This window comes from Hevea brasiliensis, chromosome 10 (genome assembly GCF_030052815.1).
Source record: "Hevea brasiliensis isolate MT/VB/25A 57/8 chromosome 10, ASM3005281v1, whole genome shotgun sequence".
NCBI classification, from domain to species: domain Eukaryota; kingdom Viridiplantae; phylum Streptophyta; class Magnoliopsida; order Malpighiales; family Euphorbiaceae; genus Hevea; species Hevea brasiliensis.
In genome coordinates, this window is record NC_079502.1 from 97,216,088 (window position 1) to 97,286,532 (window position 70,445).

The window sequence follows — 70,445 nt, forward strand, 5'->3', positions numbered from 1 at the left end:
TATATATATATATATATATATATATATATATATATATATATATATATATATATAATATTACATGTTTCTTATTTGAAAAGTGCAATCATGTTACTTACATTTTTTTTTGTGTGGGTGTGTAATTGGCAAGAACGAAATTATTTAGATATTTTATGTTATATATCTATTTATTTATGGCTTTAACATGAAATATTTAAATAATTTGAATATCAAATCTGAAATGTGAATCATGTATTTTTTTGAAACCATGAATTCTAGCAATGGAGCTATAGTGCTCGTCTAATTCGGAACTTCAAACCTTCAACACCAATAATTTAGTTTATTTATTTTTCTTTTGTTCTCTGACACTCATTTCATATAAGTATTTTAGAGTAGTTTTACATACATTTTGTTTTTATAATTGAGTATTTTTATATTTTAATTTTAGTTTTAGTTAAATTGTTAATTTTAGTTACTTTATACTTGATTTTTGAAATTTTAATTTTTTTAATAAGTTTTAAAATGATTTGAAGGTCAATGGTGCAATGGGAGATGATTGGAGGAGGTTTGGTAGTTTAAAGAATGAAAATTGTTAAAAAATTTATATTTTGAAATCCAAAGCCAACATAATTTGCTTGAGATGTTACATAGGGTAAGTTGAATCCTGTTTATGGCATGTCACAGTATTTAAGTTACGATACTAGGCATGTCGCAAGTCAAGCATTGTGAATAGATAAATTCAAACCCACCGAAACTTGCTTACCTAGTGTTACTAGGTGGTGCAACACTTAAAATCTTACTTGAGATACAACACTAGGTATGGCAAAATTGACAGTAAGTATACAATTGATGCAAAAAGCAAGTTGAGCTGAAATTTTTTTTTACACATTACCACTTTTGTATCTTTTCTTCTTTTCGTCTTCTAACCTATTCAAGGGTAAACCTGTGGACATGTATATACATCATTTTTTCGTTTGATCTATAAGAACGAAATAAAGAAAAAGGTAGAAAGGGAAGAAAAAAAAAAAGAAGAAGAAGAGAGGACGTCATTTCTGCTGGAGAGCTACTGCCAGGTGACATTCAACTACAGTTTTTCAAAGTTTTGGACTATCCTTTACCGGATTTTTCTACTCTTAGTCTATTTTTATCTTTCCTTTGTTAATTTTGTTATTTTCCTTTATAAATATTACCATTAAAGAGTAGTTTTTCCAAAATTTTAGAGTTGGATTGTAATGTTTTGAATATATTTGTAGATTTGGATTAGATTATATATATAGATTTTGATTCAATCCTTGTGTGCTTTCTTGATATGCCTAATGTTGGTACGGGTTGGGTATTGTTTTTAATCTTTGAATAAAAGACTGAGTGGTAAAAATTATTTATAGATAATCAAATATTTAAACTTAAAACTCTTAGTGTTAGAGATAAACTAGGTATTTAAGAGAATATATTAATTGATTAAAAAATTTAATGATTTTGAGTGAATTAAATATTGCACGAGAGTGGGTTTGAAGTCTCTTAAAACACCCCTTGAATTACTTAAGAAAGAAATTAAAGGATTTCAAAATTAATCACCTCCAAACTCTATTAAAATTGGATAAATCAAACCAAATCCTAATATATTTAATTCATAAACCCCAACTCTAGAATCATTTTTACCATCAATTAGTCTTTCTTGTTGCTTACCCATTATTAATTTGATTAATTTTTGCTTAAATTAAGACTCTATTTATATTATCCATTGCCTATTTTCTTTATTTTTAATTTAAATTGATGTATTTGGTTAATTTAATTCTCTTATAAATTGTCATTAGTCAAAATAATTGAAACAATCATAGTCTAATACTTAAACATAGTTTCTCATAAAAACGATACTCTACTTGTCACTTAACTACTTGATACGATCTATACACTTGCAAATTACCACATCATTCTCACAGAAAAATAATTTAGTAATAATATTTGCTAATAATATGCAGTGAAGAAGTTCTTTAACCTCATAATGTGTGAGGATATTTGCTAGCCTAAGAATAAGTGATTTCATGTTTTTTTTTTCTTATTTATTTTATTTTCATTAGAATTAAACTAGACACTTCACAGTTTTAATGGCAATAATATTATTGAGTAAAACTTATTGGTAACACTATATATTAGCAATCAAAATTTTGTTTTAAACTAGCCTAAATTTTAATTCGATTTTAAAATCTTAATTGGTAATTTAAAATTCAATGATTAGTATGAACTTAAATGATCTATTATACAAGTGAGAAAATGAAAATTTTTATTTGTAATGGCCCGGCCCACTAGTGATATTATCCGCTCTGGGCTGAAGCCCTCACGGTTTTAAAACGCGTCACTAGGAGTTACGAACCACCAACTTATAAACCCAGCATCTCTCTCGTGTTTTATCGATGTGGGATTTGCCTAGGGTGTTACAATCCACCCCCCTTATGGGACTCAGCGTCCTCGCTGAGGTTTGCCCCACCATCGCTCAAGGTTGCACGCGGAGTGGCTCTGATACCACTAAATGTGACGCCCCTTACCCGTCTATTGTATAGCCGAGCAAGAAGTGTCACATTCGGTGCCGGAGCACCCTATCTTGTCTTGTCATGTCTATTGTAAATTTTAATGTCATTTAAATCAGGTAATTTATGTGTAGATTTATATATATATATATATATATATATATATATATATATATCCTCCTCTGTTTTATTAGCATTTGGCGAGTTCCACTATCACATGTTAACATATTCATAGTCATCTCACATATTTCCATATCATATTTTCTTTTATCATATCATTCACAACTATTTATGAGATCTCAAAATGAAGTGTCATCTATTGCATTCATATGGAAATTTATAGATAATAAATTATAAATTTTCATTTCAAGTCCAAAATAAAATACATCATAAACTAGTAATTACATCATGACTAGACATAATGAACCAAAATACTAGTCTACACATGGGCCCTACCAAAATACAAAAGACTGATGAGGTGACTCTGATCGGTGGCAACTCTGTCCGAATACTGATCTTCGATGGAAAATCAACGAGCTAAGCATAACGCTTAGTGGTGCATAATTTATAATAATAATAATTAAACAATTGAAATAATATTTACAAATCATAAATTCTGGGTCTTTTACATTTTTTTACACTTTGGAATCAATTAAAATTATTGGGGTCTTTCCTGTTTACTTATTGTATATTCAGTATTAATTTATTATTATCAATGCCCAAGAAAGCTATAACAAATTATAAAAGCTGGATACACAGGAGTATATGGGTTAGACAGCCATATGTCTACCTCAGATACATCCACGAGATTGTAAAGCAAGAAATAAAGTAGGCACAATGGCCAGTAAGTAGGCATATAGCCTATAGAACAATCATATCAGACATATATTGTCAGTTCATGATTTGCTCTATAAGCAGTACTGCTATCTATGGTCCCTAATTGGTATACCAATTTATCCAAACTAAATAAATAAGTCTAGGTATCGCAATTAAACATTTTTAATTATTTTAGCACTATTCATCATACTATTTTCTAGTACTATTCATTGGTACCATTAATTTCATATTAATGGGACATTAGTCCCAATTTACATATTCATATCATTTTTAATATTTAATTATCCTTATGAGTATTTTAATTATCATATATAGCATTTTTCCCATGAACCTTTCTTTAGGTTCATGTTGATGTGTTATCTTTATCTAGGAATTTGACTAGGTTAGGATGTCTATTTAGTCACACTTCCTTCATAACAATTGTTCCTCTATGTTTAACTTGAATTTCAATTTTTGAATCACTGAATTTGGAGTTATAGAACTCAAGTTATGGTCAAAATACCATAACTGGTCCCTTTGCCTCTAAGCTGTCCAGAATTTACAATTTCTAGTCAATAAACTTTGACCAGTCATTTGATCATTTTATTGTCATTTTTAGACTTAGGTTCCTTCACAAGATATGTTCCTCTATGTCTTAGGGACTCCCAGGTACAATTTTATAATTTTTCAAGCTTGTTATAGTGAGTTATGGTAAATGTATTAACCTGGAGTCTCAATCCTATAAGGGCAAAAATCAACTTCAGGGCAGTATGTTTGACCCTCTTTTTAGGGTCTTTACACTTAGAATTTGGCAAAGGTGTCTAAATCAATATTGTATCCCTAAGTATCATGTTTCTAGATCATATTGGCAAATCTCAAATGGAATTTCCTAGTGGGAGTTATGGCCAAATGAACACACAGGTATCAAATGGCATTCTGGGTTCAACTTAACATTTTCTAGATTTCAATTCCTAACTTTGGCTAATATTTTCCCTAGGATGCAATGGTTTCTAGAGCTTGGTCAAAACATAAAAATTGTTGTGCTATGTCTTATAAAACTTTTGGCACTAGTTTCACTCAATTTGCAGCTTTGGAGACCAAGTTATGGCATTTTTGCCAAAACTGGTCAAGCATACCAAAGGAACAGTATTTTGGACAATTTCTGGGTTGGCAGTTTTAGTGACTCAATTTTTGCTAACAATTTGATTTGGTTAAAAGTAAAACTGGGTTAAGTGGTCTTCATGAAAAGTGTAGCCCTATGTCTAGACTTTCCATTGGTAAAATTTTAGGTCATTTGGACTAGTATAGAGAGAGTTATGACCAAATGAACATGTTTCATTTGGTCATTTTCGACCCAACTTGTGCTAATGATTTGAATTGATTAAAGGCAAAACTGGGTTAAGTGGTCTTCATGAAAAAATGTAGCCCTATGTCTAAACTTTCCATTGGTGAAATTTTAGGTCATTTGGACGAGTATAGAGAGAGTTATGACCAAATGAACTGGGTTGGCAGTTTCAGTGACCCAATTTTTGCTAACAATTTGAATTAGTTAAAGGCAAAACTGGGTTAAGTGGTCTTCATGAAAAGTGTATCCCTATGTCTAAACTTTCCATGGGTGAAAGTTTAGGTCATTTGGACCAGTATAGAGAGAGTTATGACCAAATAAACACGTACTGTTCATTTGGTCATTTTCTGGGTTGGGTTGCAGGGTAATCCGAATTTAGGCAGAATTTAGGTTAAGTTTTGGACAGAATTTGGGCATGGTTTCTTCATAGAATATGGGCTATTTTGGGTCTAGTTTCACCCCCATTTGGCCTCATACCAATTGGGGTCATACAATTTTATTTATGGCCTAAAATGTGTACTGCCCTCAACAACACAACCTGCAAAAAATAGCACTTTCAATAATTCATTTCTCCTCCAACTTCCTTGCTTCAATTTGACATTCAAGGCACTTCTAAATATTATCAACACATCTCAACAATCCCAATTGCATGGTATAATACAAAAATACCAAAATTAGGCCAAACCCTAACTCACAATTTCAACCTCATAAAATCTCAATGTAAATTAACTTCTAATACTTATAAATGCATCAACCAACATCATTAAATCACTTTATATACATCATAGTCATCAAAAACCATCACTCACCATGGGTACCAAAAATTCACTCCCCTCATAACTCACCTATTTCTTTTAGTTTCTTACAAATTTCACTTCATTTTAACCTTAACTCAAGGATTAATAAAGGAAGGAAGGAAGATTAGGCATTAACCTCTTGGGTAACTTGTTAAACTTCAACTTTTCTTCTTCTTTTCACTATCAATGGCTTCCTTATGGAATGGGCTAAATTTTTAATAAAGGGGTCTATGGGTTTTGGTGAGGAGGAAGCTTGGAAAATCAAGTTTTAGGGAAGACAAAATGGAGGGAGAGAGCTCCCATGGTGGACGGCAAGGAGAGAGAGAGAGAGAGAAGAGGGAAGAAGAAGATGGTTGGTGGGGTTTTGTCTCTTGTGGGTATTTATATATATACATTTATGTGTACTTTATTGTTTTTAAATTTCATAAATCTATTTCCTTTCTTTTCTTTTCTTTCCTTTTTTTTTTCTTTTCTTCTTCTTTCTCTTCTCATTTTTCAAATTCAAATTCATAAATTTAATTTATGTTAATTATTCTATTTCTAAATTTTAATTTGACATTTAAGTCAAAATTCATCTCTATGGGTGAAATGACCAAAATGCCCTTCATGGTGCATATTGGGTTATTTTTATTATTTTTGTACCAAATAAATAAATTCTCTAAATTTTATTTTATTTTCTCAAAATTTTTCTTACATTTTTTTTTTAATATTTATTTCATTAATTTATGTCTCCTCACTATAGTTTAAGTGTAGTTCCAGACATTTTAATTGTCCGAACAGACATTAGTCATCAGAACAGTAAAATGTACGGACTACCTTTAGTGAGGACGTTACAATTCTTTCCTCTAAATAAAATTTCAAATTTACAATTAATCGAGGGACCGCTATCTCCTTGTCTTTTCACCTTTTTGTGTTATAATACTTTACTTTTTTTTTTTAGTCTGTCTTATTAATCCTAGTTCTACAATCTTATCCTTATCTCGATTTACTATTGGAAATACGTAGCTCTACACAATAGTCCCAAGTCGACAAACATCAAGAGCATTGCATAGTTACCACGGTATATCCCAATAGACTATCTCTTTTTTTTTTTTTAACCGCTCATCTTCTTTCATCTCACATACCTTCTCATTTCCATCTATTATCTTTAACACGATCCTTTTCGGTTGATAATCTACAATCATCTGGTGACCTAAAGGGTTGGTGACAAGTATGTCATCTTCTGACCCATCTATTGGTATCCTCTTTCAACAGGAGGTACAATGCATATATTGGTTTGGAGCTAAGAAGATTATGGTGTCTCAAAGATTTCTCCATAGTATCACAGTTTGGACACATGTAATTAATAAGACTAACTGAACGTGGATCTTGCTTATGCTTCAGAAAAAGTATTAGGAGACTACTATAACCCTGTATATAATTAATATGGTTAATTAAAAGTTAAAGTTTGTCATGACTCAACCTATGGGCTGGACCGACACTAGAACCTGGGCAGGCATAAAGCCCCCGAGGCCCGTAGTAAGCCTTACTGTTCTCAAACCTATAACCAGGGCCACAATTTAGGCCCAATATGCATATAAAATAATTTAAATTAAACTGTTGTAATTTCATTTCGAGCTAACTTAACCCAGTAATTATCAGAAACTAAAATTAGGGGAGCCCAGCTCAACCCTGTTACATTATTTACAAACTATTTAAAACTCATAAAAATTTTTCATTTGTTAATACAAAAACTTAAATTCATGCAGTCCCTAACAGGATTAATGCTACTACTAGTACATGCGGAGTTCTAAATTACAAATTTAGATAATAATAATAATATAGTTAAGTAATTTTTATTTTCATAACCTGCGAGGAAAGGAACAGGTTATTCTGAAAAAGGTCTTCTCCTGTAGCCTGGAAAAATATGGTGAACAGAAGTGAGTGTTTGACTCAGAGAGTAAAATATCAATTTTAACCATAATCTCTATAACTATCTAAAGCTAATGCACTCTGTGAAGTGAAATGCAACATCGTTATAAATTTCATACAAATCACATCAAAAAGGCAATTTGGAGTACTCACACACCCGATAATGTCAAACAATACATATATGGGAGCTGATCCCCTATACAGCCCTTTTAATCCAACCTCTGCCAGCGAAGATCTCAAGCCAAACTTTCGCTTAATACACCAAATACGGGGTCCCAACGAAGAACTCAAGCCGTGTCTGCCCCGAAGGACCGGGTCCCAGCGAATATCTCAAGCCGTGTCTACCCGTCCTGTCCATATCCAATACTATACCACACGCACGCCAATGCACGCACACTGCTCCAAAGTACCACAAACAACATCCATGGCACTTTAACAGTTGTGAATGCAACATAAAACGTACCTAGAGTTTAACTACATAGATATATACATATAAGTGATGCATGGACATGCTTGAACATATAATAATATCGAAATTACAATTAAAATTAATATTTTACTCACAGTACACCGAGGACTATTGTGGCTGCTGGATGGAGGAGAATAGCTGATCTCGATCACCTAATAATTATATTATAAATTTATTAGTACTAAGTCAAAATAAAACTCTAAAGAGACAACAGACAACCTAATTCATGCTGCAAATCCGGCAGAGTTTCCCCTATACCTAAGACCTACCCAATCTGCACAAAGATTCAAATAACACTTCTAAATTCTCAATTTTCATAATCACATCATATGGCCCCTCCTGGGCCCTCCAAATCAGACAATAGTCATAAACTTGAAAAATTACGTTTTAGTCCCTATAATTAACATTTTATAAAAATTCACTCCGACAAGCTCTAAAAATTCTAAAATTTTTTCCTGCGGTCCTTAATAATATTATAAGACTATTGCAAAAGGAATTAAAATTTTCTGATCATCTACGAATATTTTACGAATTTTATTCTAAATCAGTATTAGCCGAAAATGAGCAACTTGGAGTTCGGGTTTACCTATGCCAATTCTAATACCTGAACCTCGTCCAGAACGTCTGAAAATGCTAGGATTGACTATAATATCGACCATGTTCTGAGACGGACCGTCAGGCAGCCGGATCTGGCTGAAAATGCAGTCCCGACACCGGTGAGCTATCCTCGATCCGATTGCACCTAAATTAAGTCCAAATTGTGTTAATAATTATTATAAAATTATTTTTAAATTTTGAGAATCGAAAAAGTTTGAAAATCTCACCAAACGATCTGGACCGTCCGATTATCGCCTTTTTCAAACGGTGTCCGATCGGAGCGGGACCAGTCCTATCTCCAAGATCTCGTCGTCCTGAGTCCATCAGTGGCCTCGGATTTCCGATCCGATGGTCGGATAGCTGGAAAAGTGGCCGGAAAGCTCAAAACCCATATGTTTTTCTTCCAACTTTCCCTCACCGGATCTTCTCCCTCCGGCCACCGTTGGAGGCGAGGCTGGTTGGGTTTTGAAGCTTGCTATGCCAGGAGTTGAACAGGCCTAGCCTCGTCGAAAACAACCACCAAATGATATCAGAACGAAGCTTGAAAGTGGCAGCCTCGCACATGCGTCCACCTCCCTCTCTCTTTGAAAATAGCCTCCATTGCCGTCTTGCTTGCTGCCGTTGAGGCTCGCCGGAGCATGCTGGAGACTCACCGGCCTTCATCGTCGGCAGTGATGTCCTTTACTGGCCGAAAAAACGAAGAAAGGGAGAGAAGGAGTGGGTGAAAGAGAGAGTTGAGTGGGAGTGAGGGGGGTTGTATGGGTCTGTTTCAAAATTCCTATTTTATTTTTTTTTTAATTTTGCATTTCACACTGCCCAAGCCAACGTCAATTCCATCAACTTTTCATTTCTTTCATTAAATATATATATATATATATATATATATATATATATATATATATATATATATATATATAATATTTTTAACTTTATTAAATCTCCATTTAAAATAATATTTTATTATTATTAATATTTAAAATAAACTCTTACTTAATAAATTAATTAAACATAATAATATTATTAATCATAATATTAGTAATTATACTTAATTTTAAAAAAAATATTAAAACATGAAACTATAATCTAAATTCAATAATCCAAAAGATTAAACCTAAAACTTTATAATAATCTTATAAAATATATTAAAATCACATAATAGTATTAAAATAATATTTAAATGCTATATATAAAAAAAATATAAAATCCATATTTTAAATTTTCAGGTTATTACAAAGTTAATCTCCTACAGTTAGTGGCTAATCTGTCCAATTAATTACTCAAGGAAAATGTGATTTTAGTTATGCAATGACACATTACATAAAACCATGTAAAAATTGCCACTTAATGGTAAAATGTAAAAGAAAGAATTAATAATATTTAAAGTTGGACAATTATAATTAACATAATCACATTCACACTGTTTGTAATGATTCTTATGTAAAAATTCAATTTAATTTTGTAATAAAATTCATGTTTTTAAATAAATTTTAAGTATATATAGATATAGTCTCAACTCAAGAACAAGATTTTCCTATCTACTAACCAAAAAAGATTGAAGATAAATCTCCATGGAAGACATTCCGAGAGCTTTCATTTGGAATCAGCAAAATGATATTACAATTAATTTGCATACTATTTTCTCATACCTGATAAATTAATAATGCAGATGTGATGTTCCATTCCATGCACATCAATCATATCCATAACCCAAATTTTTACAAATTTTCATTATATACAATTAGAAATGGATATCTACACTTTTCTTTTTGTCCTTTTTTTTTTTTGGGTTGGGAAATGATTGAAAAATAAAAATTATTACAAAAAAGAGATCCAGCACTAAAAAAAGCACAAACAATCTGACATCAAAGTATCAAACACTTCCCAACTGATAACTGACAACCACTTCCCTTTCATACATCCCAACGCTAAAACCACTGTTCTTTTGCTTCCAACATCACTCATAAAAAGAATAAGCAGACTAAAATAAAAATTAAGAATCAGCAATCACACCCCTGGCCTCCTAGCTATAGCTATAGCTAATCAGTTAAAGCAGACAATTTTCTTTCTTGATCTTCATTCTTTTTTTTGCCCTCATAATTAATTTTTAATCACAGCTGCACATGATTTTCTCTGCAATCAATCATGTAAGGTTGAGTGGTCCCCAATCAGATGTGAACACATCACGTGAATGCACAGGATAGCAGCAGAGAGCTGCACCAATAACACCCTCCTCCCCCTTCGGCATGAATCATTATTTGTTTTTTCTTTAATTTATTTCTCTACCAGTTTCTTGATAAAGAGAGTTATAATTACCATGCTTGAAAAAAACTCAATGGAAAAAGGAATTAAACTTGGAGAAGAAGCTGTTCTTTCTCAGCAGGAGCAGTAGTGAGGTCAGTTGCTGGGGAAGGTGATGGTACTGCATTTTCCATCTTCTTGAGGTTTTGTTGGTGATATACTTGTCTCAGTCTCTCTATTTCCCTCTTTAGTGCTTCTTGATGAGCTGCATTTGTTTCCAAAATTTATCAGTAATTATTAAGATAAACCAAATGCATTAATTAAATATTAGTTATAATTAATATAATGTCCATCTCATATAAAAATGAGTTTTAACAATTTTATTTTATTTTAAATATTTATATTGAAATTCATGCAATACATAATTTCAATATGAATATTCAAATACAAAATTATTATAAAACATATAATAAGTAATAACAGCACCTTTAAGCATTTTGTGATACAGGTTTAATAATTATCAATTAATGAGAGCTGAATCAGATAGGGACTATCAAGCTTGAATAGTGTGTGTTTAAATGTTCACCATTCAAATGCAATTAATCATAAGACTCTAGTTGGGTTTTAGCTGGCTATGTAATATAAACAAATATATGTCCTTTTTCCCTTTAAAAGTGTATGAAATATTGAAAATCGTACATGTTTGTGATCAGATGATTTTGGAAATGAAATTGTAGCCACTAAATTTTTTTGATATTGTTTGATTTTCAAAATTATCATTTAATTAGGGCTGAATATTAGAGTGTGAAATTTACTGAACTGGATATACTATATTGATAAAATGGACCAAATTAAACCTAACTTCATCCAAAAATCAACTTGTGAAAAAGTATTGTCTAAATTATAAATGAAACATATTTTCTCAATACCCGATTGATGTGGGACTTTACAGAAAGCATTTATGTTTCAACCCTCCATTTCCTTATTTGCACAGGTGACCTAAGAAGCTACCCCATGATGATGCATATTAACTATGCAAAGCCCAAGAGCGAAGTTCTATTGTACATTTTACAAATTATTTACTCAATTATATTAGATAAAGCAATGAGACTCAAACCACATATATGTATAGTTTGATTGAATTAAGTAATGATTAAGATGAAACTAGAGATTTTACAAAATTATAATAATAATTAAGCACTTACCATCTTTGAAAATCTTGTCTTGGGCTAAAGCAGCAATTCTTTGCTTAAGAGCACTATTATCAACATTTAGAAGCAAGCGTTGATGGTCTAGAAATGCAACTCTTGGTGACAGCACTGAAACCTCAGCCTTCATTCATATTGAACAACAGAAGAAGAGGAGAAGAAAAAAAAAATTAATTATGGAGCATGATGAAATACATATTTATATTTAGTATAATGAAACACTTATTACTTACTTGCAATGAGGTTACACTACGTTCAAGCTCAGAAATGTATTGCAGCTTCCTCACTCGTGACCTCTGTGCTGATTGCCTGTTTGCCAAGATTCTAATGCAAACAAAACCAAATGCATGTAATTATCAACTAATTGATCACTAATTGTAAAAAAAGATCATTGGCATTTTTTGAATTATGCGCATTGAAATAGCAAGCAGAGAGGTAGCAAAGAATGCCTATGCTTGAGTACCTTTTGACCCTCTTGGGATCAATAATCCGATCAGAAGAAGTGGTATTGGTTGCGCTTGATGGAGTTTGATTCTCTTGCTGGCATTGGCTTTGCACCTCATCGGATTCATTTCTTGTCTTGTGTTGCTTATTATTCTGATCGGACGACGGCGTTGTATCTTTCTCATCATTAATGCTGTTATGATCCGACGGCGTTGAAGGGTTCGAGCACGACGGAGCCACCGCATTGGAGATATCATAGGTGAACATAGACATGAATTGTTCATCGTCAAATTTATCGAAGTCGCTGCTGCCACTGTTATGTCCGGAACCATGACGATGATGATGAGATACTACTACTGCACCCTCCGCGCCACGACATTCTTCTAGCAATGGTTGCTCCAGGAAGGCAATGGAGTCGCTTACCGATCGCCTGTGAGTCCCACGTCTCGCCGACGAGAAGTCGAGGAATTCGTCTACCCACGACGGGTTTTGGCTGGCAGCAGCCGTGGCTGCTTTATTAATAGACGGCGGCATGAACTTTTGGTGGGAGAAATCAGGCCAAGTTGATTGAATGTTTGGGATTTTTGGAGGTAATTGTGCCATTTAGCAGAGTATATAATCTACAAATACCCTCTAAATGACACAAAAAAAAATTGAAAAATTCAAATATCCCAAATACCAATCTTCAACAAAGCTTCTGAAATATAAAAAACAAGAACAATCTTGAAGAAAAAGGAAATATAAAACCCAAGAACAATCTCCAAGAAAAAAGAAGCTAAAACTTCATTCTTATATATGCTATTGGCAAACAAGAATATGAAAACAACCCAAATCACAATCTCTAACAAAGTTTGTTGTTCATGAAAGAACACTGGAAATTGACACAACAAAAACCACAAGAAGAGGAGAAGAAGAACAATATTGTGATGATCAAGAGCTTATTTTGTCATGTCATTGAATCTTGCATTCTAATCTCTACCTCAATGTGGCAGTGGGGTCACATGGGGAGGGATTGGACAGCTATGTACAGCTGTCAGGAGGTTGGGTCTCAACGGTATTACTGGAAAGTCGCCAGTAGTTTAATAACTAGAGGAATCAGTCCCCACGTGCCCTTGTGACCTTCTCTTTAGTAGCTACCTTATTATAGTCTCATTATTATTAAAAAAAATAAAATCTCCTTGAGGAACATTCCCATGTACCTACCAGCTCATACCCTTTTCCTACACCGCTTTTTCCTGTCCATTTGATCTACTAGTCCACTCTAGTATCCACAAAGTCAAATGGGTTATCATCCTTTGATCATGATCATATCTATAAAATTAGAGAAAACCCCACTTTACTATGAGTTGAAATATTGTTGAAACTGTTAAACTGAGTGGGAATTGGGATGTTTTGGTAGCCAAGCCATGCACAAATAAGTTCTTTTGATTATGGAAGTTTTAATGTCATTGGATGAGTAATCTAACATTAGGTGTTTGTTTCAACAACATAATTTGACTAATTTAATAGTTGAAAGCATATTATTTATCTAGCTGACTTAGATTTAAACTACTGTTCCCCTAATCTCTCACTAAAATAGCATTTGTTTCAGCAGTTTACATGAGATAATTATCTTAATAGTGTGAGAATGGGGAGTGGTGGCATTTTAGAAATGAGGTGTGAAAAGAAAAGGAAAGAGAAAGGGAAGGAGATATGTGAGGCCATGTGAATGATTTGCAAGTTTTCCTTGCTTTGTCCCCAAACCATGCCCACATGTAGGGTATTGTGTCATTTTTATTTCTTTAGCTACCACACAGCTTTCTTGGCACCTTCCAATCACCATCAGACTGGAATTTATGTTGTTTTAATTATTAATTGAAGCGCATGGGAGGGCACTAAATCATGATTAGTTTACAGAAAGAGATGTTTATAATAATATATATATATATATATATATATATATATATATATATATATATATATATATATATATATATATATTAATGTACATATGTAAGATGTAACATGTTTGCCTTCATCTCTCTCAAGTCACCTTCTTGGCAACTAATAAGCATCTTCATCAAGCATGCACCCATTTTTCTAAGGTGATTTGAGGAGGGCATGTGAATGGCTACGTATGCTCTCTCTCTCTTTGAAGCACACAACTTATTTTCTTCTGTCATAAGTAATGACAACTCATGAGTACTGATAAATATATATTCAGCAAAAGATATGGGAATAAAATGGTGGATTTTTCTAGTGATGATGGAGACATGTGATTGGATTTCTTCTATAGAGCTGCTCTATCATAAATTTAAAATATAAGATATATGATAAAATTTATTTATTAAATAAGTAATTTTATATTTTTGTATTTTAAATTCATGATAAATCAAGTTTAGATAAAAAAATTTTCACATGTGATATATATATATATATATATATATATATATATATATATATATATAAAAGTAAAAATTGATCAGTAAAAAATTGAGTAATAATATTATAATGATAAAATGTGTTCTCATAATTGAAAGGTTAGAGATTTAATAAGAACCAGAAATGATTTAGTGCTAAAATGCATTGGATATCACAGATTCAATAAAAAAAACAAAATATAGATAAGTGACTAAATTTTAATATCATAAGAATATTTTTTTTAACTATTATTTTCTTAAAATAAAGCTTTTATTTAATTAAAAAAAAAAAGCCTTCCCCATTTCCTATTGAGGGTCAGGTTTGCGTTTAAGGACAATAAGGTCATTTCACAGGTACCAAAATTTCACCCTCTTTTAACTATTGGAGTTGCAGCACACTCTTTAACTTACAATACTATAACAAATTATTTATTTTCAAAATTAACATAAACAAACTTTCCCCTTTATTTTTGCTTTAAAAAAAAAATTCCCCTTTATTTTAAGTTCTTTTTTTCCTGCTAGGTCTTTCTTCTCGCACATTCCAGTACCACTTGCTCTTAATATGCCAGTTTTGAATCCATTAGGATTTTTTTTTCTTTAAAAAAAAATCAATTAGGGAATTTTTTTTGAAAAGGAAAAAGAAAAAGAAAGAAGAAGAAGAGAGTTGGGTGCTACTAAGTTGCATGTTGAGAGTGATAATTTAATTGTTGTGCAGCTCATCACCAGCCACGCAGAAGTGCTTTGGCTCTAGTCAACTGCGGAAGAAATGGCAATTGAGAATAAAATCACAACTGGCGTGAAACAAATTTTAGTGCGGACCGTCTAGCTGACCTTGCCTCTCAGTTCCATGAGGTGCGGCATCCTGCCTCAGCTCTGTCGGGCTAGCTTTCTCATGATAAGTGTGGAATTGTTTATAGTGGATTTAGTTCTTTGTAGTTTGGTGAGCTACTGCTCCCTTTGTTAAATAAAATAAAATTTTTAAAAGAATAGTTGCACCCTATTGGATTACTAACCCAATGGAAATATGCACCATTTATACTTCAGAATTTCTTAAATGAGATGGGAACTATTAAGGTTTGAACTCTTGACTTCGAAACTATGGGAGACAGACAGCACCATATATATAAATGCCAACCTTATCAGCATCTTTGAAGTTCTGCATCATTATTCGACACCTGTAACCTCTTGAAAATGGATGAGATAACATTGCCTTTTTAGCTGGATGAGGTCATTTATGATAGAAGCAGCATACAAGGGTTCTTTTGGCTACAGTTCCTTCCATTCTTTCCAGTACTCACTTCCAGAGCATGGTCGTTGTTATGCAATTTTCAAAAATAACTTTTGCGTTCAGTCCCTCAATATCGGACCACATCGCGTGCTCTGCAAATAAAATACAATTGATGTACAGGATACCCAACTACAAAAGCTTAGTTCCTACCATCTAGCAGAGTCAATATATCGATCTGTCCAAAGAGAAATTTATATGATAAGGATAGGTCATTGCTATGCATAACCCTCAACAAGCAGTTATTGGGAAAGATTTGCATAAAACAGTAAAATGCACATGTAGAGATCATAAGCTTATATCATAGTGAGAAGGTCAAAATATGTTGTGGCGCAGGCCCTCTAATAAATTTGTATTACCTTGACATGCTAAAAAGTAGCACTAAAATCAATCATGTGAAGGCTGAATTTTTACCATTTAAGACAAATAAACAATCAGAGAAGATGATCCATTAATAGAATTTATGCAATTCATTTACATGGAATGTTAGTCTGCCAATCCAATATCTGAAACCCCCTTATTTCAGTATTGATTTTGGTTTTCTAAGTTCACACCTTCTGCATGAACATTGCCTTAATAAACCTAACAATATCAAACTCTACCCACACACACTTGTGCTATACAGTTGATATTTAAAGCTTAAACTGGGGCAGGAAAACAAAATGAAAGCATGCGTGCACGCACACACATCAACTATGTATGTTAAAAATACAAGTGTCAAAGACTCGCAAACTCCAATGCTTAGAAGCATACAGTGAGAGGCAGCATCTTGAGGCTACAATGAGAATTCTACACTCAATTAGACAACAGCCTTAACAGAGTTAACCTGCCCCTTATTTCCTTTCTTCTTGGTTAACTATCCTAAGTAATGCAGTATAGGAAGCTTAAAGTTTTATTTAGGAATTTTAATTATTACAGAGTTAAGAAATTTAAAGAGTTTTTTTTGTTTGGGAATTTAATTATTATTAGGTAGTATTATTTCCTAGTTTATCTTATTTAGTATTCCTAATTAGAGTTGAATTAGGGTTTCTATTCCTGATTTGATTAGGGTGGTAAGCTCTACAAATAGAGCTAATTTTCTATTATTCAGTAGCTTTGAACTATAATTATTATTGAGATTAATAAAATTGTTGAGAATTAGTTCTCTTCCCTAAGGATTAGTTCCCTGTTTCTTGTTGTTCTACATCACTAAGCTTCTATTATGCAGCTAAACTCACATGCTTCACACAATGAGAATGAACAAGAGAAACTTGCCCCAATAAAATTGGATGGTACAGAAACTTGAACAGAACAAAACAACAACTGAAAACCTTGAGCAAAGTATGATCTAGCATAAATAATAAAGTGCATTACGTGGCCAACCCAAATATGATTGGGTCACACTAAAATCTTCATTTATAAGCTCTCATTCTCCATGCACATCCTCAGCTAGCCATGGAGACATCCATAATGTTAAAGAATGCTAGCTTCATTCTTACAACTCTCTGTATTTTATGGATACCTGCATTGGCCTCAGAAATCCATCATCAGCCAAAATATAACTCCAATGCCATGAGGAGGAGGTATAATAAATGGATGGCAAAACATGGCATAAAATACAAGAGCAGAGAAGAATATTTATTGCGGTTTGGAATATACATGTCCAATGTTCAGTTCATCGACTACTTTAATTCTCGGAACTTATCATATAAGCTCACTGATAACCAATTCGCAGACATGGGCAATGATGAGTTTAAATCTATCTACTTAGGTTATACTACTGATGGAAGAAAGAAGCCCAATCTCAAGTACCTTAATTACACAGATTTGCCAACTGCAGTAGATTGGAGAAAGAAAGGAGCTGTAACCCCAATTAAGGATCAAGGCAAATGTGGTATCATTCTTTCTTCTCTTTTTTCTTCATTTTTTTTTTTTCTTTTCCTGAGAAATTTAGGGTCTGAGTGCACTTTTTAAGGGATGAAGGCCAATGGGGTATGAGAAAATTTGATCACTGCCAGCATTTTTATTTACATCCTAAATTACATGTTTTCTGAGAATCTTGATGCAGCTTGACAAACAAATGTGACAAACTATCAGTCTATCACAATAGGGGTTGAGAAAAACAGCCTACTTCTTGGACAAAATTGTTCTTTATTTGGGAAAATTCATACAAACAAAATAGAAAGCCTGATGTAGGTCACAAGGATTATTATATTCTTTCAAAAAGCTCATATTCTGACAAGCTCTTAAGTACCACTAGGACATCTAATTGCTAACTCTGAAATAGTTTTTCCATATCGTATATATAATTAATAGTTAGGTTAATTGACTGTACACATACTTATATCTTGTTTTTCCTAAGTTACATGAGATGATCAAAAGTTACTTTCCTGTAATACAGGAAGTTGTTGGGCATTCTCTGCAGTGGCAGCTATAGAAGGCATTAACAAAATTAAGACAGGAAAACTAGTATCTCTATCAGAACAAGAACTTGTAGACTGTGATGTTGACAAGGATAACCAGGGCTGTAGTGGTGGATACATGGAAAAAGCATTTGCATTCGTCAACAAGATTGGGGGACTCACCACTGAAAATAATTATCCTTACAATGGGAAAGATAACCCCTGTGAAAAAGAAAAAATCAAAGATTATGCAGTGACAATTAGTGGCTACAAAACAGTACCTGCCAATAGTGAGAAAAGCCTACAAGCTGCAGTTGGCAATCAACCTGTATCTGTTGCAATTGATGCAGCTGGTTATGAATTTCAACTTTACTCCGGAGGTATCTTCAGCGGCTTCTGTGGTGTCATACTCAACCATGGAGTCACAGCAGTTGGCTATGGCGAAATTGGTGATGAAAAATACTGGCTTGTGAAAAATTCATGGGGCAAAGACTGGGGTGAGGATGGCTACATAAGGATGAAGCGTGATTCTGGTAATGAGAAAGGTATCTGTGGCATTGCCATGGAAGCTAGCTACCCCATCAAGAATTGAGCAGCCTTTTGGGTGTAGTGGGCTGACCGATCCTGGTTTTACGATGGCGTAACTAGGTGCCTTTCAGATAGTAATTACATAGAGATTGAAGTAAAAGATGTTCCTGGAGATTTTAAGTAAATAATATTGACATTTACAGAATGCATGCTAGGGAAAAATTGTGCCCAAAGCATAAGAATATGGGAAATAGCAATCCCTTGTATCACAGTGATATTACAATATAATCACCAGGAGATCATAGTTCTTGGTACACAATTCTTACTTTCTGATAATTTCCTCCATCTTCTATCCATTTGGCAAAGCCCATAAAAGAATTTCTGGCATAACAATCATGAGTCTTTCAAGCAAAAGGTGCTAAATCTAATGGTAGTAGAACGACTGCCACGTACAAAAGATTAAAGCTTATTATATTTTGTTTGGGTTCTGGAGTGGGAATGAGACTTCCAAACATGAAGGCATACTTAGGGTTTAAATGTATCAGATATAAATAATTCTCAAGAGCTATTAATCGCAACAAATATTTCATGGTATTGCCATGATCAGCTTCAATTGATTATTAAATAGAACAAAACACAAAAAGTCAAGTTGAACAACTGATTTAGCAGACTGCTTGAGGTAATTACATATATATATATATATAGGCTAAAACAAATTCAGCATTAATCCATTAGCAGAATAAATGACGTGAAAACTAAAATAGCCTTACATATTGAACGCTTCCAATTCCAACAAAGTTGATCTTATATATATGTAATATAATGAAAAATTGGCATGATTCTCCAACAAATATGCTATAATGCAACAAACAACATATAACAAATTTAGAAAGCATAAACCTGTACACTTGTTTCAACACGCACCATGGATTTCAAATCCATCATCCTCTTGGCCACGGCATGAGAAAAAATACCACCGTGGATTAGTCGTCACTAGACAATAGAATATCTTGCAGCTAGGGGAATTAAAAAGGAAAAATAAACAAACCATATTAGCCACTACATGTGTGAACTCATTTGCTTCTCACCAGCAGATATCACAATGCACTCCCATAAAAACTATGAACTCAATTCAGTGAACCTTTGCCTTACAGCACAAGCAAGCTTCCATTCACCGGCACCAGCAAGCCCCTCTACCACCTTTTGTCTGGCCTTGATATAAGGTATAAACCCTTTCTCTGTCATTCTCATCACCACTTTTCCAGCCAAAAGATATTCTTTGCACTCCAAACACCCCTCAAGCGCCAGCTCATAGCTCTCAAATCCGACAGGGCAGCCTTCCTTCTCCAAGAATTCAATCATCTCAACTGCTGCCCATATCTCTCTATTTGCCCGCAATGCCGCTGCTACTTTCACCACGGTTCCATGCCTTGGGTTCAATCCAATTTTGACCACCATTTCCTTCAACAGCTCTACTGCATCAGCAGTTCTTCTGGCTGTGCACATTGAGCCAATTACAAAGCCGTAACCTTCCAAATCAGGAACACATCCCGCCCTACCCATACCCTTCAGGACCTTCACTGCCTCCGGCAGCTGTTCAACAGCACAAAGAGAAGACACGAGATAATTACAAATACCAGAGTCTGGATTATACCCAATAGATTCCATCTCCTGTAGAATATTAGCTACAGTCTGAGATTGCCGTCTTCGATCAAACCAAGCAGAGGAGAGAAGAAGACGTGTTTGGGGGGCAGGCGAACACCCAGAACGAAGAGTGCGCTGGAGAATGGCCAGAGCAAGAGGGAGAGGATTGGGACTTTGAAGGGTGCAAGAAAGGAGACACGAATAGACAAGATGGGGGCGAGAACGGGGTCTCAAAGGGATAAAAGATTGTAAAATTTCGTCAACCACCTGAGTTCTGAGATTCAAAGGGAAGGTGGAGAGGAAGGAGAAAGGATTAGGATTTTCGAAAGATTCTTCTCCGTAGGATTGAAGAAGGTCAGGAATCTCTTGATAGGCCTTGGCTTCTACTTTAGCTTTGATGTTATGTTCAAGTGAAGAAATTGAGCGCAATAAAGCTATCTGGAGGAGAAAATGAGGAAAAGGAACTCGAGAACTGCACACTTTTGTTACACTGATTACCATCTTCAACAAAAGGAAATTTCTGATAATCAGTAGCTAGAAAGTAGAAGTTAGCCAAAAGGTTCAAAGCAAGGCAGATTTCTTACGGGAATATTGTCAAACAGGTAATCGCCGAACACCGAAGTTCCAAAACCAGAGGCCAGGGTGCCCATTGCTCATTAGCTCTTCCTTGGGTAAAGACGGGTGTGGTCGAAAGCAAGACGTGCGTACAAGTAGAACTGCCCACGGGTCAGTTTAGGCTTGAACCGGATTAGGCCAGTTCTGCCCGGCCCTGGTCAATAATTTATGGGCTTAAACCGACCCTGAACCTTGTTTAGGAGACCTATTTCAATCCCCTTAAATCGGTTCGAACTGTATTTTAAAAAATAAAGGGCCACGCCACAAATGCAGCAAGGCGCCACATAGATTGAATCAAATTGAACTGCTCAAAAATTGAAATCAGGATTGCTATTAAATCAAATCGAACTCAACCCTAAACCATTTTGAACCAAAATCAATTGAAATCGTCTAAAATCTATCTAATTTCGATTCATTCTCATTCTCAATCTTAAATTGCCGATTTTGGTTCGAATGTGTGGGCAGGTCTACATAAAAGGACTTCCTTGGATCATTGGCCCTTCTTTTTATGGCAATTTGCATGTTGAGCTACGTGTATGTCTCATTGCTGGAAGCTCTTGCATGATTTTACTATTCATGGAGAAAATTACAATTGGCTAGGAATAGCAGATTTCGATTTAAATTAAAAAATTGAATTGAACAGAATCAATTCAGTTTTATTGGTTCAATTTTAAAATTTAATCGATTCGATTCGATTATTTTAATAAAAAATAAAAAAATCGAACCGAACTGAAATTGCTAATAAATAAATAAATAAATAAATAAATATATATATATATATATATTTATTTATTTTTTAGCAATAAAAGAAACTGTAAGATTTTTTAGTTTTGATTTTTAAATTTTTTTTTATCTTTTTGTTAGTGAGATTTAATGTTGAAAATATGAAATTTTATAAAATTCGATTTGATCGGTTTAAAACCGAACCAAACCGATATTTATCGATTTGATTTTCTCTTAATAATCGATTTGATTCAATTTTTAAAATTTTTTATTTAAACTTTTCAATTTTATCGGTTCAGTTCAGTTCGGAACCGACCATTTGCACATCCCTACAATTGGCCATACTAGAAGGATAGACCTCCTTCAAGGTTAAGGTTATTTTATGTCATTGCCTTGAGTAGGTTCCATATATCTAATTTTGTGATTTCATTCTCTAGATTGAGAAAATATTTATATTTACATTCTCAGTTTCTCGCTCTGAGGTGTATAACAGGGAAGCATGGGAAATTTTTTGATCATTAATACATAAATCATTTCTCTAGCAAAGGCAAGCTTGAGATAGCATCAAAGAAAAGCACAAGAAAGCACAGAAATTGGACATAATCTTTCTTGCAGTCACTACCACCCAAAAACTGTTCTTTCCAATTTAATACGCCTATAATGATAGTTAAACCTATGATGCAGCTGTGCTGCCCAATGTTTCTTTTTTTTATTTAGTGTTACAGTGTAGTTCTATGTTGAAGTATATCCCGAGCCTTCGGAGATTGTATTAGTTGCAACATATGCACTCGTACACTTTGTATAACCAATGGCAATGCATCAACCTCCATATAGTTCAACTCCCATGAATACACTTGGTATCGAGAAGGAAAAACCTCCACGACAAATGCAATAAATACCAGAATGTCCCAGTAGGGACCTGCAATGACCAATATTGGAGACATAATGAATGCATAACCATGATTAGCTAGTGGGAAATTTGAACTATTCCGCAGAAGTGACACTCCAAAATAGTAAATAGGCTTTTACCTAAGTCATCAATGGAGTTCTTTCATGATAATGCCTTCTTTTTAATTTTCCATGCCGACGAAATAAACGAAATGTTATCACACAACCAAGAAGAACCATCTGTAGGATTATCACCATCTTCAAACCTAGAATCAACAAGTATAGCCTTATTCACATTACTTGTAACTGCACCTTGGCTTAAAAAAGAAATTAAGAAAAAGAAGAAAGAAAATGATACTTAAAGCACACCTTTTGCTTTATGCAATAAGTCGTCCAAAAGAACATCATCTTTTGATTCCTTTGCATCAATAGATAAGACAATATTTTTAGCCCTGTACTCCAAATTTCCACCCATGACACATGTGTTTGGGCAATTAATTCCACCATCATACTCATCGCTTCCATCACAGCAATCTACAAAGTTAATAAATTGACAGATGGAATCATTGTACAACACAAGAACAAAACTAAGTTCATTAATCAAAAGAAAGAGCAAACTTCATATATTATAGAAAACAGGATTGAAGCAGTATAGATAAACTGCTTGAAGTGCACATAGCAACTCATTCAGTATTAACAAATATGATGTTGCCAACCAGGCCAACTTAAACTGGACAGCATATTTGATGGACCTAACACCTCATATCAACAATAAAAAAGACAAAAACTGAAGTTCTTTAGAGAATAAGAGTCATCACATTACTAATTTGTTAACAACTCAATGTGCTACTTTAGTAGATCATAAAAAATGATGATCTCCTAGGCATCAAGTCACACAGTTGCAGAAATTAGTAAGCACGGCAAGTGCATAAACAAGACAAACAAACAGTCAACGTAAGTGATTCACTACAAAAAAATCTAGAAGTCTTCCCTCGAATGATGCAGGTCATTCTCAAATCCAGTGAGGTGTGTAGATCATAAAACTTAGGTTACTGCACCTGAACCATCTGAGGCAGTAAATAATCAATTTTACTAATTATACTCACCACAAATTCGATCATTAACACGAGATGAAAAAATAAACTGAGGTTTACTTCCTAAATTGCTGCAATAAAATTTGCCTCTGGGACAGGCTGAAGTTCCTGCAGTCAAAACCAAAATAACAACTAAAAATGATTCATTGAAAAATGAAGAGCATAAAATGCTAAATGATTTTGTAAAATTCACAGGCCATGTGTATAGCAGAAAGGAAATTGGCACTCAATTCATTGGTAGAATCTCTATAATCATATATAATGTTGAGACTTGAGATGAAAAGAAGTCATTTGGAGGCAGAATGACAAACTTTACGCCTAATATAACAGAGTAACAGCCTAACTGGTGATAAAAATAGCACTCCTAAATTAATAATAATAATAATAATAATAATAATAATAATAATAATAATAATAATAATAATAATAATAATAAACCAAATAGGAAAAGAGGAAAAAAGAGAAGTCCATCAGCTTCTAAAATGAAAGTTATAGTACCTTGGCTGTTCCAAACACAAAACTACAATTTCACATGCAAGATATCCTCCATCCCATTCTACAGTCAACAAAGTTTATCACAGAAATGTTCTTATAAAATCACTTCAACTTCCTGTTATCCTAATTATATCAAACAGGAAGCACTCATCGCCAGCAAAAGATTTTTGAGGAGAACTTATGTTGAACTCACAAAAATGACTAACAAGTCCTCAACTTCAAAATGCATTTCTAGCAAAAATAAAGAAATGGGTCTTATCTGATCTTACATATATTACAGTGATAAAATCAATCCAATTTATGAAGCTCCATACATCAAATATAAACTGACTAATAAATCCTAAACTAAATACCCATAAATGTGAACATAAAAAGGTAGAGAATTTGGAGCAATTTATTGCAAATGGAAGAAAAATAGATTGATGAAGTACCGGGTTCGTCTGTCCCATCAACGCAATCGCAGAAATTATCATTGAGACGGTCTCTGGTGAAGGATTTCGAGCCGTCCTTGCACTTGATGACCCGCGAAGCAAAGTACTTCTGATCTGCAATTGTAAAGAAATCGAATTCAGTACCCCAGATAAAAAAAATGAAAAGAAATCAACAATAACATGCAATTTGACGATCTGGGTCTCAGAGAACAACAAACACACAGATAGAGACAAAGAGGCACCTAAGGGGTGGACACCCAGGAGAGGTGATTTTGAGTGAGCAGAGAATACAAGGAAATAGAAGGAGAAGAGGAAGGCAATGGCATAGCTGAGACTGCAATTGATTGTCTCCATGGTTCTTGAGAATTTGCCTTTCAAACTTCAGAACTCATATGTTGGGCTCATGTTTTTATGGCCAGAGGAAAGGGTTGGCTTGGACTTTGGTTTTGACCCAAAGTCAATCTTTATTATAATGAAAAAACTTAAATTCCACCGATTAAATTTAATTTAATTTTTTTAATAAGGAGTGATTTAATTATTAATTCAATTTAATTAATAATTTTTAGTTACTGGTTTAGTTATTTTAATTTTCCTAAAAAAAGTAATTGAATTAAATGAAATAATTAAATGTTTAATAAATATTAATTACAATCTTATTAATAGTATAATTTTTAATAATATTAAATTTATACTATCTGTATCCAGTTTTCATGATAATTAAAAAAAAAATTAGATAACATTATTTTCATAAAAATATATTAATAATTAATTAAAATATTTAAAAATTAAAAATTTATGCATAAAATTTATTTTTTAGTATATTTAAAAATTAAAAATTTACAAAATTTTAATTTAATATTTTTTTTTATCAAATAATATGATAAGTGAAAAAAAATAATTCTAACTAAAAAGTATTTCATTATAAAAGAATTTAAAAAATAGACTAAAAATTATATAATTGTGTAAAATTTTAATTTAATTTTTTATATAATTTATTTTATATAAAGCTATATTTTTTTATTTTGTGTTAAATTATTTTTTTTCATAATTTTGAAAATAAAACATGAATAAAATAATTAGTGGGAGATGATAATTTACGCTAATAATAATAATAATAATAATAACAATAGTGTAATTATTGCTAATTAACTATATAAATAGTAGGATAATAACATTGTTGGGATAGTGAAAAGCCAATATATTTTATTAGTAGAGTGTCATACTAATAATTTCGTAAATAAATATTTTTTAAATTGATTAATAAGACATATACATACGGGAGATAAAAAACACACAATCTATTAATTTTTGTCAAAATATATTAAACTTTGTATCACATACAATGTGTACAATCAAATAAAATTTAAAAAATTAAAAATTAATAATCAATGAATTTCAATTTAATGACATTGTAATTATTTTTAAAATATAAAGTTATAAATTTAAATTTTAATTAAAATCAAAAGATACATACATAATAAATGTAAAAAGGTAGAGAAAACTATATGCAGCTAGGGATGATAAAAATTTTTGAACCCGACCAGCCACGTCTCACCCGTTCCTAGGCTGATCAATTTTCTCTGACCCCGATTTATGTAGGAATGGGAAGATTTTCTTCTCACCCCATAACCCATCATGTAATATATTATTATTTTTTTATTAAAAATAATTAATTTTTATATATTTAAATATTATAATTTTAAAAAATATATATATAAATATACGGTTAAAATAATTTGTAAAACTTATATTTGTAATTATATTTTATTTTTTAATAAATAAATTTATATTATATATTAATAAATTAAAATAAAAAAATAAATGAAAATTTTCAGCGGGGAAACCCATCCCGCCTTGCACCTTGACAAGGAATATCCCATCTCGACCCCAAACTCTTGTGGGGCGAGAACGGGAGGAGCGATCCCCGCCCTGACTTGTCCTGTTGCCATTTCTATATACAGCTCCAATTTTATGATTCATCTTACTTTATAATTCTATCTCAAGTTAAAGGAACAATATGTTTGATTTGGTTTTATTGTTTTCTCATCTTATCATTAATTTTCCGTGAAGCAATTTGGATTTTGTTAAAAGGGTTTGGGGAATAGCAACTTAAACCTAAAACATATTGAGTTGTCTTTTATCACTAAATTAAAATAAAGTTAAATATTATTAATTTATTTAAAAAAGATAAAGACTATATTTTATTTATTTATTAATTGAACTAAAGCCTAATTAAACCCATGATTTATATTTAGGTAAGTCAATACAATTTATGAAGATAATTACTGAAATATTATAATATATATATATAGGCAAAATGTAAAAATATTCCCAAGTTACCTTTTATATATCGTGATTAAATCTCTTCTCTATATATTTTTAAGGGTACACTCTCTCACATCAACTTGGTGCATTTAGAATAAAATCATAGAATATATAATTGGTGAATTATTTGCCATTAAATTATATAAAAATAAATGTAAATTTAATGGTTTAAGTAAATCAGAAACGTGCATATTGTTGATGAGATACCATATCCAAGTATATAAATATCAACATAAACAATTCCCCAAAATTCCTAAACAATCTAAACACAATATTGTCTAGGATTGAGTGGGAATAATTTAAAAATTAGGCAAAATGGACAAGAATAATGAGATGATCAGACTACAATTAAGAGATGAATCAATTAAATAATATTAAACCTAAATTTCAGTCATAAATATAATCAAATTCCAATTTTTTAAGAGTTAATTAAGTCTTATGATCCTTCTTCCCATAGGGTACTGTCCATCGTCTTCCCATTCACATAACCAAATTGCCCTAAAAATATAAAAAAAAGACCAAAAAAAAAAAAAAAAGATTAGTCTCATTGTCTTCAGAATTTCTATTGTTATTTTGTTAAAATAATAAAAAAAGAATATATAATTTCACCCGCATTAAGGCCTGTTCGACAAATAGTGGATTGTTTGGGCTAAGACTGGGTTTAAAAATACAATTACCTGGAAGATGATACTGCTGATGATGAGTAAATCCAGAAGTAATAGAGTGGTGGCGTTGCTGCTGCGGAGGCGATGGCGCCGGCAATGGAAGAAGACGAGAACCCACATCTTTTTCTTGCTTTTTAACTTTCTCAGGACCTTGAACATACTTAAAAGGATAACTACTATATATAATAGACCCATTGTCATGGCTAAAATTCACCATATTAGTATTATTACTGTTATTGATTCCATTATTCCAAGCTGCCATCCCTGGAGTTGCCTTGCACATCATGCCTCCTCCTGCTCCTGGTAGCCGCTGCTGCTGCTGCTGCACCAATTGGTTTTGATTCTTGTACAACTTGAGTTCCTCCTGGATTTTTCTATATTCTCCTAATGGACCTAAGATTGGATCATTCTGCCTGCAAAAAGCTTCCCAAACCAATGAATCCGCCACAGTTTTTCTATCTTCTTCCTTGACACCCCTCACTAATTTCATTACGTTGCTCACTCCAAACACCTTATGAACAGCTTGGAATTCTCGACTTCTATCCGCCGGAAAATATGGTGCTAGCATGCAATCCTCAGTGCACTTCTTCCTTTGATGCTTGCACGAAGCACATGCCCCCAGATGCATAACAGTGATACCGCTGGTATCACTGTTAGAACTGCTGTTATTATTTCGTTGCATCATCTAAATCAATTACAACAATGCAAAAGAATTAATCTTTTTTCAAGAAATTAATTAAAATTAAGAACCAATAATCAAAATTAGGTAATAAACAAACCTTGCATGAGCTTGTTTATATATTTGAAGGGGATGCATGTATAAATAATAAGGAAAAAAAAAAAGAAGGTGAAGAACAAAGTAATTGTTTAGAAGGACATGAAAAGATGGCCAATGTAAAATAAACAAGAAATTAAAGGGATATCGTGAAGGTTTGATTAATTAGGGTTTAGGTAGATCATTGGAAGAATAAGAGCCATATGCAAAAACTATAAATATATTATTAGAGATTGATATTAATTATATGCAACTATAAAGGAAATAAATCTAATGAATTTACACCTGGGATGGTAAGTATATTAATAATTTAATATTACTGACCTATGAGCTTAGAAAAAATAACTTAAAATACTATTTAATTATACCCCACTTGGCATGATTAATCAATTCATATTAATTTATATCTTAATTTGACATTAATCCAGTCACATACGCATTACGTAATTAATTTTTTTACCAATTAAAATTTGAAATAATAAAATTCCTGAAACTTTAAAATCTTGTAAAATAAAATTCTTTTAACTTACAATAACCGGTTTATAAATAACACGTTAGTGTGAACAATCCAAAGTAGAGATAACGTGAACGATTGCTATCGTTTTTTAAGATAGAGTTATCCTAATCAACTGTTGTATATCTAGTATTTTATTATTTTCATATGGTTGAAATTCTTTTATGGTTGAAGAAAATTAGAACTGATTTTGTTACTATCATATAGAGGATAATTAATGAATTATTTACGTCATTGTTATTTTGAATTGCATAAACTGATTATTGAATATCAAAAGGATTTTACTGTGTAAAATTTTAAAGTTTAGAAGATTTTATGTTACAAATTTAGGGACAATTCCATCACAATACATAAAAATAAGGGACGATTCTTAGAATTTATCCTAATTTAGCCACACACTGTTACATAATTAATTTTTTTTGGTCCAATTAAACTTATTAATTTCTAAATATTGAAATAAAAGTAAAAAAAAAAAGCAATTGAATCTAGCCAATTATGGAAAATAAAAGTTAAAAGTATAGGTGGATTAAAAATCAAAATGCAGGTTAGCAACACAAAGGCATTTAATTAATGATATTAGATATATTTTTAAATTCAAAATGAATTTAATTTTCTTGAAAAAATTAAATTTCTTAAATTATAAATGTTCTATTCATAATGAGTCATGAGATTAATTTCTTAAATTAATGGCTTATCCCATTAAGCATGCTTACTGCAAAACTCTAATTCCCATTTTAGAAAAAAAAAAAAAAAACCCTGATATGCATGCAGGAGCCAGTAGTGGCTGCACAACCTTGCTTGGTTGTGGTCAATTTCACTTGCCAATGAATTGAAGAGAAAAGAATAGTCATGCCATTTTTGCTAAGATAGTCACAAAATGGGATCATTGCATTTCTGAACAAATGGGATCATTACATTTCTGAACAACTTCTCAAGGATAATCTTTTGATGTGAATGTGTCTATTTGATCCTCTCCATCAATCATCACATGGAAGCTATCACTACTTTCGATGACTCAGGAGTCAGGACCCACATCAGAGATAAAATCATGCTATCATAGTGATCAAAGATCCTTTCCCACATGAAATTTTCATCCCTTTACAAATAAAAATGACATACTCTAGCTATTAGTAATTACTTGTTAATTATATATTAGTCAACACTTAATTAGGAAACTATATCTATATATGCCATGCCAATAATCAAGTGCAGAACAACAGTTAGCTTTGGTAAAATGCCAGTGACCAACACATCAAGCTCACTAATAAATTCTCTCCTTAATTATGGTGACACCCACATAACTCAGTATTGCCTCTTTAGTTCTGTTATCTTGACCCAAATGTGCATTGATTTTTCCATACATTTGGATTCAAATTCTCACACCTAAAATATGCATCAACCAAGAAAGTGTCAATGGTTTTGTCTCACAATTTTGCTTGGAAAGCATGGAAGTTTCATGCCTCTGCTGATCAATATAATTTGCTTTTTTCACTAAAGGGATTTATAATTTTATACTCTATTCTTACATTCATGATAATTATTAGGCTAATTAAGTAATGTGTAATTTTCCTTTTTCTTAGTATTCATGATTCAACCCCTCCCTTGTCCAACACTTAACCAACTAACACTATCACCAAACATTCAAATTTTTAGTGTCTTTGGGTACTGTCCTTCCCCTTAAAGAAACAAAAAGCCATTTGGCAATCATGGTAAAGGTAAAAAGAAGTCCAGCTAAAGTTGGGTGCTTGGGTTGCTCACCTTATTAAATGCCATCCTTGAATTCTTCCCCTCCATTCCTATTCAAATTTTAAACCCAACCCACCTCAAAAAAACAAATTCCCTTCAACACTATTGTGCAAGTCCTCATTGAATATTCTTTGAGAGTAGTAAAGCAGAGAGGTACAGAATAGAAGCCTGTAGTGATGAAGTAAGAGGGTAAAGAAAAGAACAAAGAATTTTCAAAAAATGAGCACAGCTAGGTTCATCAAGTGTGTCACTGTTGGGGATGGAGCAGTTGGCAAGACATGCATGCTCATCTCTTACACCAGTAACACCTTCCCCAATGTATGGTTTTGCTTTATTTTCCATTATTACAGTCTTTTTCTTTTTTTTTTTTTCAAGAAATTAAAAAAAATTCTTGCTGGTACTTACTATTATAATAATTTCCCTTCTCTTTTGCCAGGATTATGTGCCTACAGTGTTTGACAACTTCAGTGCTAATGTTGTTGTTGATGGCAGCACAATCAATCTTGGATTATGGGATACTGCAGGTTTAGTGCTTGGTTTTTGAGTTTTCTTTTGTAACAATTTTCTAGCAGAGAAATTACCCATTTCTAAATCACTCTCTTATTTTTCTTTTTGAGGAAACAGAAAATTAGCATATTTATTTAAGTGTGTGTCTTCAGGACAGGAGGATTATAACAGATTGAGGCCACTGAGTTATAGGGGTGCAGATGTGTTCATTTTAGCCTTCTCCCTCATAAGCAAAGCTAGCTATGAGAACATCTCCAAGAAGGTTTTTACTTTACAATTTATAACTTTTAGGGATTGAAATTTGCCCCTTTCTATAATTTTCTTTTTTTTTTTTTTCTGTTTCTTTTTCTTTTTGTGGGTGTGGGGGGGTCACCAGTGGATTCCTGAGCTGAGGCATTATGCTCCAACTGTGCCAATTGTGCTGGTGGGAACCAAGCTTGGTAAAGATCAATTCTAGTAATTTGAAGAAAGTTTCGATTTTCCATAATTTTACATAACATCTCTGTATCTGACACTGGAGGGATGTAATGAACCGCAGATTTGAGAGATGACAAGCAGTATTTGATTGATCATCCTGGTGCCACACCAATGACAACTGCTCAGGCAAGTCATTTCCTTTCACTTGCTGTATTTGAACAAAGTATTTGTCAATTTCATGAAATAGTAACAATTTTCAATCCTGAGCAGGGGGAGGAACTAAAGAAGATGATTGGTGCTGCTTTTTACATAGAGTGCAGTTCAAAAACTCAGCAGGTTCTATTATATATATATTTCTATATATCCAAATGCCTTGTCTTGAGAATAAAGAGATCTTAGAGAGAAGTTCAAGGAAGAAAGGGTTTTGCTATATAACTTAATTGTAAATTACCTAGTACTTTAGGACCAACAACAAAACTTGCATAGCTTGAGTATATCTGGAACTGTATTGCAAACGATTTGGTTAACTTATGTCTTTTCTGTTCTTGCTTGAAACTGAATCTTACATATTTTGTTATGACTATTGGCAGAATGTGAAGGTGGTGTTTGATGCAGCAATCAAAGTTGTTTTGCAGCCTCCTAAACCAAAGAAGAAAAAAAGGAATCCAAGACCATGCTTGTTTCTGTAAATCAATTTTCTTTCTTCCATGTTAACTTGCCAGTTCTCTTCTCTGGCTTTTGTTGTTCTCTTCAATTCTTACTAAACTTCTTTTGCTTTCTTGTTATGTAATATATACATTTTGAAATTGCTTCGCATATGATCAATGTAATCAAATACTGCATAGCCAAGTTTGAATATTCAACTCAAGTCTAAGATTATGTTGCCATCCTACATTGCTAAGAAACAACTTTGGTGAGAGGTAAATAAGTTTTTAGACACCCTTTATTTACATGCCGGTTTTCAAGGATGAATTCCATAGTCGTTATATAAAAATGAGTCTAACAACTTTAGATTAAATATTTACCTCTGTTATTTATGTGGTTATGTGGCTTAAATTTTTTTAATACATTTTTATGGATTTGAATTGTGATCCAATCCAAAAGTTTGAATTTTATGAAAATGCTCTATTAAATATTTATGTATACTGAAAAAATAAAGCAAACACAATAATATTAAAATAAGAGTTATACCCTATCTAGGAATATATAAACATGTTTGCCCTATTTAAATTAGAAAAAGATTTCATTAAATCGAACCAAAATTGGTCAACTTCAAATTGAATATAACTAAATCGAAATTAATTAATCTAGTTTAATTTGATTTTATGTCAAAAACAAATTTTCCCTTTTAAAAATATTTGTTTTTTTAACATTTTAATTATTAAATTCAATAAAAGTTATAACTGATATTGGGATCAAAATTAAAACTAGGGTGATTTCCATAATCTTAAAACTGGCTAATTTGAAGTTTGTTTTAATTAAAAAAAAATAGAACTATTATTTATTTATTTATTTATTCACTTTTTTTTTTTAATTTCTGATATTTGAAGAATATACCGTTTAGTATAAAATCATAAACCCTACTGCTGCCACCACACCCACCCATGTTTAAGTAGTCCCAAGTCGTAACTAAAACACCGGAAACCTGTGAGCCATTGCTGTCTAAAGAGATGGCGGGTCCTTTGATTCGCACTCTCTTATCCTCCGCCAGAAAATCTGTTTCTCCCTGCTCTTCCTTTCTATCTAAGCACTACCTTTCCTCTGGCGTGGCCCTGTTTCTCCCACGCTGCACTGCCATCACACGAGCCTTCTCGGCTGCGCCCGCCACCGCCGCCGCAGCACCAAATTCCTCCTTGGACCCCAGCCGCCTGCGGAATGTTGCAGTGATAGCTCATGTCGATCACGGGAAGACGACACTGATGGACCGTTTGTTGAGGCAGTGCGGCGCTGACATTCCCCATGAACGCGCCATGGATTCCATTAGCCTGGAGCGCGAGCGTGGCATCACCATCGCCTCCAAGGTCTCTTAATTATTTCTTTTTGTAGTAGTAAAGCTTTTACCTTTGTTATTCAAGATCACTGCGCTTCATGTGCAAAAATTTAAAAAAAAAAAAAATCTTATGTTCTTATTGAGTAGGGAACTGAGATATGTTGATAAGAAGGGAATGGAGTAAAGTTTGAACAATGATGTGGTCGCGCAGCTTTAGTGTTTGTTGAGTATGCTAAGTTGCTTTTATAAACATTTGTGTCTGATGAAGGAATTATTGTATGCAGGTTACATCCATTTCATGGAAAGAAAATGAACTAAACATGGTTGATACACCTGGGCATGCTGATTTTGGTGGTGAAGTATGGATTTTTTAACCCCTTTTCGAGGTCTCATGACTTCAAGATGATTTTTATTTTTAAATGGTTTTGATGACTAATTATATTGCTATATAGTTTTAACTGAAAATCAAAGTAAATGGGACTTATGTTGGTAATGTGAGCTGAAAGAGATGAAAATTCTATTGAATGTGAGTGATAAATGAAGGAAAAGCCTGGATTTTATGTACTAGATAGTACAAAAGGATTGGCTGATAATATCAACATATATAGTTGACATGTAGGAAAAGTTATTTTGCTTGCTGGATTCCCATATACTCTTGCTAAGGATGTATAAATGAGGAGAAAAAGGAATTATGAATTAATGAATTAGAAGTTCAAATCTAGAAGTGGGTACTTTGCATTACTATGAGGCAGAAGCTTAGCTTTGCTTCAACTTTAGAAACTATTATGCTATTTTGCAATTCAGTGTGGGATTTATCATGTTGATCTTTGTGGAACATTTTTTTGTTTTCCTTTGATGATTACAGGTTGAGCGGGTTGTTGGCATGGTTGAAGGAGCAATTTTAGTTGTAGATGCTGGTGAAGGTCCACTTGCACAGACAAAATTTGTTCTTGCTAAAGCATTGAAGTATGGGCTGCGCCCTATTCTACTTCTGAACAAAGTAGATCGGCCTGCAGGTTGATTTCATTATTAGTTCAGGTTTATTAAATCCTTGTTTCGTGAAAAGCTGGTTGCTATGCAATTACATGCTTTTATGATAGGTGCAAAGATCAGGCACAAAATCGAAAGGCATTGAAGTTGTCAGGCTACTTATCATTTGTATTGATGAAATTATCATTTGCCATGTCATCATTTCTTATGCTTTCTGAATTTGATGTGGGATAATGTTTCTACATTATGTTTTCTATTGTGGCTTACAGTTTACGTTTCCCTTCAACCTCATATTTATTTTCCTGTTGTTTATTGGATATTTGCAGTGGTTATTTGCATTTCGGAAACATTGATTTGAAAGCATTCTGTAGAGGAAACTAATGTTAATCAATGAATGAATATATGCCAAATTGTCAATTCAGTAAATTGCTTTGATATGACTTTATGATATGAAAAAATTGGATGTCACTTAGAATGGTCCTCATGCTCTTCCCCATCATTCATGCAGTTTCTGAGGAGAGGTGTAATGAAGTTGAGAGCCTCGTGTTTGATCTGTTTGCAAATCTTGGTGCTACAGGTGAAAGGAATATAGGAAATTCAAATCTTCTATAGTTTGAACCACTTCAGCGGTTTTTTACCTGCTTTAATATGAGCTGGATAGAAGTATGAGATCAATAAAGTTATTTTAATTCTTGTTTTAGAGGAGCAGCTGGATTTTCCTGTTCTTTATGCTTCTGCCAAAGAAGGGTGGGCATCCTCTACTTTCACGAAAGATCCTCCTGCTAATGCAAAGAACATGTCACAGTTGCTTGATGCCATCGTAGCACATGTTCCGTCACCAAAAGGAAACCTTGATGCACCTTTTCAGATGCTGGTTGGTGTTAAATACTGTTGGTGCTAGTAGAATGTGCAGTCACATTTTTTTTTTTTAAATTTTGAATTTAAACTTTTACTTTTTCATGGATGTGCTTTTGTGACTTTTTTTTTGGCTGGTCATTTATTTGGTGTCTAGGTATGTATATTTTGTATGTGTGTTTGTGCATTTATAGGTAGGTACTTGGTTCCTTTTTCATTTCCTTTTCTTTTTCTTCTATCTTCCTTGGTAAGATCTTTATGCATGACATATTGCAACCTATGCTATAAACGCTAAGTTATTTGGTTTTTGTTGGTCTCTTGCTTTAGATATAGGAAGAAATTTGAATTGGGTTTCTGAAACTTGAAATAATGTGGTACAGCTCTGATACTCAGCTTGTACCAAAAATTTCGTGAAGCATTGATTCTGCAGCAGCTCTCATAAAACTCTGATAGATATTGTATCTTAATGATGAATCAAGTTCTTGTATCTTAATGATTGGCTAGTAGGATTTGTGAGGGAAAGAAAAACTAGTTGAAAGCTTCAAGAAAATAGGAAACAAGCAAAGGAGGAGATAAGTAGATAACATAACATCACTCCAGTCCAGTGGTTCTAGAATTTTTAGGCATTGCACTTAAGACATATAAACTAGTATCACATGCTAGGTTATTAGATATCACACCTTAGAGAAGCATGCATGACAAATGCCATTAGTAAAAAACTCCTCAGTCTCACACCAAAAGCACAGCTGAATTTTCTTGCTCAGAAAATGAGATAGTGAAATATTGACTACCCTTACTGAGATGTAGTGCTTCGCAGCCAAGTATTTAAAGTTAGTAGCTCAAGAAAAAAGCTTACCAGAACACAACTTATTATTAAGTTCTTCGTGAATGAAAGCCAAAAGAAAGTCCTCTTAAAGCTCCTGGCTAAGCAGTTAAATTTTTAGATTAGATATCTAGTACTACATAAATTTAAACTACAGTTCATTTGTGAATAATGGAGATCACTCCAAGTTTGGTACTAAGTTTCTTTTAGGTCTTCATAGGTTTGCCAGGGTTAAATTAGAAAGGCAAAAAACATGCAGTAAATGTTCATTTTCTTTTTATATGCAATATTCTTCTGCTAGAAGGAGAAGAGGGGTGGGGGGGGGGGGGGGGGTGGGGGGCGAGGGGGATTCAGTATTTTTGTATCTTTACGTAAACATGGCAATACTGATATTTTTGGTCAATAGTTTGCTTCATATAAAGTGTTATTTTTTTTTGTTCTTCTCTCTGTCATTGTCTTTTTGGTCTGTTTTTCTCAGTAATTCAGTAACTTTCGGAATGGGACTTATAGTTGCCTTTCAGGTTTCCATGATGGAAAAAGACTTTTATCTTGGGCGGATCTTAACTGGACGTGTTGCTTCTGGAGTCATCCATGTTGGGGATAGGATACATGGACTACGTAGCACAGATTCTGGTGTTGTGAAAATTGAAGAAGGAAAGGTTAGTATCTTATTTGGAATAACATTAAAATAATTCCTTGAATTGCACTTTAAGGACCTTCTCACTAAATTGAAGGAACACCACATGGATAATTCATGCTTCATATCCTGTTCTTATCTAGGGTCAGGTAGCAGTTTTGCATTTTGATTTCTATTAAAAGCTTCATTTCCTGTGAGATCAATAAAAACTAACATACTTCTAAGTCTCCATTATGATCTGTTGTTTTTAAGTTTTTGAGAATAATTCCTATTCAGTATTTCTGAGGCCTGAATCTCACTGTGTTCAAAGCATCATCTGTGGCAGTTATATAGTCCCTTTACATGTTTTCAGTTAATTTTTGAACTACTCAGATGAGAATCTTATTACTTTAGTTCACAAAAGTCTACTATATTTTGATGGGAGGAGCAAAAGATGCAATGTTCTTATTTTGTTATTGATAAGGGGTTTCTTATTGAACTGAACATTTGAATCTAATGATTTATTTATTTTGTGCTTCAATTGGCTCCTGTATTCATTTATGTCTACTCCATCTTATATTAAGCCTTAGCAACCCAAGTACAAACTTGAGTTTCCTCTTGTTTCTCACAGCCCAAGAACATATAAGATTGGCTAGGATTGTTATGAACCTTATTTGTTTTCATTGGAGTGCTATTTCATCTCTCATCGAAAGCATGAAGATTAAATAAATGTGGCTATATTGAGGAAATATTATCAGTGTAGGTTGCAAACGTAACAGTATTTTGAGGTTACTCAAATTGAACGCCTAACTTCAAAAACTATATTTTCAGATAATGACCATTCCTATAAGTGATATGCCCTAGGCCCCTAACGTTCTGTAGGCAGTAATGTGGGTGTACTATTAAATTCATTCATCTTTTATCTTGTAGGTTTTGAAGCTAATGAAGAAGAAGGGCACAAACATGGTTCTCATTGATAGTGCAGGTGCTGGTGACATAGTATCAATGGCAGGGATGACAAGTCCATCAATAGGTCATACAGTGGCAAATGTGGAGGTATATGGCTACTTTGTTTGCACAGAGAATCAATAGAATGTTTTCTTATGAGTTACGCATGATAACTTCTTTTTTCTGAATAATTAATTGAAATGTACTAGGTATTCTTTCCCTGAATTCTTTGATTCCCTATCTGGTGTACTCGATTATGTTAGATTTTTTTTTGTCTCTAATAGCATGCATATTGGGTTTTATTCTGAACTGATTTTCAATTATATCTTCTAGGTTATGAATGCATTACCAACTGTTGAATTGGACCCTCCAACCATATCCATGACCTTTGGTGTAAATGACTCTCCATTAGCTGGCCGAGATGGTACCCATGTAAGTCTTGAACGTCTCTTTGTTGTTCATATGTGAACATATGTGGGCTCATGTGTACATGTGCTGCAACCCTTTGTTATTTGTTGCGGGATGTATTTAACTGTTCTCAGGTTCTGAGTGCTTGGAGACTATTCCTTCTTGACACTGCCACTCTTTCAGCTAGAAGTTGGAGATCATAATAAAAGAATAATGGTCTTGCTGTCTAACTGTGACGGACTGTTCTAACAAGATTGAAATAAAGAAGGCTGTCAATCAGCATGATTCTTCATTAGGATTATAAAAGCAGAGTGGAAAGATGTCCTTTCCTGAAACATGTTCTTTCTAATTTTCTATCTTGGGCTTTTACTAGAGGGTAACTAGGCTTATCATGGTGTATTGGGTTTCTTCCTATTTTTGGAGTCTTAATAGTCTTGAAGTATGCCAACATTATATGTGGTTAAATGGTAAATGCCTTATACTTGCAACCTGATGCAGCCAAGGAATTCAAGAAAATTCATTATCAAATACTCAAGAAGCTTAGGATTATGGTTCAGTTTTATTTTATTTATTGGAAAATTATAGAGTACTTTCTAGTTCTTTTAGAGTCTTACTGATGTGTCTATTTAAATATATTAGCTGTTGATCCTTTATAAAAGTCACTGGGATAGTTTTGTAATTTCAGATTTTCTAGAAAGATTTGATTTCTGTAGTAGTTTTTATTTAGAGTCCTTTTTGGTTAAGGATTACTTCTTGGAATTACTTTAAGGTTAAGGATTATTTTTTGGAGTCCAATTCTTCAAGTTTTGGATTACTGTTGGAGTCTATAAATACCAATATTTGTAATGTTGTTTTGAAGTTTTTGATCAATATGAATTCTAGCAATTATGCTTCGAGTTGTCTGATGCAACTCAACCCTAGATGTGATACCTAAGGAACCTTGGGTGTGATGCCTAAGGAAGTTTAGGTTTGAAGCATAAACTTTTTATTTTACTGTTCACAACCCACAAGTCTTCTCTTGTTTAAATTCGCTTCTCAATTCCATCCTTTCACAAACCCTAATTCTACACCTAAATTCCTGCTCATTTTAGCCTTCACAAAGCCTCAAATTTCAACATTAATTCTAAGAGCTGTAGGCTGTCCTGAATCACAACCTAAAAGGCATGATAAAAAGGTTGAGAACAACCAGTTCATGCAATACACATGCAGATTACATTTACGTGTTACCTCTCAGGATTCTGCTTTGGCAGGACAGGACCAGAATTGGATAATGGCATTTTTCTTACATTGCCTAGGCTAGGTTGCAACAAAGAACAATTGACTTTTATGACATAATATTCTGTTTGATTTTGCTCATATTTAAAGGGCCCTTTTTATTTTTGCCAGTTAACATGAAATTGAAAAGTGAGGATATATATCACTTTTGGGTTTCACTTTGATAATATGTATTGCTTTTTTTTTTTTGAAAATTTTAAATAATAATCTACATGAAAATTTTAAGTAGTCTCATTATACACTTAGCATGCCACATGAGACTGCTTTACAATCAAAAAAGGGTCAAATTAGAAATGAATCCATTGAAATTTTTTCTCTTTTAGATGTTATTTTGAAGTTGTTAAACTCAACTCAACTCAACTCAACTAAGCTTTTATTCCAAAAATTTGGGGTCAGGTATATGGATTCGTTTTCTCCACTCTAAACGATTTTGGGTTAAATCCTTAGAAATGTGTAATGCTTCTAAGTCATGTTGTACTACTTTCCTCCAAGTCAATTTAGGTCTATCCCTTTTTTTCTTTCTATCCTCTAACCTAATGTGCTCTACTTGTCCAATTGGAGCCTTCGTATGTCTACGCTTCACATGACCAAACCACCTCAATCTCTCTTCTCTCAACTTATCTTCAATTGGCACCACTCCTACCTTTTCTCTAATACTCTTATTACGGACTTTATCTAGTCTAGTATGGCCACTCATCTACCTTAATATTCTCATCTCTACAATTCTTATCTTAGACGCATACAACTTCTTCAATGCCCAACACTCACTACCATATAATATAACTGGTCGTATGGCTGTACGGTAAAATTTTCTTTTCAACTTATTGGGAATCTTGTGATCACATAAAACTCCCGTGGCACGTCTCCACTTCAACCATCCGGCTTTAATCCTATGACTAACATCCTCCTCACATCCCCTATCTACTTGAATGACTGAGCCGAGATATTTAAAGTGATTACTTTGGGACAGTACCACTTCATCCAAACTAACTCTTTCCCTATCACCAGTTTGGCCTTCACTGAACTTGCAATGCATGTATTCTATCTTCGTTCTACTTAACTTAAAGCCCTTTGACTCTAGAGTACTTCTCCAAAGCTCTAGCTTTCTATTGACTCCTTCTCGTGTCTCATCTATCAGAACAATATCATTCGCAAACATCATGCACCAAGGAATACTCTCTTGTATATGTTTCGTCAATTCATCTAAAACTAATGTAAAAAGGTAAGAGCTTATAGCTTATCCTTGGTGTAATCCAATTGAGATCGGAAAATCTTGTGTCCCCTCCCACTGTGCGCACAATAGTAGTTGCTCCTTCATGCATATCTTTCAACACTTGTATGTACCTAATAGATACCCTCTTTTGTTCTAACAAACTCCATAAGACATTTCTTAGAACACTATCATAAGCCTTCTTCAAATCAATAAAAACCATGTGTAGATCTTTCTTCACATTTCTATATTTCTCCATCAAGCTTCTAATGAGAAAGATCGCTTCTATAGTTGAACAACTGGGCATGAAGCCAAATTGATTGAGAGAGATAGAAGTATCATGACGTAGTCGATGCTCCACAACTCTCTCCCTCAACTTCATAGTATGGCTCATGAGTTTAATTCCCTTATAGTTTGAGCAACTCTGTATGTCTCCCTTATTTTTAAAAATAGGTACTAAAATACTCCTCCTCCATTTATCAGTCATTTTCTTTGAGTTTAGAATCTTATTAAATAATTTAGTTAACCATGCCACTCCTATATCTCCCAAACATTTCCACACTTCAATTGGTATTTCATCGGGTCCACAGGCTTTAACCACTTTCATTCTCTTAAGTGCTTCATTTACTTTTAAAGATATATTCATTCTAGTATAATTTACATTCATTTCTATTGTTCTATAGTCTATATTCACGCTATTACCATTTTGACTATTATTAAAGAGATCATTAAAATAATTTCTCCATCTTTCTTTAATGTCCTCATCTTTCATCAACATTTTTCCTTCTTTATCCTTAATGCACCTAACTTGATTGAGATCTTGACATTTCCTTTCTCTCCTCCTTACTAATCTATAAATATATTTCTCCCCTTCTTTAGTTCCAAGTTTCTCATATAACTTTTCAAATGCCTGTGCTCTTGCTTGACTAAATGTTTTTTTTACTCTTTCTTTGCTATCTTGTACTGTTCATATGCCTCATTATTATCACATGTAGGTAATTTCTTATATTATTCTCTTTTTCTCTTTACTGCCTTTTGTGCTTCCTCATTCCACCACCATCTCTCTTTTGAGGGTGGTCCATGTTCTTTAGACTTTTCAAGTACTTTTCTAGCTACTTTTCTAATATTTGATGCCATCTGTATCCACATGTTATTAGCCTCCATATCTAGCTTCCATGCTTCGGACTCAAGAAGCTCATTTTTGAACTTTACTTGCTTTACTCTTTTGAACTATCACCACTTTGTTCGAGCTACACTATTTCTTCTGACCTTACTTGAATTGTTCCTAAACTTGACATCCAAGACCACTAACCGATGTTGACTTGTTAAAGCCTCTCCTGGAATGACCTTGCAATCCTTGCATAGAGCTCTATTTGTCTTCCTGGTTAAGAGGAAGTCGATTTGGCTTCTATGTTGCCCACTTTTGAAAATCACTAAATGTGACTCTCTTTTTATAAAGTAGGTATTTGCTAGTATTAGGTCGTATGCCATAGCAAAATCCAGGATACTTTTTCCCTCCTCATTTCGACTGCCAAAACTAAACCTCCATGAACGTTCTCATAACCTTGCTTATCACTTCCTACATGTCCATTCAAATCTCTATCAATGAAAACATTATCTTTATTCGGTATGCTTTGCATTAAATCATCCATATCTTCCCAAAATTTTTTTTTACTCTTAACTATCTAATCCTATTTGTGGGGTATAAGCACTAAATACATTTATTGTTTCTCCTTCTAGTACTAGCTTTACTAGTATAATTCTATCTCTTACTCTTTTCACAACTATTACAGCGTCTTTCAATGTCCTATCTATGATTATGCCCACTCCGTTCTTATTTCTCTCCTTTCCGGTAAACCACAGTTTGTATCTTGAATTACCCACTTCCTTACTTTTTTCTCCTACTTATTTAGTCTCCTAAATGCAAGCAATATTCACCATTCTCTTTTCCAAGGTATCCACAAGCTCCATTAATTTTCCTGTAAGTGATCTAACATTGCAAGTACCAACTCTTATCCTCCTTCTATCCTGTTCCTTCCTAATTGGTCTCCTTCTATGATATATTCTATTATTTTTTATGTCTATCTTGTGTTCTGTTCCACTATCTGTTCTACTATCTGTCTTATGGACTAACTTCTTTACTCACACCCGTCCATGATGTGGGAACCCTTGCTCACTTAACACCACACCCGGGCGCTGGCAAGGCGCGTCACTTTCGGTGAACGCCCTATATCTTTGCATATTTCTCACTACACCCGGGCTCCGATGTAGCGCGTCGTAAGTACGGGACGCCCCAACGTTTATATCATTTGAATCCATATCATAAGGTGTGACGAAATTTTTACGCTGGTTGTCACCTACCGCAACCCTCCTCTTTATCCGGGCTTAGGACCGGCTAAGCGCAAACTACTTAGGCGGAGTTATTTTGAAGTTATTAGATGGCTGAAAATTTATTTTCTAATGTTAGAACTAGTGTTCTCTGCTGGATATGTCCTATTGCCTTACAACTTTTGTCTCTTATTCCACATTGTGTTGCTTAATCAGTTTGGGCAAGAATATGATGCTTTAATGTGCAGTTTGTCCTTTCTGGCCATTTAGATGAGGTAATTGTTCTGTTCTTTTGTATGTGTAGTTGACAGGAGGAAAAATTGGTGATCGGTTAATGGCTGAAGCTGAAACTAACCTTGCCATAAATGTGATTCCTGGCTTATCAGAATCGTATGAGGTACAAGGGAGAGGGGAACTTCAACTTGGTTAGTTCCTCTTAACTTTGCACCATGTTTTTATATGGCTTATGTCACATAAAGCATTATACTTTTTGTATGAGCTATACAATCATATTTTTCATAAATTCTGAATGTGGTTTTTGATGTTATAATTTCAGGAATTTTGATTGAGAATATGAGGCGTGAAGGATTTGAGCTGTCTGTCTCACCACCAAAAGTCATGTGAGTTTCTTGGGATGCTTGAGCAAGCAACGCATTTAATATGCCAATCTAGTTTCTATTGGTAATTTACATGTTTGAAAGGAAAAAATTGATTTGATTCTGAAACACTGAAATGTAAATATAAATGCAAGTGTTGATTCAAACTGGATAAAGAAGGAAAAGAAATAATTATACATATGTGACAAACGATGAATTTTTGCATTGGACATTTGAATGCACGATTTGGTGCTAGTAGTTATAAATAATCCTCCTGAAGGCTGTAAGTTATTTTAATTATTCGTGCATGTTCTTATGTATTCTGGTATTTATACAATGGCCAATAAGTAATTGAGCATTCTGTGGAGCATTTAATGTGTTGCTGGTACTTTTACTGGGTTAGGCATGCATGCTTATATGTATGCCTTCAAAACAACTTGCTCTACGAGGTCAATTTGGTCTTGACTCTATATGTTTGCTACTACATTCTACGCAATTACTAATTACCTTTCTATGCATATTATTTGATTTCACAGTTTAAACCACATTAAAGGCCATTCTCTAGTGCAATGATAAATGTCTTGGGCTTGCGACAAAGAAGTTGCAGCTTCAAGCATAAAAGCTTTAAAACTGGCCACTGAATGTGGAAAACTGTTAACCAGTATGACTGTCACTACTGTCACCACCTTTCTGAGTGCACTTGTTTTTGGTTGCTTGAATAATGTTCCTTTGTTGAATCAGGTATAAAACTGAGAAAGGTGAGAAGCTTGAACCAATTGAAGAAGTAACCATTGAGGTCAGAATTAACAAATTGTAATTATACTGGTTTTTTGCTTATAGGAATGGCTATATTTACACATTATGATTTTATTTCAGGTAAATGAAGAGCATGTGGGATTAATTATGGAGGCTCTATCTCATAGGCGAGCAGAAGTTGTTGATATGGGTCCTGTTCCTGGACATGTTGGCAGGACTAGATTGTCTTTGACTTCTCCATCAAGGTCAGTGCATAGTTTTCCTTATAATACCATATGCTTGCACACTTATGTGTGTATTTGTTGTATTCTGGGCAACTTCCTTCCTTTTACCTTTGTATTTCATTGTTGGTCCGTACATGTACGAATGAAGCGGCATTAAGTAACTTCCAATGACAGTGAGACATTTTCTGGATTTTGACAGTTGTCATTCACGCTAGTATTTAAATCAATGTTGTATGCCATTATAAATGATAATCTAGCTTTTCTCCATGCATTGGTTTTCCTTGTAACTGATTAAAGCTTGTCTTTCTTTTACATGAAATATAGGATAGTTTGCTTGTGCACATGTAAACAAGAATCATGGTGCATTAGGATGGTTTTGGAATGCACTTGTCCCTTAAACCGTCTCTTCCCTCCTCTCTCTCTCTCTCTCTCTCTCTCTCTCTCTCTCTCCCCCTCTCCCCTACCCTCCCAACACCAACTCCCCTTCCACCCCCACCCCACCCCACCCCACCCCACCCCCAACAACCCAAAAAAGAAAGCCCCTTCTGTCTCCTGGGGAAAAGATCATATTGTTTATTTAAGCATTGCTATCAATTCATCATCATAGGTGTCCACTTGCAAGAACCATGCATCATGTACTGTTCGTGAAAAGATTGGTATATTGTACTCTGAAAAACTAAAGAGCTTGAAAATGTTCCTTAAGTCCACCACTTTCTGATGCTGCTAATGTTGTTTCATTGACGCAGGACAGCCTGCAGGTCTTAGAATTAATGTTAAAATTTGAGGCTTTAGAATTATTGTTAAAATTTGAGCTTTGTGAGGGCTAAAATGAGTGGGAATTTAGGTGCAGAATTAGGGCTTGTGATAGGATGGAATTCAGAAGCGAATTTAAACAAGAAGAGGAGATTTATGGGCTGTGAATAGTAAAATAAAAGGTTTAGACTTCACACCTAAACTTTCTTAGGCATCATACCTAAGGTTTCATAGACATTACACCTGGGGTTGAATTACATCACATAACTCGAATTATAATTGCTAGAATTCATATTGATCGAAAACTTTGAAACTACATTACAAACATAGGTATTTATAGACTCCAAAATAACCTGAACCTTGAAGAGTTTGGACTCCAGAAAAAATCCTTAATTTTTAAGTAATCCCAAAAAGTGATTCTTAACCAACAAAGACTCTAAATAAAGACTTCCACAGAAATCTATGTATTTCAGAAAATCTGAAATTACAAAATTATCCCTGTGACTTTAATAAAGGACCAACGGGCTAATATGTTTAAGTAGGCACGTAACTAAAACTCTAAAAGGACTACAAAGTACGCTAATTTTCCCTATGAACTCTACGTTAAAACCGAACCCTAATCCTAAGCTTCTTGATTATGTGAGACTGAATTTTCTTCAATTCCTTGGCTGCATTATTCACATACCTCGAGACTATTTCCTTTTGCCTGAGCATTTCATTGTGATCCATGTCATCTTGATTAGATATAATCTTGTTGTAAAATTTATCAGGTGCCAAGTTGAAGCTGTATATCTTACTCATTGAGTATCGTGTTGTCCTCTTCCGTTAAACTAGTGTATTTCTATTATGTTAGGTTCATCTTGCAACTATGGCATAAGTTATATATATGCATATTGTTTAGGTGCCTCAGATTGGAAGCAGGAATTGCTCAAGTACATTATTCTTGTTGAAAGTTATATCTATTATATTAATTCTATACTAAAATTGTTCCTCCCAGTGTTTTTCAAGTATCCTTTCACTAATAGTTATCCATTTTATTGTAAACCACAGGGGTCTGGTTGGTTATAGGAGTGTGTTCAGCAGTGACACTCGTGGAACAGGATTTATGCATCGGGCTTTCCTGAGTACGAATGCTTCACTCAAGAATCAAGATAATTTTGTTGCATTCCCTTTTTTTCTTGGAATTTTCATTTTCTAAATTCCTTAGTGTCATGTGATTGGGTTATCAAGGAAGGTGGCAATTTCCTCTTGATTGCCCCTGGATGATTTGGATTACCTGTCTTAATGCCAATGTAGAACGTGGAAATTCTGTTTTGGAAACCCAAATGTAATGACTGCCTATGTGACTTTGTCTAGGTTTGCATCCATCCATACAAGATGAAATCCTTGGTCTGAATCCAACCATACAAATTTGCAAAATGTGTGTGTGTGTGTGTGTGTGTGTGTGTGTCTGTCCGCGGCTGTGCGCCCACGCGCGTATTGGCTTGTTTTGGCAAAGTGTACTAATATCACATGGTAATTACTAGTTGCCCAATTTATATGTTTATGTTGATTTGGTCCAAATTGTGGAACACTATCAAATTTCACTATGATTAGGAAGTCCTTTTTCTATTATTCTTTGTAGGAATTGGCCTTTTTTAGGGGAAATTTCTAAGCACTTGATTCTTTTTTTGCATGTTACAGTTCTATATTTCTCCTTCCAATAATTTTGTTCAGGTTTTTTACCTCCTGTCCCTCCCTTGAATTGTATCAAACTCATATAATTCATTATGCTGTTTGCAGACTATGCAAAACATCGGGGCCCACTTGGAAACGTTAGGAAGGGGGTATTGGTACGTTTTACCTTATATTTCATTTTCCCATGATTGAACTAGAATTAGTTGTTCTTTTGAGTTGTTTTTTTTATAGCTGACCACAAATGGTCGTCATCTTTGGATGCAATATTTTTATTTGGTTTTCTATGGTTCAGTTTGAAGCTTTTTTCCTTTTCTCTATTCAAGGCGGGGCTTTATATGGAGCTGATTTTTATAAGCATATACTCGCATTTACGATTTAGGACCCAATGCAATGGAGGAATAGACTTGCAAACTCATATTTCCCTTGGCTTATAAATTCTTCAATGCATTATAAAGTTACCTGCAATTGAATCCTTTTTTTTTTTTAATTCTTGTTTCTTTTTCTGTGATTGCTTTCTGAATTTTTATTTCTTTATTTTATGAATCTTAAACTGTAGCCATTACCTGAATTGTTTATTTAACTAGGATTAGGATATGGGAAGGTAAGACAGATTGATTTGCAGCAAACTACCCCTGTCCCATTCCCCCTCTATTCTCTCTCTCCCACCTTCTATTCTTCTCTTGTTCATCCTTCTTCAGTAATCATTTGCTTCTGTCATTGAACTAGTTGCTCGGATGTGTATTTGACTTCTGTAATTTTTCTGTCTTGGATCTGGCTGAACTTACATTAAGCGATTGAACAGGTATCAATGGGCTATGGTACAATCACAGCACATGCATTAATGAGTTTAGAAGCTCGCGGAACACTCTTCGTTACTCCTGGAATGGAGGTTCTTTCCTGACAGTTTGTCTTTCTGTTTCTGTTTACTTCTAGCATAGTTCATGTAGTCTTCTCTCAATTTATAAAGAAATTCTTTACATTGCACTGTTTGCTTCCCTAATGGTAGGCTTCTATGGGTAAATGGATTCATGCAACCTTTTGAGTTGATTCATGTTAACTTGTATAACATATTGTCATAACTATGCAGTACCTTCATTGATGATTGGTTCCCTCATATGATGATTATGTAAATCTATATATGGAAAGTTTTCCCTGTTGTCAATCTTGACATCTTTTAATTACTCTAATCACCAGTGATACTTGCTCACTTTCTGTTTGTTATTTTGCAGACATATGATGGCATGATTGTTGGTGAACATTCACGGGATACAGATCTTGATGTAAGAAGGATTTATGCCTCTTATGTTGTACATTATGTTATTTCTAGATGAAAGGTATTAGAGTTATTTCCTTGTCACAGGTTAACCCAGTTAGGACCAAGGAACTTACTAATGTGCGTGCCGCTTGCAAAGACGAGAATGTGAGACTATCTCCACCTCGCCTGGTATGCAATGGCTAACTTTGCGGTTTTATTGATTGCTTCTGTTCTTATTAACGAGTTACCAATCCTTGCACCATTGATGTAAAGCATCTTGACACGATACTAACAAAAAAGTCCAATTCACAACTCATTCATTCTCAATTTCTTGATAAATGATATATGAGATAAATAAATAAAAAAATAAAAGGGAATAAGCCAATTGCATGGGTTGTATGCAAAAGCTACACCAAAAGAGTATTAGAAAATAAAAGAGTTGGAAAGAAAAGAAATCAGGAATTTAATACAGTTAAAAATGAAGATGATTCAATGACCATGTAATTCATAAATAATTTTCCCCTGCAATATGGGTTTTTTGTGCATTCATGTGGTCTGTAAGTAGGAGACTCTTACTAGACAGAACGCAATAGAAGTGTTTTTGTAGAGTCTATTCTCAGTGTTCGGGAAATTTGTATAAAAGTTCACATTGCTGCTGCTTGAGGAATAAAAATCCACAAATGGAAATTAGGAAAGAGAACCAGGTTTTGATATGTGATAAACAGCTTAAACTATACGCTTGAGATATGCTAATGACATTAGAATGCATCTATATGCAGATGACTCTAGAAGAAGCCATCGGGTATGTTGCTTCTGATGAATTCATTGAGGTGAGTTGCACTTAATATTTTTGCTTTTCCATTTCTGGCTTATGGGACAACCTTAAAGCATATTTGATTGTTCTAAAATATCTTAGGCCATTCCACTGATTTTGCGTATGGTTCGTATAGTTCATATTTCTTAAACATATTTCAGCAGCATTGCTTCATTGTTCTTGCTGACTGGCGCAGAACATTCTCCATTGATTATATTGCATCTTCTTTTGTGGCTCCCTACAGCATTTCTGATATTCTGTTGTACATGCAGGTCACACCTAAGGCCATTCGGCTAAGAAAAAGATACCTGGATGTTAATAAGCGTAAAGCCATGAGTAAGAAGCCAAAAGAATAAAATTATTCTCAAAAAATTTTTTCAACCATATACCTCAATTTTTGAAAGTAGCAGAGCATGTGCCATATGTACTCCTTCATTATGTCTCCCTAAATATTTATATAGGTATATTTTAGTCAATTCTGAAGAAATATTCTTTGACAAATGGCAAGAGAACTTGTATTCATATGATCAATTCTGAAGAAAAATTCTTTGACAAATGGCAAGAGAACTTGCAGTCAGTGAAACAATAATGCCGTATGATCAATCATGCCCATTGATTTAATACATTAACAGCTATTTTTCTAATTCAACCATCATAAAGCCATTTTGCTATGTATCTTATTTAGTCAAAATATTAGTGGAGTTGATTTTTTACCTATACATTATTGAAATGTTAAATTTTAGTTTACTCGGAATAAACCTGCAATGGTTGATGAATTGAGGAAATTTTACAACTATGTTCTGCCTTGATGCTTGGATTTATGTAAAAGAATGAAGAACAGCTTCCAGACAAATTAGTGCAAGTCTTTCTGCTTCTTCCTGACAAAGTTAATTCCTTCCAATTGTCGGTTTGTGGTTTGTGAGTTGCTATTGAGAAAAACATTAACTATATCGGTTAAATACAACTGAAAACTTATTTTACATTGAAATTGGTATGTTTTAGATATAAAAATATATTTTTAGCTACGTTTTTTCAGATTTTTCAAGGAGCAGGTCGGCCATGTTTTATATTCCAAAAAGATGAAGAAGGGCCTTGTAGTTAGGTTTTCATTATACGAGTATACCAATTGAAGAAAGAAAACCTCAAGAAAGAAAAAGAACAAGTTGTGGGAATAATTCAAAAAAGCTTTTTATTTTATGAGAATTAGAGATTGTTTAAGATTAAAGTTTTAAATTGGTGCAAAAATAATATGATAATAAAATATAATTTAGAGAATCATTTTAAAAATTAAGCTTGAAAATGTTAAAATAATAACATGAATAAAAGAATTTATTTGCCAACAAAAATTAGTTCAGTTAATGATACTTAATCAATACTCTTATTATATTGAAAGTTTAAATCTTATTAACCTTCCCTTTTGTGGAATTTTATTGTAATTCTTTAATAAAATTAGTGGTATGTTGTGATCTAATTGTAGAAGTCTCTTTTTATCAGAATTTTTATTTATTAAAAAATAGATTTTATTTAAAATTGTGGTTAAAAGACTAGAAAGTTGATTTTGAAATTATTTTTTTTAAATAGTAATATTTTTTTTATTTCAAATTAATTGTGCATATGAAGCGCTTACTACTATATTAAAAGTTTAAACTATTAATAGAAGTCTAATTTTAATTTTTTATAATGTAGCAGCTCAAATACCGTAAGTAAAAAGAATATAGATAACATGTTAACTCGCTTAGTCAACATATTAAAATTTGAACTCTAATACCTTATAAATTTTATAACATCTCATGCGAAAAGGGAATATCTTGGTTAGAGCGATTTTTTGATAGGACAGGGCTTGTTGGTGCCCTTCTTTAAATGGGGGGCAAGAATAAATCGAGTCCCATATCGAAAATATAGGGAAAAGTAAATAATCATATAAGTGACAAACCTTCTAATATCGATAGCGCGCTTTTTGGCTTTAAAGAAGAGGTCCAATGGACAAAACTGTGAGGTCCAGTGAGCAAAAGCGGACAATACTATTCAATGGGGTAGGCGGAAAAGGAGGGGTTATAAATTTAGAGATGACTTTGATTGGTATATCACAAACAAAGCTATTCATTTTCAAGCAAATTAAATTGAAAATTTCTTACCTACAATTGGTTGTATAAATACCGAATTAATAGAAAATCGTATACATATATTTTTAAGTAAGATCTATTATGTTTTTAAATAAAAATAGCATTTATTGATTAGTTAGATGTATATACTTGAGTATGACTAAAAATTATTTAATTGAATTATTAAAAAATTATAAAATATTTAGAAAAGACTATAAAAGAATTAATTATCTTTAAAATATAAAAGATGAATCTTATATAGTTATAAGTGAAATTAAATATATACTAGAAGCATTCAATAATTTTTATTAAATTTTATTAATTTTTTTAAAGTTAAATGTATTTCTTTTACTCGCTCATGTTTCGGTTCAACCTTTTAATAGAACCAAACTTGCTGGTTTGATCATTTAGAATCTAACCAAATTCATCAAATTAGTTCAAAATCAATTTGAAAATTTTAGTTAATTTTTTTTTAAATCTTAAAGAGAAAAAATTATCAGAATTTTCCTTATTAGTATTTTAAATTATGAAGTAAATAATCAATTCATAAAATAAAAATGTGAAATTAACCCAAAACATTAAAATGATTAGAAAAACCAAACCCGATTAGCCGGTCCTGTAATCATTTACTAATTTTTCGGTTTACGCCGGTGTCGAAAGCTTTCGGTTCGCTCACCCTGTTGTTAGATAGATTCATCTTAGCATCTTCCATAGCCGTACATCAAGAAACCAAGACTAACCAATCTATTTTTAATCTTCGTTTTCAAAAACCCACATATCTCATCTTCAATATCGAAAAGCAAGACTACCCTTTTCGTTTGATCTTCATTTCCAAAAACCCCATAACCCCTTTCATTCAAAACGCTGAGAAAGAGAGGGAATTTAGGTTAATGGGGGCTTACAGGGCAGACGAGGACTATGACTACTTGTTCAAGGTGGTGTTAATAGGTGACTCTGGGGTTGGGAAATCCAATCTCTTGTCAAGATTCACGAGAAATGAATTCAGCCTGGAATCTAAATCCACCATCGGTGTTGAATTCGCCACTCGCAGCATCCACGTTGATGACAAGGTCGTCAAGGCCCAGATTTGGGACACTGCTGGCCAGGAAAGGTATATTTCAATAACAATCTTGAATTCCAAAACAACCCATTTCTATTTCTGCTATATGGGTTTTGTTTCTTTTTAGCTGCTGCTCAAAGCAAACTGCATTAGCTTTATTCTTGCTTCTCATACTAGATCTGTATCTTAAGTGCTTAGAGCTATATAATTACCATTTATATGCGTTATTGGCTTTTTAGAAAGTTTTTCTATGATAACTATGTTGCTTATTAAAGCTTGAAATGGTGTAAAGAGAACATTTTTTGTTGAGTGTTTTTTTGGGATCGAGTTATTGATAATATACTTTATTTATAGGATAGCTATTGCCAAAGTTTGAATGCTTGTTCTGTTAATTAAAAGCTGCTTATTTGATCCTGATATTTTAAGCAGTAGTTTAATTTTGATCGTTGAATTCCAATATCACTGAGTTAACAGCTCATTGGTATGTCTGAGAGGGTGTTAAATGCCACTAATAGCACCTGAAAGGTGTCATGTGAGTCCAACGTACCTAAGAAATTAGGGTTTAATATTGCCTATTTAATGATTTGGAATTTTCTTAAAAATGTATTGTTTATCTGTGTTAAATATTGATGACGGCCACATTATCCCTCTCATTTCTTGTGTATTTTCTTAGTGTCTTACTTGGCCCAACAGATCCATTTTTAAATGGAAAGCTTTTAAGGCAATAATAGCAAAAAGATATTGCTATTTTCTTCACTGTGAAAGTGATGGACAGATTTTAAAATATTTGATTACAAAATGAGTTCCTTAGATATTTGGATAAGTAGCGTATCTGTACGGTGGGACTCTGGTTGCTGACTGTGAGAAAGGATTGGGTGTGGCTGGCAATGGCTAATTCCTCTGTGTTTTTCTTAGGGAGTGTGCTTTTTCCATAAGCAGCTCTGAATTTTCGGTCTTTTGCATGTGATCTTGTACTATGGTTCACTGTTTTGTTTTTCATTACCAATAAGCTGGGAACAAATCTATGGAGGCTTTTATAATAGCTGAGATGTTCATTGCATTGGCCAGGACTAATGCTTTTTGGCCTTTTAACAATTTTGAGTGTTTCGGGTTATTCTTACATTTGATTGTATGTAATGAGAAGAAAACAGGGTAGTTTTGTTATCTTAACTCTGATTTGTTCTCTTGCCTCCATTTTGCAACGATTCCAGCACGCAAAATATTTTTTAAGGAATGCTAAATGGGTCAAACTTGTTACCTCTCTTTGAGTTGTGGAGGATTAGTTTTCCTTCCTTTTTGGAGTTCTCTTTTTTTTTTTTTTTTTTTTTCCGAGGTTTGGGGGGTTAGCAAGATATAAATGAAGACATTGGATCTTGTCATACTCCAGCTTTTGAAAATGACCACCTTTTGTTTGTTTCTAGTCCTTATTATTTATCTTGGTTGGACAGGGTTATTTCCTATCATCACATTAATTTGGGAAACAAATTTTCATCCTATTATATTTCCTTATTTCAGATATCGCGCGATCACTAGTGCATACTATAGAGGAGCTGTTGGTGCCTTGCTTGTCTACGATGTCACTCGACATGTCACCTTTGAAAATGTGGAGAGATGGTTGAAGGAGCTTCGGGATCACACTGATTCCAACATCGTTATCATGCTTGTGGGAAACAAGGCAGATTTGAGGCACTTGCGTGCAGTTACAACTGAGGATGCCAAGGCATTTGCTGAGAGAGAAAACACTTTTTTTATGGAAACCTCTGCCCTAGAGTCCTTGAATGTTGAAAACGCCTTCACCGAAGTACTAACCCAGATATATCGTGTTGTCAGTCGGAAGGCTCTTGAGGTTGGGGATGATCCAGCAGCCTTGCCCAAGGGACAGACTATTAATGTTGGCAAAGATGATGTCTCAGCTATGAAAAAAGTTGGATGCTGCTCAGCATAGTCAGAATAAATGAAGTATTGGTGTTAGTATTTTCTCCTTCAAAGATTTGCATTTCAGTGTTTTGAAGATGCCTTTGTTTCTTTGCAAACATGTCCAAAAGAAGCCACCTGGAATGCTCATAAAGCATTTGTAGTTTGATGGCTTAGAGATTAGCAAACTTGCTTAAGTTGAGAAACAACTCAAGGGTTCAGATTCAAGAGACTATCCCATTTGGCTGGCATTTCTGTTACTTTTCTTGTTATTCTTTTGTATGTTTGTTTCAATGGGTGTTGTTGTAAGCCGTAGACAGATCCAACCCTCTAGATTAGGTTATATTTTATTGCTCAGATTTGAAATTTATGTTGAGACTGTGGTGCTTTTACTGGATTTATTGATTAATTGATTAGCCCGTCCTGATTTATAATTTCATATGTTCATATTATTGCTTGCACATCCAAAATAGTCATCAAGCTTGTAATCACGTACAAAATGCCTCGTGATTCACAAATGGGTTGATTGCAAAGAACCCTCAACAGCCTTCCTGCGCTCATGGCCTTGATTGAGGTCCACTAGATACCCAGGATATTACAGAATAATTTGTTGGAAAAAGCGGGGCTTTTGTAGCAATATGTAAAAATACAGGGCTTATTTAACCAATTAACTAAAGTTTATTTTTTATTTTTTTATTTTTTATGTTGCTTAATTAAAACCCTAGCTATAAAAAAGGAATCCTCTATTATTAAATCTAGCAGGCAAGTAGAGAAGGGAAGCGACGGCGGAGGCGGCGATGGACACAGAGGGTTGAAGAAGGTAAAAGAGAAGAGTATTCGAAGCGGCCAAAAGGAGGAGCGTGTGGATATTGAAAAACTGAGGGGATCATGATGTTTTTTCTTCTATTAAGTAGTTTTCAATCTGAATCTAAACTCCATTGCTGCTCCTCTTCTTTCTTCCTTCCCTCTCTCCCTGTACGCTCGCTACCAATCGCAATCGCTTCCCTTTGGGACCTCTTGATGATGATGATCAGCTTACAAATCTGAAGGTTCCCAATCCCAATCTCGAATCGAATGTACTGATTAAATTGATTAATCAGCTAGCTTATTTCTAAAATTAATTTTTTTAAACTACTTTCTAAAATTAATTATTTTTAAAATTATTAAAATTTCTGTTCATCAATTTGACATTGAGATTAAAAAAAAAAAAAAAAAAACGCTTTTCCAAAAGCAATTTAATTTTATTTTGTTTACATGTTAAAAAAAATTTGAAAATTTATTTTTTTTATTTAAAATTTTAGTCTTTAAATATATTAAATTTATCTTTAAATTAATTTTAATATTTTTTAATTAATATATTTAAAAATTTTTTTTAATAATAATTTCAATAATACTAAAGGAAATATTAAAACTAAATTTAATAATCATAAAAGTATTAAAATAATATAAATTTTTAAATTTTTTTAGCAAAATTTGAAATAATAATACACTTTTTTTAAAATTTTAAATTTCAGTGTGAAACGACTTTAGACTTGTATAATATGGTGAAATGGTAATTATGTAACATTTTTAATTTTTAAATTTAATATTTTGTGAATAAATATTAATATTTTATTTTGTTTAAATTTTAGAAAATTATTTGAAATTTTTCTGATTTTAGAAATTGGGTTCGATTTTCTAAAAATATAAAATTTTAATGATTTTTAAAAATTAATTTAAAGACCACGTGGCAAAACTAAAAATATATTTGGACTTTACGAATTTTTCTGAGTTTTCTAGAATTTTTTTGAAATTTTTGAGCCTTATTTTCGGTCCCAAGGCAGAATAAAATTTTAAAATTTTGTATCCTGAATCAGACCTGCCGAATCGAACCGGATCGGATCGGACCGGCCATTTCTTTTTCTTTTTCCTCCGCGCGCGCGCCCGACACTCCCTCTTTCTCTCTCGTTTTCTCTCTCCTCCCTCCTCCTCTTGCCGCGCTACTGCCACCCTAGTCTTCTCAGCTCGCCGGCGCCACCCCAGCCCCTCCCCGCCGCCGGCCGACTCTCCAAGCTGCCGGAAAAGTCGCGCGAAACCTCTCCTTCGCGCAGCACGCCGTTTCGCCTTTCCAGCCAAAATTCGGTAGATCCGGCCACCGATCGGATCGGGTCTTGTGTCAAATCCCTTCTACACCTCGAGAGCTTTCCATAGACACTAAGAACACTAAAATCCATAGAGTGGTTTGCCCAATTTTTGTCCTGGAAGTTTTAGCTCATTTCGACTTTTGGGATAAATTTCTCGCAAACCATAAACCCCACGAGAAAACCGAGAGTACCGGAGTGCTCCACTCGTCGAGAGCTTCGCGGCAATACCAATTTCAAAATTTTTCGACACCGTTTTTCGATAGGTACCGCTAAATTTCGTAGTATTTTTTGAGCATTAAATGAGCTTTGAAAATTCCGTAAAAATTATATACTAACCCCCGTGTTGTGGGCTTCGTGTAGGTACCTTCAATTCACGGAAATTCAGCGGTTGCCTGGGTCTGTAAATTTCGGACCGGACAGACAGGCTACAGAAAAAGTCTTGGAATTGGGTCGAGATTTTGGCTACCCCATCGTTGTCAGACGTCCCGAGCGCGTTCCCGAGGTCGGAATCGGCATAGGTAAACCCGAATCTTACTTTTTCTTAATTATTTAGTGCTTGAATTGGATTAAAAATCCATAAAATATTCGTGGTAGCTTAGAAAATTATAATTCCTTTTGCATTAGCTTGGTAATAATGCTAAGGACCGCGGGGCAAAGTTTTAGAATTTTTAGAGCTCATTTGGGTAGTTTTTGCAAAAGGATTAATTATAAGGACTAAACTATAATTTTATATATTATGATTGTTGACTGTTTGGATGGTCCTAGGAGGGGCTATGTGATATGATTGAGTTGTAGGTGTGTGGTTTGTGGATATAGAAGTGCGTTTTAAGCCTTTTTGCAGATTGGTAAGTCCTAGGTATAGGGGAGACTCTGTCAAATTTTTGGCACGACTTAGGATATCTTTGGTCTTTTCTTAGTTTGTATTGAGTCAAATGTATTAAATAATTGTAATAAAATTGTTAGGTGAGCCGGGACAGCCTTCCTCCTCTGCCCAGCCACCACAGTGACTTCGGTTAAGTCTGTGAGTAAAATATTAATTTTAATTGTAATTTCGATATTATTATATGTTCAAGCATGCCCATGCATCACTTATAAATATGTATTTATGTAGTTAAACACTAGGCACATTTTATATTGCATTCATAATTATTGAAGTGTTATGGATGTTGTTTGTGATAATTTGGAGCAGTGTGTGTGTGTGGCGTGCGTGTGGTATGGTATTGGATATGGACAGGACGGGTAGACATGGCTTGAGAGATACTCGCTGGGACCTGGTCCTTCGGGGTAGACACGGCTTGAGAAACACTCACTGGGACCCCGCATTTGGTTTATTAAGCGAAAGTCCGGCTTGAGAGACACTCGCTGGCAGAGGTTTGATTAAGAGGGTTGTATAGGGGATTAGCTCCCATATATGTATTGTTTGGCAGTATTGGGTGTGTGAGTGCTCCAAATTACCTTTTTGCTGATTGTGTTATGAATTATATGAAAATATTGACGACGTTGCATTTCACTCCACATGGTGCATTAACTTTAGATAGCTATAGAGATTATGGTTAAAATTGATATTTTACTCTCTGAGTCGAACGCTCACTCATGTTCATCTATTTTTCCAGGCTACAGGAGGATTATTATTATAGCTAACCTGCTCTTCTTCTTCGCAGGTCCATTGATAGTAATTAATGTATTTTGTATAATTGAGTTAAATTTTTAGACTTCGCATGTGTTATAAGCACTTATTTTTATTTTGGACCTGTAAAATTATTAACTGTGTGCATGATGGGATTGGATGAGGGAGCTGAACTCTCATTTGAGTAATGACATTTTGATTATGTGGAGGGTGAGCTGAGCTCCCCAATTTATTGTATATTGTGTTTACAAGTCGGGCGAGTTAAAAACTCCTCGTTAAATGGTCCATTTTATAGTCGGACTTTGTCCGGTTGAATTCTTGAAATTGGGCCCAGGAATAGTTTGGCTTACTACGGGCCTCGGGGGCTTTAGGTTGGCCCAGGTCCTAGTGCAGGTCTGACCCATAGGTTGGGTCATGAAAAATGTGGTATCAGAGCTTAGGCTCCAGATTCATAGGGAATATTTGTCTAAAGTATTGGGAAGAGTCTAATAGGAGTCACATGCGGATAATAGGGTCCACATTCGTCTTGCATTGTCATCTTTGCTTCTAGTTTCTGTTTTATATAATTGTGTGTAAATATAAGTCTATAGAGCTGTGTAATATGCCGTTTTGAAAATTTGTGGGCTAATGCTGCTAAATTTTAGGAAAATGCGTAGAAGCAGAAGAGCTGCCACTGCACCATAACCAGATGTGCCTGACGAGGTGTCAGCACAAGGTGAGGCGCCTGCCCCGAGGAGGCGGGGTATGAGGCCTAGAGCTGCTCAAGTAGAAGAGCAGCTGCCACCAGTTCAGGATCAGTCTTTTATGGCTCAGGGTCCCGTGGACCCAATGGCTGCTACCTTAGCCGGAATGCAGAGAACCATCGATATGATGGCACAGTATATGGTCCACCCTCCCCAACAGTAGTAGCCCACCGCATCAAGAGGGGAACCTTACAAACAAATAATTAATTTCAAGAAGTTGATGCCTGGTACTTATGATGTGTTAGACGATGCCTATTGGTTTTTAGATTCCTGCAAACAGGCAGGAATGAATTGCAGTTGACTGATAGGAAGCTTATAGAGTGTGTGCAGCATGTATTGGAGCCAGAGCCAAGACAGTGGATGATAGACTACGTGCTACCTCGTATTGAGGGATTAGCTTGGACCCAATTTGTGGAACTGTTTATCAATAGGTTTATACCAGAAAGTTTCAGAGATCAAAAGCAGTGGGCCTTTGAGGCCTTAAGGCGGAATGGCAGATCTGTAGATGAATATGCTACAGAATTTCTGGAACTGAACAGGTATGCCCCTACAACAGTGGCTACAAAAAGTATGAAGGTAAAAAGGTTCCTAAAGGGGCTGGACAGGAGATATGCAAACCTAGCCATGATGTCTAATTAGTCTTTTGATATGGTAATTGATCGAGCCCGACAGATTGAGATTAGCTATACAGGAGATGACAGTGGAAGAGCAAAGAAAAATAGAGCAGAAGGTTCTTCAGGTGTTCCCTACACGGGTACCACGGATAGTGGCGGCCAAAGTCACTACAGAGGAAGAGGTATAACCAACAAAAAGGGTGATTTTAAACACAAATCTCAAGGATTCATACCAGGGTATGGATCCAAAGAAGGGTCACAGCCAAGTTATAGCAGCCTGGTCTGATTCAGGATCCTCCTTTGCACCTTGCACACAATGTGGAAGAGGACATTCAGGACCTTGTATGATGAGTTCAGGAGTATATTTCCGGTGTGGCCAGCAGGGTCACCTTGCTAGAGAATGTCCAGTGTTCAGTGAGCCACAGATGGGGTCACAGGGTTCTATCGCAAGTGTTCCTAGTCAGTTGTATCCTGGTGCTTCCAGCATGGCAGGCAGTCAGTTCAGTGGCCAACAGGGCCGAGGACAAGGAGGACATAGATTTGGAGGCAGGTCAGGAGATAGAAGTCAATATCAAGGTTCTGCAACGCAGGGTAGGGGTCAAGCTTGGGTTTTCACCTTGACGCACCAGGATGCTCAGGCTTCCAATGTAGTTGTGGCAGGTATTCTTTTAGTATGTTCCTATGAGGCTCGTGTTTTGATAGATCCAGGTGCTACGCACTCATTTGTCTTCCCAGTTTTTGCCATGAGATTGGGTAGGAACCCTTCAACTTTAGAATGCCATTTATCTGTAGCTACCCCACTTAGTGACAACATAGATGTGGATATGGTTTTTTCGGGTAGCCCAGTAGTAATCAATAGAAGAATCCTCCCAGCAGACTTGGTTCCTCTACCAGTAATGGATTTTGATGTAATTTTGGGAATGGATTGGTTGGCAACTCATTATGCCACTTTAGACTGCAAGAACAAAAAGGTATTCCACATACCTGGTGTGGAAGAGTTTAGCTTTGATGGTGACAGGAGCATGGCTCCATATAATTTGGTGTCAGCAATTAGTGCTAGAAAAATGTTGAGGCGTGGATGGCAAGGGTATTTGGCATTGGTGAGAGATACATCTGTAGAAGGTGTCAACATGGAAAATATTCCTGTTGTCAGAGAATTCATGGATGTCTTCCCTGAGAAGCTTCCAGGGTTGCCACCAGGAAAGGAAATAGAGTTCTGCATTGATGTTGTGCCAGGTACAAACCCCATTTCAATGCCTCCTTATAGGATGGCACCAGCAGAATTAAAAGAGTTAAAGGAGCAACTATAGGAGCTTTTGGATAAAGGGTTTCATACGTCCGAGCACTTCACCCTGGGGCGCTCTTGTTCTATTTGTGAGAAAGAAAGATGGGTCATTGAGGTTGTATATTGACTATAGACAGCTAAACAAGGTGACTATGAAGAACAAGTATCCACTTCCTCGGATCGATGATCTATTTGATCAGCTCCAATGGGCTAGATTCTTTTCTAAGATAGACCTACGATCAGGCTACCATCAGTTGAGAATCAGGAATGAGGATGTGTCCAAGACAGCATTCAAGACAAGATATGGTCATTATGAGTTCTTGTTGATGTCTTTTGGACTCACTAATGCACCAGCTGCCTTCATGGACTTGATGAACAGGGTGTTCAGGCCATTCCTAGACCGTTTTGTCATCATATTCATAGGTGACATTTTGGTATACTCTCGGACAGAGGAAGAACACGTGTGGCATTTGAGGATGGTGTTGCAGATTTTGAGGGAGCACCAGCTATATGCCAAATTTTCAAAATGTGAATTTTAGCTAGAAAGCATCTCATTCTTGGGACACGTGGTTTCTAGTGAAGACATTCAAGTGGATCCCAAGAAAATTGAGGCTGTAACTAATTGGCTTAGACCTATAACAGTTACTGAGGTGCGAAGTTTTCTGGGCCTAGCTGGCTACTATAGGCATTTTGTGTAGGATTTTTCCAGGATAGCAGCTCTCCTAACTAAGTTAACTCGAAAGAATACTCCATTCATTTGGACAAATGATTGTTGTGAGAGTTTCCAGAAGCTTAAGGAGTGTCTGACCACCGCCCCTGTGTTGACATTACCGATGAGTGATGAAGGATATACCGTGTATTGTGATGCCTCCAGAGTTGGCTTATGGTGTGTTTTGATGCAGAATGGAAAAGTAGTGGCTTATGCTTCAAGGCAGCTAAAGAGGCATGAGCAGAACTACCCCACATATAATTTAGAAATGGTGGCTGTAGTCTTTGCACTAAAGATCTGGAGACACTACCTGTATGTGGAAGTGTGCGCGATATATACCGACCACAAGAGTTTGAAGTACATCTTCCAACAGAGGAATTTAAATTTGAGACAGAGGAGATGGATGGAACTTCTGAAGGACTATGATTGTACCATTCAGTACATCCCTAGGAAGGCCAATGTAGTAGCAGATGCTTTGAGCAGAAAATCTTCTGGCAGCTTGGCACACATATCAGCGGAGAAGAGACCGTTGATTCAGGAAGTACATGAGTTGATGGATCAAGGTCTGATCTTAGATCTTTCAGATGAGGGGGTATTATTGGCCCATTTTTCAGTGAGACCAGACCTACGAGATAGAGTCAGAGTTTCCCAGCACAGAGACTAACAATTGATGAAGATCATAGAAAGAGTATAGCAGGGTGAAGGTGGTGAGTTTGGATTTGCCAATGATGACGCCCTTATGCAAGGTTCCAGGATATGTGTGCTCGACGTGGACAATCTCAGAAATGAAATCATGCGAGAGGCACACTATACACTGTACAACGTCCACCCAAGCTCCACCAAGATGTACCATGATGTAAAAGATAGTTATTGGTGGAATGACATGAAGAGAGACATAGCAGACTTTATGTCGAAGTGCTTGACTTGTCAGAAGGTAAAGTTTGAACACCAGAGGCCATCAGGGAAGCTGCAAGAGCTCCCTATCCCAGAATGGAAGTGGGAAATGATCACTATGGATTTTGTGACTGGGTTCCCTCATACCACGCAGGGATATGATTCGATATGGGTAATTGTAGACCGTCTAACTAAATCAGCTCATTTCTTGCCTGTGAAGACCACATATTCTGTTGCACAGTACGCCCGGCTCTATATTCGAGAAATAGCAAGATTGCATGGAGTTCCTACTTCCATAATATCTGACAGAGGGCCCCAGTTTACTTCTCGATTTTGGAGGAAATTACAGGAGGCACTTGGCACACAGTTGAATTTTAGTACCGCTTTCCACCCTGAGACAGATGGGCAGTCTGAAAGGACAATCCAAACACTGGAAGACATGCTTCGCATGTGTGTTTTAGATTTTGGAGGTCAATGGGATGATCAGCTACCCTTGGTGGAGTTTGCCTACAACAACAGTTATCATTCCAAAGATAGGATGGCACCCTATGAGGCACTATATGGCAGAAAGTGTAGGTCTCCTCTATGTTGGACGAAAATGGGAGAAGCGAAGGTGCATGATATAGACCTAGTGTAGTACACTTCAGAGATAGTTCCTTTAATCAGGGAGCGATTGAAAACAGCTTTCAGTAGGCAGAAGAGTTATGCAGATCCCTAACGGAGGGATGTAGAGTTTGCAGTAGGTGATTACGTATTCCTGAAGGTTTCTCCGATGAAGGGAGTCATGAGATTTGGAAAGAAGGGCAAGTTGGCAGCTCGATATATTAGACCTTTTGAGGTTACTAATAGAGTTGGAGCAGTTGCCTATCGGTTGGAGTTATCACCCAACCTTTCTCATGTTCATCTTGTATTGCACATCTCCATGCTCAGGAAATACATACCTGATCCTTCTCATGTGCTACAGCCGGATGTAGTAGAGCTGAAAAAAGACCTGACGTTTGAGGAGCAACCTGTAGCCATAGTGGACTACCAAGTGAGGTAGCTAAGATCAAAACAGATCCCTATAGTTAAGGTTTTGTGGAGGAGTCAGTCAGTGGAAGAGTGCATCTGGGAGTCAGAGCGGGACATGCGTAGCAAGTACCCTTATCTATTCAATGTGTAATTCTGTATATTATTATGCCTTGTGTAAAAAGTTCGAGGACGAATTTTCTGTAAGGGGGGAAGAATGTAACACCCCAAATTTTTAAATTTATTATTTTGTGGGTAAATATTAATATTTTATTTTATTTAAATTTTAGAAAATTATTTGAATTTTTTTCAATTTTAGAAATCGAGTTCGATTTTTTGAAAATATAAAACTTTGATGATTTTTAAAAATTAATTTAAAGACCACATGGTAAAACTAAAAATATATTTGGACTCTACAAATTTTTCTGAGTTTTCTAGAATTTTTTTGAAATTTTTAGGCCTCGTTTTCCGTCCCAAAGCAGAGTAAAAATTTAAAATTTTGTATCATGAATCGGACCAGCCGAATCGAATCAGACCGGATCGGATCGGTTGAATCGGACAGGCCATTTCTTTTTCTTCTTCCTCCGCGTGCGTGCCTGACAGTCCCTCTTTCTCTCCCATTTTCTCTCTCCTCCCTCCTCCTCTCGCCGTGCCGCCGCCATCTCAGCCTTCCCATCTCGTCGGCGCGCCACCCCAGCCCCTCCCCACCGCCGACCGACGCTCCTGGTCGCCGGAAAAGTCACGTAAAACCTCCCTTTCGCGCAGCGTGCCGTTTTACCTTCCTGGCCAAAATTCGGCCGATTCGGCCACCGATCGGACCGAGTCTTGTGTCAAACCCCTTCTACACCTCGAGAGCTTTCCATAGATACCAAGAACACCAAAATCCATCAAGCGGTTTGTCTAATTTTTGTCCGAAAAGTTTTAGCCCATTTTGAAATTTGGGCTAAATTTCTCGCAAACAATGAACCCCACAAGAAAACCGAGAGTACCGGAGTGCTCCACTCGTCGAGAGCTTCGCGGCAATACCAATTTCAAAATTTTTCGACACCGTTTTTTTGTGGGTCCCCCGAAACTTCGTAGTGTTTTTTCAAGCACTAAATGAGCTTAGAAAATTCTGTAAAAATTATATACTAACCCCCGTGTTGTGGGCTTCGTGTAGGTACCTTCAATTCGGGAAAATTCAGCGGTTGTCCGGGTCTGTAAATTTCGAGTCGGGAAGACAGGCTATCAAAAAATTCTTGGAATTGGGTCAAGATTTTGGCTACCTCACCATTGTCAGATGTGCAAGCGCGTTCCCGTGGCTAGAATCGGCATAGGTAAACCTGAACCTTACTTTTTCTTAATTATCTAGTGCTTGAATTGGATTAAAAATCCATAAAATATTCGTGGTAGCTTAGAAAATTATAATTCCTTTTGCATTAGCTTGGTAATAATGCTACGGATCGTGGGGTAAAGTTTTAGAATTTTTAGAGCTCATTTGGGTAGTTTTTGCAAAAGGATTAATTATAAGGACTAAACTGTAATTTTTCATATTATGATTGTTGACTGTTTGGATGGGCCCAAGAGGGGCTATGTGATGTGATTGAGTTGTGAGAGTGTGGTTTGTGGATATAGAAGTGCGTTTTAAGTCCTTTTGCAGGTTGGGTAGGTCCTAGGTATAGGGGAGACTTTGCGGGATTTTCGGCACGACTTAGGACATCTTTGATCTTTTCTTAGTTTGTATTGAGTCAAATGTATTAAATAATTATAATAAAATTGTCAAGTGAGCTGAGACAACCTTCCTCCTCCGCCCAGCCGCCGCAGTGACTTCGGTTAAGTCTGTGAGTAAAATATTAATTTTAATTGTAATTTCGATATTATTATATGTTCAAGCATGTCCATGCATCACTTATAAATATGTATCTATGTAGTTAAACACTAGCCATGTTTTATATTGCATTCATAATTATTGAAGTGCCATGGATGTTGCTTGTGATAATTTGGAGCAGTGTGTGTGCGTGGCGTGCGTGTGGTATGGTATTGGATATGGACAGGACGGATAGACACGGCTTGAGAGACACTCGCTAGGACCCAGTCCTTCGGGGTAGATACGGCTTGAGAGACACTCGCTGGGACCCCGCATTTGATTTATTAAGCGAATGTCCGGCTTGAGAGACACTCGCTGGCAGAGGTTTGATTAAGAGGGCTGTATAGGGGATCAGCTCCCATATATGTATTGTTTGGCAGTGTTAGGCGTGTGAGTGCTCCAAATTGCCTTTTTGCTGATTGTGGTATGAATTATATGAAAATATTGATGACGTTGCATTTCACTCCATAGGGTGCATTAGCTTTAGATAGCTATAGAGATTATGGTTAAAATTGATATTTTACTTTCTGAGTCGAACGCTCACTCCTGTTCATCTATTTTTTCAGGCTACAGGAGGATTATTGTTGTGGCTAACTTGCTCTTCTTCTTCGCAGGTCCATTGATAGTAATTAATATATTATGTATAATTGAGCTAAATTCTTAGACTCCGCATATATTAGAAGTACTTATTTTTATTTTTGACTCAGAAATTATTAACTGTATGTATGATGGGATTGGATGAGGGAGCTGAGCTCCCATTTGAGTAATGACATTTTGATTATGTGGAGGGTGAGTTGAGCTCCCCAATTTATTATATATTGTGTTTACAGATCGAGCGAGTAAAAAACTTCCCGTTAAATGGTTCATTTTATGGCCGAACTCTGTCCGGTTGAATTCTTGAAAATTGGGCCCAAATGGGCCTTAGAGTTGGGTTGAGGAATAGTTAGGCTTACTACGGGTTTCGGGGGCTTTAGGCTGACCCAGGTCCTAGTGTCGGTCCGGCCTATAGGTTGAGTCGTGACAAATTATATATAAACACATTATATAGACCAATTTGATTTAATTGTAGCTAGCTGTTATTGATAATTGATTTATATTATGTGTTTAAGAAAAATATATATAATTATTATTGTTAATATATAAAATATTAATAATAGTATATATTATATAATTAATTTTATTATTAATTAAATATATAATTATTAATTTAGTATATTATATTATTTATTTTATTATTAATATATATATTAATTTAGTATATTATATAATTTATTTTGTTATTAAAAGAAAATAGAATCATTGATTTAAATAAAATAAATAAAAATTAAATAATTTTTTAAAATATAATCATAAAATAATACAGTAATTATATATTTTTTTAAACAATACAGTCTTATAATTTGAAATTTTGCATGTAAACAAATATTTTTCATAATAAATAAATATTTTATATTTTATATCACTAATAAAAATACAAAATATTTTAATAAATTTAGAATATACTAATCATGATGAATGATGATATTGTAAAATGAAAAAAAGAAAAAAATCGGTGCCAATATTAAAGATACAAGAGTTAGTTGAATTAAGATTAGAACTAAGGACATTTTTATTAAGAAATGAAAAATTAAACAACATTTCATAAACAACGCGTATTATAGAACTAATAAGTAATAGTTATTAGCTATTTTTTTAACGAGTTTGTCACGACCCAACCTATGGGCCGGACTGGCAGTAGGACCTGGGCCAGCCTAAAGACTCCAAGACCCGTAGTAAGTCTAATTATTCCTCAACCCAACTCTAAGGCCCATTTGGGCCCAATTTCAAGAATCCAACCAGACAGAGTCTGGCCATAAAATAGACCATTTAACGGGAAGTTTTTGACTCGCCAGACCTGTAAACACAATATATATATAATAAACTGGGGAGCTCAGCTCACCCTCCACATAATCAAATGTCATAAAAATAAATGGGAGCTCGGCTCCCTCATCCAATCCAACCATACATGCATTTAATAAGTTTACAGGTCCAACATGACAATTATATTACAGACCTAATTAAATAAATATTTCTAACACATGCGGAATTCTAGGAGTAAATAAAAATTATATAATATCACAACATAAACAGTAACCCGCAAGGGATGGGAACAAAGTTAAAACTCAAAAATAAACCTCCCAGATCCTCAAAAAAATAGGTGAACATGAGTGAGCATTCGACTCAGAGAGTAAAATATTAATTTTAACCATAATCTCTATAGCTATCTAAAGCTAATGTATCCTATGGTGTGAAATGCAACATCGTCAACATTTTCACATCATAACAGCAAAAAGGCAATTTGGAGCACTCACACGCCCGATAACGTCAAACAATACATATACGGGAGCTGATCCCCTATACAGCCCTCTTAATCCAACCTCTGCCAGTGAAGATCTCAAGCCGAACTTTCACTTAATAAACTAAATACGGGGTCCCAGCGAATCTCTCAAGCCGTGTCTACCCCGAAGAACCGGGTCCCAGCGAGTATCCCTCAAGCTGTGTTTACCCGTCCTGTCCATATCCAACACCATACCACACGCACCCCAACGCACGCACACTGCTCTAAATTACCACAAACAACACCCATGGAAATTCATCAATTAAGAATGCAATATAAAACGTGCCTAGTGTTTAACTACATAGATATATACATATAAATGATGCATGAACACGCCTGAACATATAATAATATTTAAATTATAATTAAAATTAATATTTTATTCACAGACTTAACCGAAGTTTGTGTGGCACCGGGCGAGCAGAAGGTCATCCACCACCTGACAATTTTATTATAATTATTTAATATATTTGACTCAATACAAACTAAGAAAAGACCAAAGATGTCCTAAGTCGTGCCGAAAATCCAGCAGAGTCTTCCCTATACCTAGGACCTACCCTGTTAGAATATCAGACTGAACAAAAGAGAAACAGCAGAACTCGAGACCAAAGACAAATGTAATAGAGGAAAAAGTTTCTAACTTCTTATTATTTTCTTAACCTCTAAAATACACAAAGAATATATAGAAAAACTTAGCAAGAATCTGTTGCAACAGATTTGCTCCATATCCGCACAAACAAAGAATTACTCCTACGAATAGGCACTAATTATTGACCAAGCAATAATAAAAAAATAAATAAAATAAATTTAAAACAAGTTTAACTACTACAATCACCCCTTAAACTTGTTTAACACCAATTCTATCTCTCACTCATTGAACCTCTCGCTGCTAACGCTTTGTTAACAAATCAAGAACTTGTACTTCAAGATTTACATATTCAAGCTATATATCTCCACGTTGAACACAATCACGAATAAAATGAATTCTTGTGTCAATATGCTTACTTCTATCGTGAAAAACCGGATTATAGGCTAGTGATATGGCTGATTTGTTGTCAACCTTCAACACTGATTTGACTTTATCATCACCTCTCAATTCTGCAATTATCTTTTTGAGCCATATCCCTTGACAAGCTCCACCTGTTGCTGCTATGTACTCAGCTTCACAAGAAGATAACGCAACAATTCTTTGCTTGTGTGAGACCCATGTGATCGGGCTTTCTCCAAAGAAAAATATAATCCCTGAAGTACTCTTCCTATCATCCGTATCTCCCGCAAGGTCACTATCACTAAAGCCTACAAGTTCTTCTTTTTCTTGATTCTTTTGTAGATAATTCCCATTCCAATAGTGCCTCTCACATACCTCAAGATTCTGCTTCACAAAGACTCATATGTGTCACCGTTGGTGTGTCCATGTATCACCGACAACACCAACTGAGTACGCAAGATCGTGACGTGTGTTTACCAAGTACCTCAAGCCGATAATTCTTCTATACTCGTGGCATCAACAAATGGTTCACCATCTTGTTTTTTAGCTTACATTTCGGCTCCATTGGAACACTACGTTGCAATTAAGCATCCCTGTTTTTCAAGAATCTTGCTCGCATAACTCGCTTGACAAAGGGATATACAATCTGAGTTTGTTTTACCTCAATCCCAAGATAATAACTCAAAATTTCAAGTCACTCATCTCGAACATCCTCATCATCTCTTGTTTGAAACTTTCAATATGTTTTCCATTTGAGCCGTGAGAATTAAGTCGTCGACATAAACTCCCACAACAAAGAAAGTCATCCTCTTCCTTCTTCATATAAAGAGCATGCTCAAAAGGACACCTATGAAAACCAAATGACTTTAAGCTATGATCTAACTTGGTGTTCCAGCCCTAGGTGCTTGTTTTAAGCCGTATAATGCCTTGTGTAACCGCAGACTTTCTCGTGGATTTTTTTGTCGACAAAACCATCCGGTTGACTCACATACACCTCCTCTTCTAACTCTCCGCTTAAGAACGCAGCTTCACATCCGATGGTGAACTCTCCACTGTTTTTGAGCCGCATAAGCAAGAATAGTTCTAACAGCTTTCTATTCTTGCTACAGAGCAAAACTTCCTTATAATCAACACCATATTTCACGCATAGCCCTTCGCCACCAAACGGGCTTTGTGTTTAATAATCTTGCCGCTTTGGATCCTTCTTCAATTTGAAGACCCATTTGAGTCCCATCGCTTCTTTGGTTCTTCGGCAAATCAGAGAGTTCCCAGGTTCCATTCTTTTGAATTGAATCAATTTCAGACTCTATCGCACGTCTCCAGTTTTCGTCACCAACTGCTTCTTCGTATCGTGTTGGTTCCTCCATTGATAAGAAACACAACCCGACTTCTTCATCTACTTCTCTGGTCTCATTGTAAATTTCTTGCAATGATCGAAATTTTCGTGGTGGAGTTGAACTCGAATCTGAACCTGTACCTGTAGTGTTCGAAGAAGATGACTAAATTAGAGGGTAATTAATTTCTGAATTTGGTATACCTGAAGAAGAGGATGGCGTAGATGGAGTGCGAAACGCATCCACTGCTTCAGGTATACCAGCACCCCCCAATTCTTTTACTTGTACTATAAATGTTTCAATACAATCAGACTCCTTTTTTTGTTTGCTGTTCTGCCATGGCCAGCTTGCTCCTTCTTCGAAAACTACATCTTTGCTTATGAGAACTTTCCCCTTTCTAGGATCAAACACCCTGTACGCCTTTGAACCTTCTTCGTAACCTAGCAAAACTCCCTTTAAGCTCCTGTCTTCAAGCTTCGTTTGATGAGATGACATGACCTTGATATGAACAAGACATCCAAATACACGCAGATGTTGTATAT

At 34.8% G+C, this 70,445-nt stretch overlaps 8 protein-coding genes and 1 long non-coding RNA gene across 9 annotated transcripts; 4 read left to right on the top strand and 5 right to left on the bottom strand.

Annotated features, from left to right (window-relative positions):
- Positions 1–7,459: 7,459 nt before the first annotated feature.
- On the bottom strand, positions 7,460–9,185 carry LOC131169557 (uncharacterized). The gene is made up of 2 exons (XR_009140488.1): positions 8,667–9,185; positions 7,460–8,584 (listed from the first exon to the last, which is right to left on the bottom strand). It is a non-coding gene; the product is annotated as an uncharacterized LOC131169557 (long non-coding RNA).
- A 912-nt stretch (positions 9,186–10,097) lies between these two features.
- Positions 10,098–13,515, bottom strand: LOC110650531 (basic leucine zipper 61). Its single transcript, XM_021805536.2, has 4 exons — positions 12,349–13,515; positions 12,119–12,209; positions 11,883–12,009; positions 10,098–10,942 (listed from the first exon to the last, which is right to left on the bottom strand). The coding sequence occupies exons 1-4, from the start codon at positions 12,930–12,932 to the stop codon at positions 10,785–10,787; spliced, it is 960 nt and encodes a 319-aa protein (XP_021661228.2). The 5' UTR covers positions 12,933–13,515; the 3' UTR covers positions 10,098–10,784.
- Positions 13,516–17,447: 3,932 nt separating this feature from the next.
- LOC110650535 (zingipain-2) lies at positions 17,448–18,986 on the top strand. The gene is made up of 2 exons (XM_021805540.2): positions 17,448–17,886; positions 18,394–18,986. Exons 1-2 carry the CDS (start codon positions 17,448–17,450, stop codon positions 18,984–18,986), a joined length of 1,032 nt encoding a protein of 343 aa, XP_021661232.2.
- A 723-nt stretch (positions 18,987–19,709) lies between these two features.
- Positions 19,710–21,386, bottom strand: LOC110650534 (pentatricopeptide repeat-containing protein At1g06270). Its single transcript, XM_021805539.2, has one exon. It carries the CDS (start codon positions 21,065–21,067, stop codon positions 20,042–20,044), a length of 1,026 nt encoding a protein of 341 aa, XP_021661231.2. The 5' UTR covers positions 21,068–21,386; the 3' UTR covers positions 19,710–20,041.
- Positions 21,387–22,404: 1,018 nt separating this feature from the next.
- On the bottom strand, positions 22,405–25,241 carry LOC110650528 (glucosidase 2 subunit beta). The gene is made up of 6 exons (XM_021805533.2): positions 25,055–25,241; positions 24,813–24,926; positions 23,899–23,994; positions 23,162–23,326; positions 22,934–23,058; positions 22,405–22,823 (listed from the first exon to the last, which is right to left on the bottom strand). Exons 1-5 carry the CDS (start codon positions 25,164–25,166, stop codon positions 22,934–22,936), a joined length of 612 nt encoding a protein of 203 aa, XP_021661225.1. The 5' UTR covers positions 25,167–25,241; the 3' UTR covers positions 22,405–22,823.
- Positions 25,242–27,684: 2,443 nt separating this feature from the next.
- Positions 27,685–28,543, bottom strand: LOC110650533 (LOB domain-containing protein 2). Its single transcript, XM_058128743.1, has one exon. The coding sequence runs from the start codon at positions 28,485–28,487 to the stop codon at positions 27,714–27,716; it is 774 nt and encodes a 257-aa protein (XP_057984726.1). The 5' UTR covers positions 28,488–28,543; the 3' UTR covers positions 27,685–27,713.
- Positions 28,544–30,868: 2,325 nt separating this feature from the next.
- Positions 30,869–32,624, top strand: LOC110650532 (rac-like GTP-binding protein RAC2). The gene is made up of 7 exons (XM_021805537.2): positions 30,869–31,155; positions 31,274–31,361; positions 31,497–31,606; positions 31,721–31,784; positions 31,883–31,947; positions 32,032–32,097; positions 32,352–32,624. The coding sequence occupies exons 1-7, from the start codon at positions 31,057–31,059 to the stop codon at positions 32,448–32,450; spliced, it is 591 nt and encodes a 196-aa protein (XP_021661229.1). The 5' UTR covers positions 30,869–31,056; the 3' UTR covers positions 32,451–32,624.
- A 721-nt stretch (positions 32,625–33,345) lies between these two features.
- On the top strand, positions 33,346–49,954 carry LOC110643553 (uncharacterized). Its single transcript, XM_058128369.1, has 19 exons — positions 33,346–33,782; positions 34,036–34,110; positions 34,617–34,767; positions 35,250–35,318; positions 35,443–35,615; positions 36,941–37,078; positions 37,966–38,091; positions 38,317–38,415; positions 43,509–43,629; positions 43,761–43,824; positions 44,542–44,596; positions 44,677–44,801; positions 46,584–46,657; positions 47,316–47,365; positions 48,013–48,099; positions 48,440–48,490; positions 48,571–48,654; positions 49,245–49,295; positions 49,552–49,954. Exons 1-19 carry the CDS (start codon positions 33,432–33,434, stop codon positions 49,633–49,635), a joined length of 2,028 nt encoding a protein of 675 aa, XP_057984352.1. The 5' UTR covers positions 33,346–33,431; the 3' UTR covers positions 49,636–49,954.
- A 2,052-nt stretch (positions 49,955–52,006) lies between these two features.
- LOC110643552 (ras-related protein RABA1f) lies at positions 52,007–54,789 on the top strand. The gene is made up of 2 exons (XM_021795972.2): positions 52,007–52,492; positions 53,957–54,789. The coding sequence occupies exons 1-2, from the start codon at positions 52,272–52,274 to the stop codon at positions 54,384–54,386; spliced, it is 651 nt and encodes a 216-aa protein (XP_021651664.1). The 5' UTR covers positions 52,007–52,271; the 3' UTR covers positions 54,387–54,789.
- Positions 54,790–70,445: the final 15,656 nt, after the last annotated feature.

What these genes read in the sequence shown, in the direction of transcription:
- LOC110650531 (XM_021805536.2), bottom strand. Translation starts at nt 12,932, where the DNA reads ATGGCACAATTACCTCCAAAAATCCCAAACATTCAATCAACTTGGCCT. An exon ending in GTAGTGTAACCTCATTGCAA is followed by an intron (nt 12,010 to 12,118) that starts GTAAGTAATAAG and finishes ATATGAATGAAG; the next exon opens with GCTGAGGTTTCAGTGCTGTC. An exon ending in AGACAAGATTTTCAAAGATG is followed by an intron (nt 10,943 to 11,882) that starts GTAAGTGCTTAA and finishes AAACAAATGCAG; the next exon opens with CTCATCAAGAAGCACTAAAG.
- LOC110650535 (XM_021805540.2), top strand. Translation starts at nt 17,448, where the DNA reads ATGGAGACATCCATAATGTTAAAGAATGCTAGCTTCATTCTTACAACT. An exon ending in TAAGGATCAAGGCAAATGTG is followed by an intron (nt 17,887 to 18,393) that starts GTATCATTCTTT and finishes CCTGTAATACAG; the next exon opens with GAAGTTGTTGGGCATTCTCT.
- LOC110650534 (XM_021805539.2), bottom strand. Translation starts at nt 21,067, where the DNA reads ATGGTAATCAGTGTAACAAAAGTGTGCAGTTCTCGAGTTCCTTTTCCT.
- LOC110650528 (XM_021805533.2), bottom strand. Translation starts at nt 25,166, where the DNA reads ATGGAGACAATCAATTGCAGTCTCAGCTATGCCATTGCCTTCCTCTTC. An exon ending in TGATGGGACAGACGAACCCG is followed by an intron (nt 23,995 to 24,812) that starts GTACTTCATCAA and finishes TTTTGACTGCAG; the next exon opens with GAACTTCAGCCTGTCCCAGA. An exon ending in TGTTAATGATCGAATTTGTG is followed by an intron (nt 23,327 to 23,898) that starts GTGAGTATAATT and finishes TTAACTTTGTAG; the next exon opens with ATTGCTGTGATGGAAGCGAT.
- LOC110650533 (XM_058128743.1), bottom strand. Translation starts at nt 28,487, where the DNA reads ATGATGCAACGAAATAATAACAGCAGTTCTAACAGTGATACCAGCGGT.
- LOC110650532 (XM_021805537.2), top strand. Translation starts at nt 31,057, where the DNA reads ATGAGCACAGCTAGGTTCATCAAGTGTGTCACTGTTGGGGATGGAGCA. An exon ending in TGGATTATGGGATACTGCAG is followed by an intron (nt 31,362 to 31,496) that starts GTTTAGTGCTTG and finishes GTGTGTCTTCAG; the next exon opens with GACAGGAGGATTATAACAGA. An exon ending in GCTGGTGGGAACCAAGCTTG is followed by an intron (nt 31,785 to 31,882) that starts GTAAAGATCAAT and finishes AATGAACCGCAG; the next exon opens with ATTTGAGAGATGACAAGCAG.
- LOC110643553 (XM_058128369.1), top strand. Translation starts at nt 33,432, where the DNA reads ATGGCGGGTCCTTTGATTCGCACTCTCTTATCCTCCGCCAGAAAATCT. An exon ending in TGCAAATCTTGGTGCTACAG is followed by an intron (nt 35,319 to 35,442) that starts GTGAAAGGAATA and finishes TTCTTGTTTTAG; the next exon opens with AGGAGCAGCTGGATTTTCCT. An exon ending in GACTATCTCCACCTCGCCTG is followed by an intron (nt 48,655 to 49,244) that starts GTATGCAATGGC and finishes ATCTATATGCAG; the next exon opens with ATGACTCTAGAAGAAGCCAT.
- LOC110643552 (XM_021795972.2), top strand. Translation starts at nt 52,272, where the DNA reads ATGGGGGCTTACAGGGCAGACGAGGACTATGACTACTTGTTCAAGGTG. An exon ending in GACACTGCTGGCCAGGAAAG is followed by an intron (nt 52,493 to 53,956) that starts GTATATTTCAAT and finishes TCCTTATTTCAG; the next exon opens with ATATCGCGCGATCACTAGTG.